The sequence below is a fragment of the Ahaetulla prasina genome, chromosome 3 (genome assembly GCF_028640845.1).
Source record: "Ahaetulla prasina isolate Xishuangbanna chromosome 3, ASM2864084v1, whole genome shotgun sequence".
In the NCBI taxonomy this organism is placed as follows: Eukaryota; Metazoa; Chordata; class Lepidosauria; order Squamata; family Colubridae; genus Ahaetulla; species Ahaetulla prasina.
Genome location: NC_080541.1, coordinates 229967078 through 230020850, shown reverse-complemented (window position 1 = coordinate 230020850; position 53773 = coordinate 229967078). Strand labels below are relative to the sequence as shown.

Sequence of the window (53773 nt, the reverse complement as noted above, 5' to 3'; positions counted from 1 at the left end):
CCGCCAGCAGCCTGCGGAGCTGGCAGTGGAGTCAGAGAGTGAGGAGGCTGAGGAGGACGATGTGCCTGTCCTGGAGTCAGGGGAAGGCCCGGACGAGGGCTCTGTGTCGGAGGCAGAGATGGGGCCAGGGCCATCTGGGAGCAATGCACGGACTCTGGAGCCTCCAGAGGCAGACTGCAGAGAGGCAGAGGAACAGGAGGAGCCTGTTCCCAGTTCATGTGTGAGAAGAGCTGCCAGAAGGTAAGAGCAGCAAAAGCAAAAAGGACGACTCAGGAGTAAGGCCAGGAGAGTATTGGCCCCTCCCATAAGGCTTAAAAGAGCAGCAAAAGCTCTTGGGTGCTTTGTAGGAAAGCAACATTGCTACAATGGTTTCTTCTTGTGTCCTGGTTCTGAACTTTGTGGGGTTCTTGCCAAGAAAAGCCTTTGGCAGGTTGCCAAAGACATCAAAGGTTGTTGATAAGGTCCATGGACTGGTTATGAAGAATTTTGTTTTGGACGAAGCTGGGAATGAATTAATTCTCCAGCTGTTTTAATAAAAAAAGTTTGTCGAGGACTGAATTGTGTTTAGTAATCACTACTTGGACCTTGGTCACAACACAAGGACAGTTTTTCCCCGCATGCCATCACTCTGCTAAACAACTAATTCCCTCAACACTGTCAAACTATTTACTAAGACTGTAATTGCTTTATTCTTCTCATCCTTCCTATTACCTATCTGGTTTTCTACTTATGGCTATAACCTTGTTGCTTGTATCTTTACAACTTATATTATTTTATTTAGTTTCCTAGTATGGTTTTGATTACTTATTTAGTATCCTATGATTATCGCTAAGTGTTGTATCTTATGATTCTTGATGACTGTATTTTTTTTATGTACACTGAGACCTTGTGCATCAAAGATAAATTCCTTGTGTGTCCAATCACACTTACATAGATGTATTGCTCAGTGCTTGGCCTGTCCATATACCTGCAAACAGAAAACATTTTTTACAGATTAACAGAGTTCAAGGGACCTCGGAGGTTGTGTAGTCCAACCCCCCCTCCCCTGCCCAAGTAGGAGACCCTACAGCATTTCTGACAGATGGCAGTCCAGTCTCTTCTTGAAAGCCTCCAGTGATGAAGCTCCCACAACTTCCGAAGGCAACTTCTGTTCCATGAGTGGATGGTTCTCACTGTCAGGAAATTCCTCCTTATTTCCAGGTTGAATCTCTCCTTGGTCAGTTTCCATCCATTGTTCCTTCTCTGGCCTTCAGGGGCTTTGGGAAACACCTTGATTCTGTGGCAGCCCCTCAAATATTGAAAGATGCTATCATGTCTCCACTTGGCCAATAAAGAATTCTATTCTGTTCTGTTTTTAACCATCAGAACTACTTGAGGGGTGGGATTTTCAATTGCAGTACCGAACAAGACCCTCTCTCGCCCACCAGCCTCTTTTCCTTCTTTGCCCTCACAGAAAACTTTTCAGGTCCTTAATCTCCCACCCCCTCCTAATCCTCTACTTTCTCTCAGCTGGTGGTGGCCAGTCAGGTCTCTGCAGCTTCTGGTTGACCTTTTGAATGACAAAGCATGGAATCCTAGCATCGAAGGATCCTTTGAGGTCATCAAGTCAGACCCAGGGCCCATGCAGGAATCCATGCTATTACTGTTAGTGACACCATTAGCCAGATGTTTAGATTGGATTTGGCACTTTTATCAACCTATTGAATCCTTCCCAAGGACCTGAGTTAGGCAGTTGTTGTACTTTGTTATTAAACTGTAGTTTGTTAAGAAAGTTGACTTGATGTTGAGTTATAGTCCCACCATATGCATCAAAGCTGGTTGGGAGACTTCGGGCCAATTACCAGGAGACAGTGAGCTCTAGTTCTGCCTTTGGCAGGAAAGCTGGCTGAGTGACATTGGGCCAATCACCAGGAAGTGGGGAGTTCTAGTCCCATCTTAACCATGAAAGCTGTGACTTTGGGCCAAGCATCAAGAGATGGTGAGTTCTAATTCCACCTTATGCATCAATGCCAGCTGGGTGACTTTGAGTGAGTCACCAGGAGACAGTGAGTTCTAGTCCTGCTTTAGGCTTGAAAGCTGGCTGGGTATATTGGGCCAATCACCAGGAGATGGGAGTTCTAGTCCCATTTTAGCCAAGAAAGCCAGCTGGGTGACTTTGGGCCAAGCACCAAGAGACAGTGAATTCTAGTTCCACTTTATATATCAAAGCCGACTTTGAGTGAGTCACCGGGAGACAGTGAGTTCTAGTCCTGCCTTTTGCAGGAAAGCTAGCTGGGTGACATTGGGCCAATCACCAAGAGGTGGTGAGTTCCGGTCCCCAATGAATCTTCTAGTGGTCCCCAAGGCTGGTCCTTCTGTGAGATACAAATGTTGCAGGGAAAATTTTCCAAGGGCTCCTGGAGAAGAAGAAGGAAGAGGAGGAGGAGGAGGAGGAGATGGTTGCAGAAGGTTGCCCCAGTTGAAGTCTTGATGGAGGAATGGATGAAAACAGAGATGTCCAGAGAGGAGATAGTGGCTACCATCACCTCCTCCAAATCTCAGCCCCTTTTTTAAATCTGTCACAGTGGACGACAAAAATGGTCAGGGTTTAAACTGCATGGTGGTAGCCACCAGCTTGACTTTCCGACTGAAATCCTGGTTGCAGATCCAGAGTTCATTGACTTCTTCTTCTTAGGAGAGATTCCTGCTCTCATTGTGCTGATAGCCTACTTCCTGATGAGCGTGCAAATATTTCCGGATTTGCACAAGCTTTGTTCTTATCCAAAATTGTCAGAAGCAAAACTTCCAGTCTGGAGCCAGCCTGCTTCCTCTTTGCTCGTATCGTATTTGTTCATCCGTTATCCTTGGCTGATGAAAGAACAGGCCTCGCAAGGACCAAACTGAGCTGGATGAAACGGAAAATCATGGCTTCCACTCCCCAAATTTTCCAGCCAGCTTGAAGGGAATGGGATTTGCTCTCTATTCCTAGGAAACCACCTAGGAATAAGGAAAATCCTCCTGACAGTGAACAGTGGAACAGCTTGCCTCCAGAAGTTGTGGGTGCTCCATCATTGAAGATTTTCAAGAAGAGTTTGGACAACCATTTATTAGCAGTGGTATATGGTGTCCTACTTGAGCAGGGGGTTGGACTAGAAGGCCTTCAAGATCCCTACCAATTCTGTTATTCTGTTAGAATTATGGAGGAATTTCCTGACATTGAGAGCAATTAGTCAGTGGAATGGCTTTCCTCAAGAACTTGTGGCTGCTCCATCACTGAAGATTTTCAAGAAGAGATTGGACAACCATTTTTCCAGAATGGTATAGGGCAGATGTGTCCAACCTTGGCAACTTTAAGATTTGTGAACTTCATGTTTGCTTGTCATTCTGGAGCAGAGTTTCTTCAACATGGCCACCTTATCCAACTCACGCAACCAACCAACTCATCCATCTCACTTAACTAACCAACCAACCAACCCATTGAACTTAACCAACCAACTCATACAACTCACTCAACCAACTAACCAACTCTTTAAACTCAACCGACCACCCAACTCATCCAACTTAACCAACCAACCAACTCATTCAACTCAATCAACCAACCAACTTATCGAACTCAACCAACCAACCAATGAACCAACCAACCAACCAACTCGCTCACTCAACCAACCAACAACCAACCAACCAACCAACCAACCAACCAACTCAACTAACCAACCAACCAACCAACCAATGAACTGCTGGCTGAGGAATTCTGAGAGTTGAAGCCCACACATCTTAAAGTTATCTCAGTTGAAAAACACTGATATAGAAGAACCATCATCCAGCTACCCAGTTTGGGTACCTCCTACTTTAGAGTCTCCTGCTTGAGCAGGGGATTGGACTAGAAGACCTCCGAGGTCTCTTCCAACTCTCTTAATCTGTTATTCTACACAAGTGACTTGCCCTGTTAGTGAGAGAGTTCTTGGTTAAAGTGGTTAAAATGCAGTATTGCAGGCTAACTCTGCCCACAGCCAAGAGTTCGATCCTAATAGGACTCAAGGTTGACTCAGCCTTCCATCCTTCCGAGATCAGTAAAATGAGGACCCAGATTGTTGGGGACAAGAGGATGACTCTGTAAACCACTTAGAGAGGGCTGTAAAATACTGTGAAGTGGTATATAAGCAAAAGGGCTATTGCTAGTTAGTCCATCCGTCCATCCTTCCTTCCTTCCTTCCTTCCTTCCTGCCTGCCTGCCTGCCTGCCTGCCTTTCCTCCCTCCCAGTGGTTAGATTGCAGTATGGCAGGCTAACTCTGCCCACAGCCAGGAGTTCAATCCTGACGGGACTCAAGGTTGACTCAGCCTTCCGTCCTTCCAAGGTGGGTAAAATGAGGACCCAGATTTTTGAGGGCAATAAGCTGACTCTGTAAACCACTTAGAGAGGGCTTGAAAGCACTGTGAAGTGGTATATAATAAGTCTAAGTGGTATTGCTATTGCCAGCCATGTGCCCAGGAAGGCAACACTATCCCAGAAGTGGTGTTTCTTCTACACAAACTCAGCCAATCATTCACAGGATTGAAGATCCACAAGATAATGGGCTATTTGCCAGTCTTATCACCCTCCTAAAACTCTGCCTTCTATCTGTTCCATTCCAAACCTATGTGTGAGTTTTCTAGGGATGTGCTTGGTTAGCTAGATAATTGGATGCATAAATATATTTGGCTGATGTTGCAGGCCACGTCCTTCCAAAATGTCTGTTCTCCTGACCCCAAATAAGCCGCCTTCAGCAATGCCAGGAATGTCCATGAGTTCAGCTGGAGCAATGCCTTCAAGTGTGCAAGAGGCCTCCTCCAAGCGAAGCGGCCCGCATGCCAACTCTAAACTGAAGCCCTGCCTGGAAACCAATTCTTATTCTTTTACCCCTTAACTGAGAACAGCGTTTTAATTAATCAAGTAACTCCATAAATAAATCAAGTCAATTTCATTCCATCTGTCTTGGCAGTTGCTTCCAAAATAATTCAGCTCGAGTAGGAAGGGAGGAAAGACTGGCATGCAAAAGGAATGGATGCTTCTCTCTAAAATCAATCTATAAATCCCCGAATGAGGAAGGGGTGGAGACGATATCAGTCTTTCTTTCGGGCACATTAATGTGCTTGCAGCTGGGATAATTAACGGCTCTCCATCTCTGCCACTGAGCTTCCAGACTAGCAAATGGGGAGATGCAACTTTCCTGCCCTCAACCGTGACTGTTTGACCATGTGGGGTGTGTGTGTGTGTGTGGGATGGCATGTAGAGACTGGGACCCCGAAGTTGCAGAATCTTTGGTGCTGTCTGAGCTTGGTGGTTTTCTTCCAGACATTCCATTAACCAAACTAGGTAACATCCTCAGTGTTAGTTGGTGGAAGGGTCCCTGCAGGCACATTTTCCCCATTTGCCAGCTTTCTGAAGTGTTTGATGCCCAATAAATATTGGTACTAAATGGGCTATCCCGATAAAGGAGAATATTTGTAGCTCAGGGTTGAAACGACGGGTCCTTGATGGTCTCTGAGCTTGGTGGTTTTCCTGCAGATGTTTCATGACCCATATGGGGAACACCATCAGTGCTAGAAGGAAGCAGGGTTTACAGAGAGGAGGGGGGGAGGGGGAGAAATATGGGGTCCTTGATGTTTTGTGAGCTCGGTTGTTTTCTTGCAGACGTTTTTTTGACCCATATAGGGAACATCATCAACATGCAACAAGAAAACAATCAAGCTCAGAGGGGATCAAGGGCCCCATAGTTGTCTTCTTCTTCTACCTATTTCTTCTCCTTCTTCTTCTCCTCCTCCTCCTCCTCCCCCTCCCTTCTTCTCCCTCTTCCTTCTTCTCCCTATTTCTTCTTCTTCTCCTTCTCCTTCTTCCTCCTCCTCCTTCCCTCCCCTTCTTCTTCTTCCTCCTCTTCCTCCTTCTTCCTCCTCCTTCTCCTCCTCCTCCTCCTCCTCCTCCTCCTCCTCTTTTCCTCCTCCTCTTCCTCCCCTCCTCTTCTTCTTCCTCCTCCCCTCCTTCCTCCTCCCCTCCTCCTCCTCCTCCTCCTCTTCTTCTTCTTCTTCTTCTCCTTCTCCTCCTCCTCCTCCTTCCTTCTTCTTCTCCCATTTCTTCTTCTTCTCCTTCCTCCTCCTCCTCCTTCCCCTCCCCTTCTTCTTCTTCTTCCTCCTCCTCTTCCTTCTTCTTCATTCTCCTCCTCCTCCTCTTCTCCTCCTCCTCCCCTTCCTTCCTCTTTTCCTCCTCCCTCTTCCTCCCCTCCTCTTCTTCTTCCTCCCCTCCCCTCCTCCTCCCCTCCCCTCCTCCTCCTCCTCTTTTCTTCTCCTTCTCCTTCTCCTTCTCCTCCTCCCCTCCTTCCTTCTTCTTCCCATTTCTTCTTTTTCTTCTCCTTCTCCTTCCTCCTCCTCCTCCTCCTCCTCCCCTCCCCTTCTTCTTCTTCTTCTTCCTCCTCCTCCTCTTTTCTTCTCCTCCTCCCCTCCTCCTCCTCCCCTTCTTCCTCCTCCTCTTCCTTCTTCTTTATATTTCTTATTCTCCTCCTCCTCCTCCCTCCTCCTCCTCCTTCCTTCCTCTTTTTTCCTCCTCCTCCTCCTCCTCCTCTTCTCCTTCTTCTCCTTCCTCTTCCTCCTCCTCCTCTTCTTCTTCCTCCTCCTCATCCTCGTCCTCCTCTTTTTTCTTCTCCTCCTCCTCCCCCTCCCCTTCCTCTTCTTCTTCCTCCTCCTCTTCCTTCTTCTTCATATTTCTTATTCTCCTCCTCCTCCTCTTTCCTCCTCCTCCTTCTTCCTCTTTTTTCCTCCTCCCCTCTTCCTACCTTCCTCTTCTTCTTCTTCCTCCTCCCCCTCCCCTCCTCCCCCTCCTCTATGGTCTCTGGTCTATTGGAGATGGTGATCAGGTCCTCTAGCCAAGGATTGGATCTTCTGGATCTTCTTTTCCATTCCTTGAGTAGAGGAACAGCTGGAAGAGCCCGATTCCCAGGAAAAGGCAGTGCAGGATCTTCTGGAGAATAAATCCCATATCCTGGAATGCCGAACCACCACAGACATCATGTTCTATCTATTTGCCAGACCTGTAGCTTTTTAGAGTCTGCTGTGCTTGCATTTTCTAGAGAATTTTGCTCACCAGCGTCTTCTCAAGAAAAATGAAATGTTTCCTGTGGTTTTGCAAGATTTTGGCACACTGGATAGGCCTCATTTGAAGAGTTTCCTGCTCCGACAAGTTCTACAGAAACCTCGTCCCTTGTCAAGGGGAGATCAGGCTTATAACACAGAATAGCAGAATTGGAAGGGACCTTGGAGGTCTTCTAGTCTAAGCCCCGCTCAAGCAGGAGACCCTCTACCATTTCAGACAAATGGCGGTCTCTTCTTAAAAGCCTCCATTGATGGAGCACCCACAACTTCTGGAGGCAAGTCGTTCCAATGGCTAATTGTCCTGTCCTGTCAGGAAATTTCTCCTTAGATCTAACGGAATAACAGAACTGGAAGGGATCGTTCTCTAGCAGGAAACTTTGGACCATTTCAGACAAATGGTCACCCCGTCTTCTCTTAAACACCTCCAGTGAAGGGGCACTCAAAACTTCTGGTGGCAAGCAGTTCCGCTGATTGATTGTCCTCACTTTTAGGAAGTTTCTCCTTAGTTCTAGGTTGCTTCTCTCCTTGATTATTTATTTATTTCTTTATTTATTTATTTTGTCACAACAATATATGTAGGTATCACACAAAAAGATTATACAGTATATAAACATATATATGAGGAGATATAAGGAAGTATAAGCATACATATATATAAGAAGAAAAAGAAAAACAATAGGACAGGAACGGTAGGCATTCTTGTGCTCTTATGCACGCCCCTTATAGTCCTCTTAGGAATGGGGCGAGGTCAATAGTAGACAGTTTTTGGTTAAAGCTTTTGGGATTATTAGTTTCCATCTGTTGCTTCTTGTATTGCCTTCAGGTGCTTTGGAGAATAGCTTGACTGCCTCTTCTTTGGGGCAGCTCCTCCAATACTGGAAGACTGCTATCCTATCCCCTCCTAGTCCTTATTTTCTCTAGACCAGCCATACTCAGTTCTTGCAATGATGTCCCGGGATCCACAGTGTTGGAAAGGGGATTAAATCTGTGGCATAAGGTGTGAGCATCATAACCTTTTTTTTGGGGGGGAAAGGACTCATTAAACAAAGTAATTCAATTAAAGTTGTGGCTTTCAAGCGTGCCTGGTAAATGGGCCCTTTTCAGGAAAGCAGAAGGTGTCTGCGAGTGGCCACGCCTTTGCAACCTGGTAGGCAACTGACAAAAGCAATTAGCCAGGACCAGTTGGCAAAAGGTCTGCAGCAGGAAATCCTGAGCGTTGCAACCTGGAGCAAATCCCTGGCTCAGGAATTCGTAAAAGAAATCTGCATGAATTGGAAGCCTCTCAGATCCAGCAGAGCAGCAGAAGGTCTGAGCGGCCTTCAGCTACATCAAACATTTTATATATTATTTTATTTTATTTTATTTTATTTTATTTTATTATTATATTATATTATATTATATTATATTATATTATATTATATTATATTATATTATATTATATTATATTATATTATATTATATTATATTATATTATTATTATATTGTTGTTGTTAGTTGCAAAGTCGTGTCCGACCCATCGCAACCCCATGGACAACGTTCCTCCAGGCCTTCCTGTCCTCTACCATCCTCTGGAGTCCATTTAAGCTCCCGCCGACTGCTTCAGTGACTCCATCCAGGCACCTCGTTCTCTGTCGTCCCATTCTTTGTTTGCCCTTAATCTTTCCCAGCATTAGGCTCTTCTCCAGTGAGTCCTTCCTTCTCATTAGGTGGCCAAAGTATTTCAGTTTCTTCTTCAGGATCTGGCCTTCTAAAGAGCAGTCAGGGTTGATCTCCTCTAGGACTGACCAGCTGGATTGCCTTGCAGTCCAAGGGACTCGCAGGAGTCTTCTCCAGCACCAGAGTTCAAAGGCCTCAATTCTTTGGTGCTCAGCCTTTCTTATGGTCCAGCCTTCACAGCCATCCATTGCAAATGGAAAAACCAGAGCCTTGACTATACGCACTTTTGTTGGCAAGGTGATGTTTCTATTATATTATTAGCTTTGCTGGCTGAGGGATTCTGGGAGTTGAAGTCCACAAGTCTTAAAGTGGCCAAGGTTGGAGACCCCTGGTCTAGTTGGTCTGATTTCCTCCAGAGTGGTAATCAGCCCTTCAGGTTTATCCAGACAGGAAACCCAAACCCTGAGCACTAACATACCTTAACCTCATCATCATGGCACCCTCATGCAAGCCTGAAAGCCCTTCCCCCCTTTCCCTGCCTTTACTTTCCAGAGAACTAGGGAGGGTCTCTACTGGGTTACACAATCCCCACCCTCATTCTTGCTTTCAATTCACATTCCTTTTATTCCACCCTTGTTTTGGCTCCAGTTCTTCTTCCCAAGGTTCTTCTCACAGCCCTACCTAGTTTCTCCTCTCGGAGTGCAACGTTCCTGAATATTATGATGCCCTGCCTCTCTTACCGATACCTTCTTTCTTTCTTTCTTTCTTTCTTTCTTTCTTTCTTTCTTTCTTTCTCTCTCTCTCTCTCTCTCTCTCTCTCTCTCTCTTTCTTTTCCTTCCTTCCTTCCTTCCTTCCTTCCTTCCTTCCTTCCTTTCTTTTTTTACATTCCATTACTTAACAGAGTTGCATAGAAAGTATAAATTTTACTCTCTCTTCTGTCAGCCCAACAGTGCAAGTTCCACCAAGCTGGTCAGGTCTTATTTTAGAGCAGGAGGGTCAAACTCAAGCCCTCTGGGCCGGATCCGACCTGTGGGGTGCTTAGATCTGGCCTGCAGGTCTGGCCTGGAAACAGCCCCATTTTCGGCTGCGAGGCCCTTCTGCAGCCAGCCCTCTGCCAGTGAAAATGGAGCTCAGAGCTGATAGAGAGGGCTCCGTTTTGGCTGCCAGAGGGCTATCAAAACAAACTGAACACTAAACAAAAGGGGAAAAGTTTCCCCTTTTGCATTTGAGCATGAAAGAAGGGACAGGAAAGGAGAAAGGGAAAAAAAGGAAAGACAAAGAAAAAAGAAGGAAGGATGGGAAGAGAACAAGGAAGGAAAAAGAAGGAAAGAGGGGAAGGAAGAAGAAAGGAGAACTCAGAGGGAAGGAAAAAGGAAGGAAGGAAGAAAGATTATAATGAGAGTGAGGGTCTCAGGGAAGTTCTGCCTTAGCTCTTGGCCACCACATTCAATTCCATTCAATTGTCAATGCACAACATGTGTACAATGAGACTGGATGAGCCGCCCCCAGTGCACCCCCCAAATACAAAATGCAGCTCAATAACTCGTAAGTGAAAGAAAGGTGAGAAAAAACCCTAACCCAGCAGATCCTACTAACAGACACACAATCCTCTATACATATATGTGCGTAACATTACATTATATTGTATTGCACCAGTGTAGACATGTTACATGTTGCGCTGGCCCTGCAAGCCTATCGTACTAAATAGTTACGGTCTTGTGTTGCATTCGGGATAGAAGCTCTTTTTCAGCCTGCTCGTTTGGCTGGCTAGGCTTCTGTATCTCCTGCCTGATGGTGGGAGAGTGAAGAAGTGCTGACCAGGGTGTGAATCATCTCTGAGGATTTTCCTCACCCTGCTAAGACATCGAGTCCTAGCGATTTCATCTAGTGAGGTCGGGGCAACCCATGATATTTTGTGCTGTTCTCATCATCCTTTGTAATGTCTTTCTATCCACGGCTGTCAAGCCAACATACCATACCGTGACGCAAAATGTGATGTTGTGGCTCCATCCCCCACCCCCACCCCCCGGTGCCTGGCACCCTGCCAGAAAGTGACTCAGAGAGTGAGGGGGAAAGGCCATCAGGGCTCCCCTCTGCAGGGCCGGCCTCTCTGGCTCAGCTCCAGGAGCCAGAGGCAGGCCAGGTGGAGGAGGTGATGAGGCCTCTGTCTCCTGTATCTCCCCCCGCCCAGGCAATGCTCCCAGACCCAGCTGTGGACAATCAGTCCTGGTTAGATCCCAGGTTTTGTAGACAAGAGAGGCGGGAACAACAGAAGAAGGGGCGGAGCAGGCCTAGAAAGTGCTGAGTCACGGAGCCACACCCTACAGGGTATAAGAGCAGGAGGGGCTGATCTACTACTTCGTGATGGACAAACAAACTGACTGGAGAAAACTTGAGCTGAACTATTTGACTGAGCATTTGGCCTGGATTGCTGTTTGTTCCTGACTTCCTGGTTCCTCCGGTAACATCAGGGAAAACCTTAGCAGACGTTCGCTGGTCTTCTGCCAGAGCTGATAGCTGCCGTGGACTAAATTGCCGGCTAATTGAGTCAGTTCACGTGTCTCCCGGACTGAGGTGGGGGGACAGAACTTGTGAGGATGCTTTCTATCGTAGACCGGTAGAAGGAGGTCATCAGTCCAGTGGTGGGTTGCTACCAGGCGAACCGGTAGCAGTGGCGGGAGGCTCCGCCCACCCACCCAGATGTCATCAAAAACGCTCTGCGCATGCACAGAAGTTTCTGTGCATGTGCAGAAGTGCCGCGCGCTTACAGAGCAAACAAGTGCACCTGTGCACTCCTGATAACGAACTGGTAGCGCCAGGATTTGAATCCCACTACTGCATTAGTTGGTGTTTCACCTTGTTTTTCCGCAAAATCCTGAGGAAATGGAGTCTCCTTGGGCCTTCCTGACCACCTGGATCGTATTATTTTTCCAGGTGAGATCTTCACTAAGATGATCCCCACAGTACAAAAAAAGAGGTTGATCCTTTGGAAAAAATGCAGAGAAGAGCGACTGAGATACTTAAGGAACTGGAGACTAAAACATATGAAGAACAGTTGCAGGAACTGGGTATGTCTAGTTTAATGAAAAGAAGGACTAGGGGAGACATGATAGCAGGTATACAGTATTTGAGGGGCTGGTCCAGTGGTGAAATCTGAACCGGTTTGCCACCAGTTCACTGGCTGCATGTGCGCATTGCATGCCAAATGCGTGCTTCACGCGGAAAAAGGAGGCTTGGGAAGGTAAGTAGAACAGCGGGGGGGGGGGACAGCTGTGTTGCGCAATTTAGATTCACTAAATTTCCTGCTTTCTAGCAATTATAAGTTGCGTGGCACAGCTGATCATCGGGAATACCAGTTCGGAGAAACAGGTAGCTTTTTTCTTACTACCAGTTCGCCTGAACTGGTAGTTTTTATCATTGGTAGCATTTCACCACTGGGCTGCCCCAAAGAGGAGGGGGTCAATTTATTTTCCAAAGCACCTGAAGGCAGGGCAAGAAACAATGGTTGGAAACCGATCAAGGAGAGAAGCAACCTGGAACTAAGGATAAATTTTCTATGAGTGAGAACAATTAATCAGTAGAACAGAAGTTGTGGCCGCTGCATCAGTGGAGGCTTTCAGAAAGAGACTGGACAGTCACTTATCTGAAGACCTCCAGAGTCCCTACCACCTCTATTTTTATTTTATTTTGTTTTGTTTTTTATCTTATTTGTATCCTGCCTTTTATTTGATTTGATTACAATGGGTTTTTTTTGTTTGTTTAATTTGTTTGTTTAATTATTCCGGGTTTCCCTCTGCACAGTCACTCATGCTCTCATCACATCCCGCCTGGACTACTGCAACGCTCTCTACATGGGGCTCCCCTTGACGTGCACCCGGAAGCTCCAACTGGTCCAGAATGCGGCCGCGCGGGTGATAGAGGGAGCACCTCGTGGCTCCCATGTGACACCTCTCCTGCGCGGTCTGCACTGGCTCCCAGTGGTCTTTCGGGTGCAATTCAAGGTGCTGGTTACCACCTTTAAAGCGGTCCATGGCATAAGACCGGGTTATTTATGGGACCGCCTACTGCTACCGTTTGCCTCCCATCGACTTGTGCTCTCCCACAGAGAGGGCCTCCTCCGGGTGCCGTTGGTCAGACAATGTCAGCTGGCAACCCCCAGGGGGAGGGCCTTTTCTGTGGGGGCTCCTGCCCTCTGGAATGAGCTGCCTCTGGGGCTTCGTCAACTCCCTGACCTCCAGACCTTTCGGCGTGAGCTGCAGACGCTTTTGTTCCATCGTGCAGGGCTAGCTTAAATACAATTTTAAATGGGGTTTTAAATGTTTTTATGGGATTTTTCAATGTTTAATAGTTTTAAATGGGGTTTTTATTCTTATTTTAGTTTTCTATTGGCCATAAATTGAATCAGTTTTTTATATTGTTCTTAACTTGTTTGATATGTCTTTGATATGTATTTTATTGGCTATTTTATTGGCCTGAGTCCTTCGGGAGAAGGGCGGTATACAAATTGAATTAATAAAATAAATAAAATAAATAAATTAACTGAAGAAATATTGGATCTGTTGATTGATTGATTGATTGATAACCTGCATTCAAAGCAGCCAAGATCTGCAACTCAGCTTCCTCCTCCTGTTCTGCCCAAGAGGTATCCCCCCCCTCCCCAATGGATGTCCTTCAAGCCTTTTCGCCTTTGGCCAAGGGAACCCTTGAAAGTCCTAAATGGTCTGGGCTGCCTTTCCTTGAGGAAACCTCTTGCCTCCCTGAGGTCCTTTGTGGACAATCCATGGTCAAGGACGATCAGCCTGGTCCCCATGCTGGACACATGTGGATGGGCAGTGCGGGGACAGCCCTGCCTGACCCCAAAACCTGGGACTAATTTGGCCGTGGCCTTCAGAGCTGGTTCTTTGCTGCTCGTTTGGCTCCCTCTGCTGGTCACCTCCAAGTGCAGCCTCCCAAGAAGTCCCATTAATATATATGAAGAAGAAAAGAAAAACAATAGGACAGGAACGGTAGGCACATTTGTGCGCTTATGCACGCCCCTTATGGTCCTCTTAGGAATGGGGTGAGGTCAATAGTAGAAAGTTTTTGGATAAAACTTTTAGGATTGTGGGAAGAGACAACAGTGTTAGGTAAAGTATTCCAAGCACTGATGATTCTGTTACAGAAGTCATATTTTCTGCAATCTAGATTAAAGCGGTTGACATTAAGTTTAAATCTATTGGTTGCTCTTGTATTATTGCAATTAAAGCTGAAGTAGTCTTTGACAGGAAGGACATTACAATAGATGATTCTATGAGTTAAACTTAGGTCTTGTCGAAGGCGACGGAGTTCCAAGTTTTCTAAGCCTAGGATTTCAAGTCTAGTGGGATAAGGTATTTTGTTGTTTTCAGAGGAATGGAGAACTCTTCTTGTAAAATATTTCTGGACACGTTCAATTGTATTGATGTCAGAGATGTGGTGAGGGTTCCAAACAGGCGAGCTGTATTCTAGAATTGGTCTAGCAAATGTTTTGTATGCTCTGGTTAGTAGTGTAGTGTTTTTGGAAAAGAAGCTACGCAAAATTAGGTTTACAACTGTTAGAGCCTTTTTTGCTATGTAGTTGCAGTGGGCTTTGGCACTTAGATCATTTGACATGAACACTCCAAGGTCTTTTTGTCCATTTGAATGTCCACCTTTGAATGACGCTCAAGAAGAACACAGGACAGAACATAGAATGATAGGGTGGGAAGGGACCTTGGAGGTCTTCTAGTCCACCCCCCTGCCCATGGTAGGAGATCTTAGATCATTCCGAACTTTCCTTGGTTTTTTTCTTTATTTACATTTATATCTCGCCCTTCTCCGAAGACTCAGGGCAGCTTACAGTGTATAAGGCAATAGTCTTCATCCATTTGTATATTATATACAAAGTCAACTTTTATTGCCCCCAACAATCTGGGTCCTCATTTTACCTACCTTATAAAGGATGGAAGGCTGAGTCAACCTTGGGCCTGGTGGGACTAGAACCTGCAGTAATTGCAGGCTGCTGTGTTCTAATAACAGGCTTCTTACCAGCCTGAGCTACTACATGATATACATGTGATCATAGAAAGAATAAGGGAACAACAGAACAGAATAACAGAATTGGAAGGGACCTGAAGGTTTCAACAGATTTAGAATAGAATAGAATAGAATAGAATAGAATAGAATAGAATAGAATAGAATAGAATAGAATAGAATAGAATAGAATAGAATAGAATAGAATAGAATTTTTTATTGGCCAAGTATGATTGGACACACAAGGAATTTGTCTTGGTGCATATGCTCTCAGTGTACATAAAAGAAATTTAACAGATTAATAGAGCTGGAAGGGACCTTGTAGGTCATCTAGTCCAGCCCTCTATCCAAGCAGGAGACCCTACACCATTTCTGACACATGGCTGTCCAGCCTCTTCTTAAAAAACTCTTGTGAGGATCTGTCACAGAGAAGAGGGGGTCCACCTATTCTCCAAAGCACCTGAAGGCAGGACAAGAAGCAACGGGTGCAAACTCATCAAGGAGAGAAGCAACCTAGAAATAAGGAGGAATTTCTTGACTGAAAACAATTAACCAGTGGAACTGCTTGCCTCCAGATGTTGTGGGTGCTCCATCACTGGAGTTTTTTAAGAAGAGATTAGACAGCATTTGTCTAAAATGGTATAGGGTCTCCTGCTTGAGTAGGGGGCTAGACTAGTCAAGGAAACAATTGGCCCATTGCTGGGAGAAAGTGGCAAGAAGATGACAAGCAACAGGGAGAAAGCAGATCTACTTAACTCATTTTTTGCATCTGTCTTTACACAAAAGGAAAAAACAATCCAACCTATCAAAAACAGCACCACAAAGAACAGATTAGGAACACAAGTTAAAATAGGGAAGAAAATGGTAAGTGAACACCTGTCTACCCTAGACGAGTTCAAATCACCAGGACCGGATAGATTACACCCCAAGGTTCTGAAGGAACTGGCAGACGTGATCTCAGAACCACTGAACTATATCTTTCAAAGATCCTGGAGCACAGGGGAGCTGCCAGAGGACTGGAAAAGAGCTGATGTAGTTCCCATCTTCAAAAAAGGGGAAAAAAACAGATCCAGGAAACTACAGACCTATCAGCCTGACCTCAATACCGGGGAAGATTCTGGAAAAGATAATCAAGCAACGAATCACTGAACACCTAGAAGCAAACAAAGTAATGACCAAAAGCCAACATGGGTTTGTCAAAAACAGATCATGCCAGACTAATCTTATTGCATTCTTTGACAAAGTGACAAAATTAGTAGACCAGAGAAATGCTGTTGATATAATTTACTTGGACTTCAGTAAAGCATTTGATAAAGTAGACCATAACCTACTACTAGATAAAGTAGAAAAATGTGGGTTAGACAGCACCACCACCAGATGGATTCGTAACTGGCTGACCAACCGCACTCAACGTGTAGTCCTCAACGGAACTACATCCACATGGAGGAAGTATGCAGTGGAGTACCCCAAGGCTCTGTTTTAGGCCCAGTACTCTTCAACATCTTCATCAATGACTTGGACGAGGGGATAGATGGGGAACTCATCAAATTTGCAGATGACACCAAGCTGGCAGGAATAGCCAACACTCCAGAAGATAGGCTCAAGTTACAGAAAGATCTTGACAGACTTGAACATTGGGCGCTATCTAACAAAATGAAATTCAACAGTGAAAAAGTAAGGTTCTACATTTAGGCAAAAAAACCCAAAATGCACAGGTACCGTATATGTGGTACCTTGCTCAATAGTAGTACCTGTGAGAGGGATCTTGGAGTCCTAGTGGATAACCATTTAGATATGAGCCAGCAGTGTGCAGCAGCTGCTAAAAAAGCCAACACAGTTCTGGGCTGCATAAACAGAGGGATAGAATCAAGATCACGTGAAGTGTTAGTGCCACTTTATAATGCCTTGGTAAGGCCACACTTGGAATATTGCATCCAGTTTTGGTCGCCACGATGTAAAAAAGATGTTGAGACTCTAGAAAGAGTGCAGAGAAGAGCAACAAAGATGATTAGGGGACTGGAGGATAAAACATATGAAGAACGGTTGCAGGAACTGGGTATGTCTAGTTTAATGAAAAGAAGGACTAGGGGAGACATGATAGCAGTGTTCCAATATCTCAGGGGCTGCCACAAAGAAGAGGGAGTCGGGCTGTTCTCCAAAGCACCTGAGGGTAGAACAAGAAGCAATGGGTGGAAACTGATCAAAGAAAGAAGCAACTTAGAACTAAGGAGAAATTTCCTGACAGTTAGAACAATTAATCAGTGGAACAACTTGCCTGCAGAAGTTGTGAATGCTCCAATACTGGAAATTTTTAAGAAAATGTTGGATAACCATCTGTCTGAGATGGTGTAGGGTTTCCTGCCTGGGCAGGGGGTTGGACTAGAAGGCCTCCAAGGTCCCTTCCAACTCTGTTGTTATTGTTATTGTTATTGTTGCCTCCCAGGTTCCTTCCAACTCTATTATTCGATATGTAGGCTGGGTCCATCGTGGGAAGGAGGCTTTGTCTGCAGCCAGGAACAGAGGACACTTCAGGCCTTGGTCAAACCTCAGATCCATCGTGAACCACCACGCACATCCTGGGCCCCCTGGAGCCTCAAGAAAGCTCATGCCTGTGAGGTTGACCAACCGTGGTGACCTTTTGTGGATGAGGGAGAGGCAGCAATCCTTAAGGGCTATCTAGCTCCCCCAAAAGGTCCCCACTGAGACTTTGCAGAACTTGTCCATCGCAGGTTGAAGAACAAGGAGCTTGGCCAAAGATAAGGAAATGCAGACAAAAATGGAAAATCTCCCTTTCCTCCCTCCCTCCCTCCATTTCCTTTTCCCCCTTTTGTCCTTTCTGTTCCGTCCTTCCTCTTATCTATTCCTTCCTTTCCTTTCCTTTCCTTTCCTTTCCTCACCTCTCCTTCCCTCCTCTTTCCTTTCCTTTCTTCATATCTGCTTGCTTCCTTCTTTCCCATTCCCTTCCTTCCTTCCTTCCTTCCTTCCTTCCTTCCTTCCTTCCCTCCCTCTCTCCCTCCTTTCCTTTCCTTTCCTTTCCTTTCCTTTCCTTTCCTTTCCTTTCCTTTTCTTCTTTCCTTTCCTTTCCTTTCCTTTTTCCTTTCCTTTCCCTTCCTTTCCTTTCCTTTCTTCATCTCCTTCATTTCCTTCTTTCTACATTAACACATTAATTATCCTTCCCTCCTTTTTTCCTTTCCCTTTCTTTTCCTTTTGTTCTCTCTTCCATCCACCCACCCACCCAAAAACCAGAGTTTTAAATCAGAATTGCTCTAGATTTTAACGGTCTAGTTTTGCAGCAAGCAAGATTTGTGCAGAGATGGACATCTGCTAATCCAGCAGTGAACTTTCCAGGTTGTCGTGTTTTACCTTCTGTTTCAAGATGATAACCTTCAGGAGACCTTCCTCAAGCATCCAAAAAGCAAGATTTGTGCCTGTCTCTGTGGCCTCTTATTACTGTTCTCCAAGGAGTGAAAGTGGCAAGCAATGGGGTTACACATACGCTCCCAGATTCAACTTACATGCATTCACACACAAACTCCCAGTCCAGGTCAACAGCCACACTCAAATCACTTTCAACCAACAGAGACCCACAACTGGTTCTTTGGAAAACTCGGAGACCTGATGGAATTAAAGGAACAAGAAAACTTTGCTGGTGACAATGCATATTTGCTCTTTTTCATATGTGCATGCACACACACACACACACATACACACACACACACACTTACCTACACTTATGCACGTCTTCCTCACCTCAGCTGTCAAGCACTAGTTGTCTAGTATTTGCTTCCAGGTGATTTTTTTATTATTATTATTTTGAGCTGTTCAAAGGTGCAAATGGCTGAAAGCATGGACAGACACAAATGTTAACTCCAACAGACAAGAATATTTGTAGCTCAGGGATGAACTGAAGGGTTCTTGGTCATCCCTGAGCTTGGTGGTTTTCTTGCAAACGTTTCATGACCCAACTAGGTAACATCATCAGTGCTAGAAGGGAGGGGGGTTTGTGGAGTAGAGGAGAAGGGGAGGAGGAGGAAGAGGCAAAAGGTGGTGGAGGAGAAAGAGGTGGGAAGGAGGAGGAGGAGGAAGACAGTGGGGTCCTTGGTACTCTCTGAGTCTGGTGGTTTGCTTGCAGATGTTTCATGACCCAACTAGGTAACATCATCAGTGCTAGAAGGGAGTGGAGTTTGTGGAGAAGGAGCAGGAGGAGAAGGAGGAGGATTGTGCCAAACATTTGACTTGGGGGTCACTGAGCCTGGTGGTTTTCTTGCAGACCTTTCATGACCCAACTAGGGAACATCATCAGTGCTAGAAGGGAGTGGGGTTTATGGAGAGGAGGAAGAGGAGGAGCAGGAGGAGGATGGGAGGAGGAGAATGGGAAGAGGAGGAGGAGAGTGTTGTGTCTCGTCCGATCTCACCACCACAGCCGGGGTCTGCTTATCTGCTTCCGAACGCTGAAGAATGTCCTAGTATGCCTCCCGGCCCCAGCCCTGGCTCCATGCCCAGACAGGCTGAAGAGGAGGAAGTATCTCCAGCCCCCAGCTCTGGCTCCATGCCCAGGCAAACGGAGCAACTAGACCCCTCCCCCTCCACCACAGCATGTGAGCCTGAGGAAGGTCAATTACCAACAGCTGCCGACTGGAGTGACCCTCGCGTCAGAAGACTTGATAGGCGGAGGCAACAGAAGGAAGGGAGGGGCAGGCCTGGATAAGTGCTGAGTCATGGAGCCACACCCCATGGCCTATATAAAGGACCTGCTTTCTGGCATTCTCTGAGTCAGGCAAAGTCTAAACATATCTTGCTGAAGTCACTTTCTGGTCTCCTGCCTGTCTTGAGGACTTTGCTAGGACTTTGGGCAGAGCTGCAGAGGCACACCTGATTCGGATTTCCCTGACCCAGCCGTCAGCGGAGGAGTGGGACACGACAGAGATCTTCCAGTGAGGACAATTATCTAGTGGAACAGCTTGCCTCCAGAAGTTGTGGGTGCTTCGTCACTGGAGGTGTACAAGAAGAGACTAAATAGTTACTTATCTGAAATGGCACAGGGTCTCCTGCTTGAGCATGGGGCTGGACTAGAAGACCTCCAAGGTCCCTTTCAGCTCTATTTGGATTGATTGGTCTTTGATGCTCTCTGAGCTTGCTTGGTTTTTTTTTTCTTACAGATGTTATATTACCCAACAAGGTGACATCATCAGTGCTAAAGGGAGTAGTGTTTGTGGAGAGAAGAGGCGGAGGAAGAGGAGAAGAAGGGGAGGAAGAGGAGGAGGAAGATGAGTAGGAAGAGGGGGAAGGGGGGAGACTGTGAGCACCTTGGTGCTCTCTGAGCTTGGTAGTTTTCTTGTAGGCATTTCATTACCCAGCTAGATAACATCATCAGTGCTAGAAGGTTGTGTAGAACCTAGTTTAATAATAGAATGTCTGGAAGGAAACAACCAGACTCCCAAAGACCCCACAAATCTATGGACCCTGATACCACACTACTACCTCCTGCCTGACCCCAGGTTATTTTCCAGTGACAGCAGACTAGATAATGTCCAAGGATTCCTCTAAGTGTCCAAACTTGGCAACTTTAAGACTGGTGGACTTCAACTCCCACAATTCCTCAGCCAGCTGTGCTCTAAGGAATCCATCTACTTGCAAATGGGGAATTCTTGAAACTTTGGCCAAAAGGGCCGGGTGGAAAATGAAGAAATTAATATTCTTGCCATTGGAGTCCCCTTCCCCAACTCGGTGCCCCTGAGATGCCTGGGATTACAGCAGTCATCAGCCTTCAAGAGATTGTAGCAATGGTGGTGGGGGGAGAGAATTCCATGTTAAAAGGGCTGTTCCTGGAGAAAATTCTGCAGAACTGCGGTGTGGCTCAGGCTGTAAGATTATTAAACACAGCTGCCTGCAATTACTGCAGGCTCAAGTCCCACCAGGCCCAAGGTTGACTCAGCCTTCCATCCTTTATAAGGTAGGTAAAATGAGGAGCCAGATTGTTGGGGGGGGCAATGAGTTGACTTTGTAAATATACAAATAAAATGAGACTATTGCCTTACACACTGTAAGCCACCCTGAGTCTTCCGAGAAGGGCGGGATATAAATGTAAAAAAAAAAAAAACACCCCAAACCGAACTCCAGTGGAACCAGAAGTAGGGATAGTATTCCTCCATTTCCTCCTATTTTTCCCTGTTTCTCCTTTGCGCCTTCTCTATCCATAGCGCACGTCTGATGCAAAGACCAGGAAATCCTGCAGATAGATAGAAGGAGAAAGGTTTATTCATCTCTCTAGTTCTGTCTCCATCCCTCCATCCTCCCTCTCTCCCTCTATTTTTCTCTTTCACCCTCTCTCTCTTAATTTCTCTCTTTATTTCTCTCTCTCTCCCTTCCTCTCTCTCTTTCTGTCTCCCTCTCTCTCTTTCTATCTTTCTCTCCCCTCTCTTTCACACTCTCTCTGTCTCTCTCCTCTGTCTGTCCGTCTGTCTGTCCCTCCCCTTCTCCCTCCCATCTTTCTCTCTCTCCCTCTCCCTCTCTTTCACTCTCTCTGTCTCTCTCCTCTGTCTGTCTCTCCCTTCCCCTTCCATCTTTCTCTCTCTCCTCCTCTCTTTCTTTCTCCCTCCCTCTTTCTCCCTCTCTTTCTCTTTCTCTCTCTCCTCCTTCTTTCTTTCACTCTCTCTGTCTCTCTCCTCTCTCTCTCTTTCTCTTTATGTCTCTCTCTATCACTCTCTTTCTCTCCCTCCATCTCTTTCTTGCTCTCTTCTTTCTCTTTCTCTTTCTCTCTCCTCCCTCTTTCTTTCACTCTCTCTCTCTCCCCTCTCTGTCTCTCTCTTTCTCTTTATGTCTCTCTATCTCTCTCTCTCTCTCTCTCTCTCCTTCCCTCCCTCCCCCCCCCGCTCCCTCCCTGTGGTCGAATCAGAAAATTAGAATAATGTTATTATGAGGATGCAAATTTTGGTCTCCTTGGCTCAGTTTGCAATCTCTTGGGTTTGCTAGATTTCCGCATGCTCACGACAAAATTTATACACAGATAGTCCTAGATTCACAACCACTCCTTAGCATCTGTTTGGAGGCCCCTGCAGTAGGACAAAAGTCAGCCTCCCACCTGTCCCACCGAACTGTCCCCCCAGTCACTCACCTGGTGAGCCTGAAGAACAGGGTTGGAGAGCTCCAGCTGGTCCAGGAGGGGGAGAGGAAACCCTTCATCCAGACGGGCTGGAAGAGAGAAGAAGTCACAGCTTCATGCAGGAAAGCTAAAGCGTGGGGCTATCGTCCCCCTTCATGGTCTTCTAGCCCAGCCCCCTCTTCTCAAGCAGGAGACCCCTATGCCATTCTGGACAAATGGTTGTCCAATCTCTTCTTCAAAACCTCCATTGATGGAGCATCCACAAGTTCTGAAGGGAAGCCCTTCCAGGGAGTGATTGTTCTCACTGTCAGGAAATTCTTCCTTCTTTCCAAGTTGCTTCTCTAATGATCTTCCCACTTGTTACTTCTTCTCCAGAATAGAATACAGAATAACAGAGTTGGAAGGGACCTTGGAGGTCTTCTAGTCCAACCCCACCTCAACCAGGAAACCTTATACCATTTCAAACAAACGGCTTTTTAATCTCTTCTTGAAAACCTCCAATGTTGGCGCACCCACAACGTCTGAAGGCAACTTCCATTCCACTGGTTAATTGTTCTCACTGTCAGGAAATTTCTCTCTAGTTTTACGTGATTAATTTCCATTTGTTGCTTCTTGGCCTGTCTTCAGGTGCTTTGAAAAATAACTTCACCCCTTCTTCTCTGTAGCAGCCCCTCAAGTACTGGAAGATGCTGCCATGTCTGCCCTAGTCCTTTTCTTCATTAGGCTAGACCAGTCAAGCTTTTTATACCTACCGCCCACTTTTGTATCTCTGTCAGTAGTAAAATTTTCTAACCGCCCACCGGTTCCACAGTAATGCGCCGTGTATCGTCATCTGTGCATGCCTCTCGCGCAACATGTATTGGGTTTGGGGATGGGGGCACCGGCTACCAGCTCTGCTTGTCTGTTACAGCTGGGTGGTGTGGGGGGAGATGCGCAAGCTATTCTGGGATGAGGCTCTTTTGTTTGCAGTCGCACTATAGCGCCATTTAGTTTCACTTACGTAATATGAACTAAACTTATGCGCGGACGATATAAAAAGTATATTTTCAGAAATTTAAATTGTCACGGGAAATTTTATGAAATCCTAATGAAAGTGTTTTTAGATAATGCTATGAATTTTTTTAAAAAAGTCAATTAAATTTAAAAAAAGGAAAGTGCTTCGGTATCAGACAAAACCCCTACCGCCCACTAGTGGGCGGTAGGGACCAGGTTGACTACCACTGGTCTAGACATACCCAATTCCCTCAATCCTTCATCATATGGTTTGGCCTCCAGACCCCATGAGAGTCTTTGAAATAATATTATTTGAAAGGCCTTCTGACTTGACAATGTGCTTACCATTCATTTGTGGAATTAGGATGCTGGCCGTAAGGAAGTTTATAAGGGATTCCAGCAATTGTACCTGTGTGTTGGGAGAGAAATCCACAATCAGAAAGTCAGATGAACTTGATTGCTTCTCCTCCCTTCAATGGGAGATCCTAGATCCATAGGGTCACCCTTGCCTTGGCTTGTAGACCCCAAAGGCACCATCCTTCTGACCCAGTTTCCCACTCATAGCCTGGACCCACCAGAAGGGCTGAGATAACATTTCAGTTCATCATCAAGTCTTTGGGGAAGGTCCTGAGGAGAAGGACAAAACCCAAGAGGAGAAGACAAGATGATCCCAATCCCCTAAACTGGGTTTCTGCCTGGAACCTCAAGAAGGCTGGGAAGGAGGGAGAGGATGACATTTCAGGCAAACACCCCACCCCATATCTTACTGAGAAGAAGCCAACATCTGAGTGCTTTAAGGAGAACTTCAACCTACAGAAGGAACAGAAAGAGTAACGTGTTGAAATCCATCACACAAGATAAAGATCTAGCCTAAATGTCAGGCCTGCCCTAGTTCAGGTCCTTAGGAAAGAAAGACCCTTGACTCCATTTAACTTAAAGCAATAGATTATTTTACTAAGGTTAAGGGCTGTAGCAAAAGAAAGGCTAGATCTGAACATTCCCATGCAAAGGTTACATTTTTCCCCATTCCCTGGCCGTCCTCCCTTGATGGGTACATCAGTGTCCAATAGTATTCCTTTTTGATGTTCTGGGCATGGCTTGAATGATCGGCGCCAAGCGATGCAGTTTTGCATTCTATTCTCAGGCCAGATGTGTGTTCTGGATTGACACCTCCGATTTCCGTCAAGGCTGTCACCCCACCCCCATCATTTTTCTTTGCACTCCCATTCCCATCTCTACCAATCTCCATTTCATTGCCCCTCCCTCCCCCCTTGCCTTCTATGACAGGATGCCAGCAAAGTGTAAAAAATGAAGATGGCAGAGCTGACATTGAGCCAAGTTAGTGTAGGAGATGACCAGGCTGACCAGAGAGGAATGGTCAAACATGTCATTAGTCTTGAGGCCCTTCATGCCCACAAGAGATCTAAGTCCAGGGCTCCTTGAATTCCATTGACTCTTATCTACCACCAGTTGGCTTTGGCCATTCAGCAGTTCAGATTCTTGTAAAGAACTTTAGTATATAATGATCTGCTGCGCTTGACTTTAGTGGAATGACCCTCCCTGGATGAGAAGTCTTTAGCAAGGTTGCTGAAACTCAACTTGAAGAGACCCTATAGTCAAGATAAGGACCGTCAGAGTCTCAATCTGAAGGGGAAGAGGAACAGCTGATGGAGACTGAGAGAGTGGATCCATTTGCTGTGGAAGAAACTGGGGAAGGGCAAAGTCGGGCTGGGCAGAGCAGGGGAGAGGTAGAACAAGGGAGAGGGGGTTCAGATGAAGACCAAGGCCCACCCCCTCCTCATCCTAGGCAGCGCAGGGAGGAACAGAGAAGAAAGCAACATGGGTTGTGTGGCTTACAAGGGAGGAAAGGGACCCGATCCTCTTTACAAGGCACAGGTGCTGCTGGAGTTTAAAAGGAGAGGCAAATGAAAGGGGCGTTTGTCGGGAATAAACACTGAGTTTATCTGGTGTTTCTTTGAATCCTGGCATCCTCCCAACTGGTTTGATTTACTGCCGTGCTACTTTCCTCGTGGAATTCCTTATTTTGCGGTGCCCTGCCAGATTAATTACCTTGTCTTGCCTTTGGAGGTTTTTGTTAGAGGTTTTCTGCTTGCAACGTTTGGGACTGAAGTATTGCCAGCCGAAGACTATTACAGGTGGGTGGAAGAGCTCTCTCTCCAGGCTGGAGAGTTGAAAGAGGCATTGGGGGGGGGCACAGTTGGGGATAATAAAGAGACTCATATTGGTTCTCTGGCTGTGTTGCCTTTGTGTCACGCCCCGGGTCATCACACATTACGTCATGACCCTTTCCAGAGCCCTATGGACGTCACAATAGTTTGCAGCTCAATCTTATAAGCAGTTGGAGATGGGCCTCGACTTAGAACCACAATTGAGTCTAAAACTTCCATTGGTAAGCAAGACGATCATTGAGTGACTTTTTGCCCCGTTTTATGACTTTTCTTGCCACGGTTGGTAAGTGACTTATTTACTTATTTATAAATAAATCACATTATTCCCCCGGGTTTACGCCAAATACCTGACCTTCGGACCTTTCGCCGCGAACTGAAGACATATCTTTTCATTCGCGCGGGGCTGGCTTAAATTTTATTGCTTTTAAATTTTCTACCACTAATTTTTAAATGGGGTTTTAGTTTTTATATATTTTAAAGTTTTAGGCCAATTATAATAAGTTTTTTAAATTTGCATTTTAAACTGTATATTGTATTGTTTGTTTTTACTTTGCCTGTACACCGCCCTGAGTCCTTCGGTAGAAGGGCGGTATAAAAATCAAATAAATAAATTAATTAATTAATTAATTATTTATAAATGAATTATTTATTTTTAATGATTTAAAGGTAAAGGTAAAGGTTTGCCTCGCACATATAGGCTAGTCGTTCCTGACTCTAGGGGGCGGTGCTCATCTCCGTTTCTAAGCCAAAGAGCCGGACCTGTCTGATGACAATTCCGTGGTCATGGAATTCTGCCAGCATGACTCAACGCCAAAGGCGCACGGAACGCTGTTACTTTCCCACCAAAGGTGGTCCCTGTTTTTCTACTTGCATTTTTTACCTGCTTTCGAACTGCTAGGTTGGCAGAAGCTGGGACAAGTCACGGGAGCTCACTCCATTACGCGGCAGAATTAGGGATTCGAACCGCTGAACTGCCGACCTTTCAATTGACAAGCTCAGCATCTTAGCCACTGAGCCACCGTGTCCCCTTGTAATGATTTGGCGTATGGCAAAAACATCACGGTTGCATACTCAATGAGCAAATACAAAACTATTCACCACTATTTACAAATTCAGATTTATATAAATACATGATGGAGATGTGATGGAGAAAGTCTCTGTTAAATGTTAAATTCAACTGTTCAATTAGTGACAGGGTTGTTAAGTGAATCTGCCTTCCCCCGTTGGCTTTGCTGATCAGAAGGACACAAAAGGGGACAACGTGACCCCAGGACACTGCGACCGTCATAAATATGAACCAGTTGCCGAGCATCCGAATTTTGATCACGTGACCGGAGGATGCTGCACCGGTCGTAAGTGTGAAAAACAGCCCTAAGTCACTTTTTTTCAGCGCCGTTGTAACTTCCAATGGTCACTAAACAAATTTTATAAGTTGATGACTATCTGTATTTCAAATGTTGGGTCCTGCCCTGCAGCGACTCACCTGCTAAGCTTCAGGTTTCCAAAGATCCTGGTAGAATTGACAGCAACGTTGGCAGAAACTTGGCTGGTCTGAAATGAGAAAAAAAGCAGATCTTTAGCATATAGGTCCTATTGTGCCTCGCTCACCCACTCTCCGCAGCCGGGCCCTTCTCATCTCCTGCCAGACACTGATAGTACAGGAGAATGTCCTGGCATGCCTCCAGCCCCCAGTCCTGGCACCATGCCCGGATAAACGGAGCAACTAAACCCCTCCCCCACAGCATGTGAACATGAGGAACCTGAAGCCAGTCACGAGCTAGAATTGCCGGCAGCTGGAGGATGGACGGATCCACGCTTCCGGAGAATGGAGAGGCGACGTCAGCAAAAGGAAGGGAGGGGCAGGCCTGGATAAGTGCTGAGTCATGGAGCCACACCCCATGGCCTATATAAAGGATCTGCTTTCTGGCATTCTCTGAGTCAGGCAAAGTCTAATCTGGATTGCTGAAGTCACACCTTGGATTCCTGCCTGCTCTGAGGACTCTGATAGGACTTTGGCAGAGCTGCAGAGGCACGCTTGATACGGACTTCCCCGACCCGGCCGTCAGAGGAGGAGTGGGACACGACAGGTCCATACTGGTCACCCTCAACTTAATGACTGTAATTAAGTCCAGAGTTACGGTCGTTGAGTCGTGTCAATCATTAAGCAGATTGTTATATGAGCCATTTTACTTTTTTTTTTTTTTGCTATGATTGTTGTTATGGGATCCTGGCTACTTTACTTAGTGACCAGAGGCAAGCTCACCTGACCAATAACTAGCCAAGCCCCAGGGGAGGCCTTCTTGGTTTGTTTATTGGAGCTAACAGGGAGAGACAGTTATCAAAGCTTGGTTCTCTCCAAAGGTTCCAAAGCCCAAAATCATCATCATTGTTTAAAGACCCCATAATCCATTGCAGGGTAGAGTCTGGGCAACTGAATGGAGCTAGCAGAGTGTTTTAATGGCCAGATGCCTTTCCTGTTGCCAGTGCGGAGTTTCGTTCAGCATATATATTCTCAGTGTGTCCAGAGAGAGAAATATCTGCCTCTACCTAGGATCAAACTCACAGCCTCATGATTGTGAGGTGAGAGCTCCACCTCTAGGCCACCCAACCACTCCCTTCTTAATACTACTGGCTGCCACATCCTTCCTCGTTCCCCATTGGCTGAGGTACTACAAGGTTACACTCTTTCCAACCGCCTCCTACATATTTCCCACTACATAGTAAATTATACATCCCATGAACATTAAAATTAGGAGATTATTTATGCAAGGTGTGTCAGTTAATATTCATCAGCTAATTAGACATGCTCAGTTGCCTGGGCATTTTTTTTAATAGCATTCTTAGAATCATAGATTTTTTTCTGTTTTTCAGGTTTAGCTTTGCCTTTCCTGTTTTCCAATGCAGTTATCTTTCCTGTTATCCCACTCAGTTAATTTTCCCTGTTTAGCCACTTCCTCTTACATTTTACCGTTTTTCTTGCCACCGTTACTAAGCGAAGCACTGCAGGTGTCAGGATAGGTGAACCTGACTTCCCCATTGACTTGGTTGTCAGAAGGTCTCAAAAGGGGATCACGTGACCGACCCTGGGACACTGCAACTGTCGTAAGTACATGCCAGTTGCCAAGTCTCTGGATTTTGGTCACATGACCAATGGGGACATTGCAACGGTTGTGTGAAAAATGGTAATGAGTCCCTTTTCTCCGTGCTGTTATAACTTTGAACGATCACTCAATAGTCATAAGTCAAGGATTATCTGCAAAAGACTGTGCAAAATATCTGGATTGTCCACCATGGACCATAACATGGAGAGTTTACTTACCACTCCGATCAGAAAGAGGGGTGCCAGGGAAGAATTTGGGAGAATCGCAAAGGCCTGCATGTCAACCGAAGGGATCAGTGAGAGGGTTTCGGGGGTGATGCTCAGAGATGGGGCCGAAGAAGGGGAGATCTTCAGCTTCATCGGCATGCTGGGGTAGAGCTTCTTCAGCTGAGGACAGTAAGGAGAAAGTCACATTTCCAGGGATGGACCTCTTCTCTGCTTGAAGACCTGCTGTGATGACCTGGGACAAGGCACAGAGGCCACACAGAAAGCTGAGAGTTCAAACTCCCCTTTAATGCCCCAAAATTCCCCCCAAACCCTCCCACGTTCTTGGCAAGTCCCAGAGCAAAGCACGCGCACACAAAAACACACACACACATGGCAGCCTCTGGCTGCGCGCAGACCAGCAAAGGAACAGGGAAATGAGTCTGCAAAAGACTGTGCAAAATATCTGGATTGTCCACCATGGACCATAACATGGAGAGTTTACTTACCACTCCGATCAGAAAGAGGGGTGCCAGGGAAGAATTTGGGAGAATCGCAAAGGCCTGCATGTCAACCGAAGGGGTCAGTGAGAGGGTTTCGGGGGTGATGCTCAGAGATGGGGCCGCAGAAGGGGAGATCTTCAGCTTCATCGGCATGCTGGGGTAGAGCTTCTTCAGCTGAGGACAGTAAGGAGAAAGTCACATTTCCAGGGATGGACCTCTTCTCTGCTTGAAGACCTGCTGTGATGACCTGGGACAAGGCACGGAGGCCACACAGAAAGCTGAGAGTTCAAACTCCCCTTTAATGCCCCAAAATTCCCCCCAAACCCTCCCACGTTCTTGGCAAGTCCCAGAGCAAAGCGCACGCACACATAAACACACACACACATGGCAGCCTCTGGCTACGTGCAGTCCAGCAAAGCAAAGGAACAGGGAAATGAGTCTGCAAAAGAAGGAATAAACAATGAGCCCGTGATGTAAGGAAGAAGCAAGCAGTCCTGCAAACTCCAAATGTCTTCAACGGCACACACCAAACTCTACAAATTCAGCGTCTGTTCCTGACAAACACCCCTCCCCACAGTGTCTCCTTAAGCCTCAGTCCCCAGGTGTGCCTTGAGAAGTGGGGCAGGGCCTTCTTCTCCTGAGTCATCCGGGTCAGCCTGTGCTGTTCCCGCCTTCTCTCCACTCTCCATGCTCTGGGATCAGGAGGGCGCGGTCCTTGCTCATCGCCCGAGCTCCATCGCTCCTCATTTCCACTGCTTGCCCTCTCTCGGTCATCCTGCCCCATTCCTCCCTGCCAACAAGTCATCCCAATCCTGAGGGGCCCTGGGCTGCCTCAGACTGCTGCTCCCCACACTCCTCCAACTCCAATGAAGCTGCCCTTTTGGCTCCAACTCTGGCTTGTCCTCCTCTGCACATTCAGGCTCCAACGGGGGCAATGACAGTTGTCTTGCTGGGTGGCCTCCATCCATCCCTTTTGGAGATTTGGGGTCCCATTGATGGTTTAATCCAGGGTGAAAATTAAATAGACATGGCTAAGGTCTTCTCAAAACCAACAACAGGTTTTGGGCAATGGCCCCTCATAAAATTACAGACAGCCTTGTAACTTTGGAGGAGACAGATTGATTTTTCGAACAACTTTAAGAGGGGTGGACTTGAACTCCCAGAATTGCCCAGCCAGCAATTCGATGTTTGATTGCCTTGACTTTATTCTCCTGTAGAACCAGGGATTGGATATTGGTGAGGAACAAGGAAGATCCATGCATCTCCTCTGTGCTAACAAGCCTGAAAGCCGTACGGGTCTGGATGGGAAGAAACAGACTCAAGCTCAATCCCTCCAAGACGGAGTGGCTGTGGATGCCGGCACCCCGGTACAGTCAGCTGCAACCGCAGCTGACTGTTGGGGGCGAGTCATTGGCCCCAATAGAAAGGGTGCGCAACTTGGGCGTTCTCCTGGATGGACGGCTGTCGTTTGAAGACCATTTGGCGGCCGTCTCCAGGAGAGCTTTTTACCAGGTTCGCCTGGTTCACCAGTTGCGCCCCTTCCTTGACCGGGATGCCTTATGCACGGTCACTCATTTATTTATTTATTTATTTATTTATTTATTTATTTATTTAGTCACAACATCATACAAAAAGATTATATAGTATATACACATATAAACATATATAGGAAGAAGAAAAGAAAAACAATAGGACAGGAGCGGTAGGCACGTTTGTGCGCTTATGCACGCCCCTTATGGTCCTCTTAGGAATGGGGTGAGGTCAATAGTAGAAAGTTTTTGGATAAAACTTTTAGGATTATGGGAAGAGACCACAGAGTCAGGTAAAGTATTCCAAGCACTGATGATTCTGTTACAGAAGTCATATTTTCTGCAATCTAGATTAAAGCGGTTTACATTAAGTTTAAATCTATTGGTTGCCCTTGTATTATTGCAATTAAAGCTGAAGTAGTCTTTGACAGGAAGGACATTACAATAGATGATTCTGTGAGTTAAACTTAGGTCTTGTCGAAGGCGATGGAGTTCCAAGTTTTCTAAGCCTAGGAGCACTCATGCTCGTCACTTCTAGTCTGGATTATTGCAATGCTCTCTACATGGGGCTACCCCTGAAGTGCACTCAGAGGCTTCAGTTAGTTCAGAATGCAGCTGCGTGGGTGATTGAGGGAGCATCACGTTGCTCCCGTGTAACACCGCTCCTGCGCAGCCTGCATTGGCTTCCTGTGGTCTTTCGGGTGCGCTTCAAGGTGTTGGTTACCACCTTTAAAGCGCTCCATGGCTTAGGGCCCGGGTACTTACGGGACCGCCTGCTGTTACCTTATGTCTCCCACCGACCCGTACGCTGACACAGAGAGGGTCTTCTCAGGATGCCGTCCGCCAAGCAATGTCGGCTGGTGGCCCCCAGGGGAAGGGCCTTCTCTGTTGGAGCACCCACCCTCTGGAACGAACTTCCCCCTGGTTTGCGTCAATTACCTGACCTTCGGACCTTTCGCCGTGAATTGAAAACGCACTTGTTTATCCAAGCGGGACAGGCTTAATTTTTAAACTTTTTGAATTTTAATAATTGTAATTGGGGTATTTTTATGAATTTTATGGGTCAAATTTGACGGTTTTAAATTTTCGGCCATTTATAGAATATGTTATTTTAACTTTTGTCTTAATTTGTATATTGTACTGTTTTTATTCTGGCTGTACACCGCCCTGAGTCCTTCGGGAGAAGGGCGGTATAAAAATCTAAATAATAAATAAATAATAAATAAATAATAAATAAATGATGGTTTGATGCTTCTTAAGATAACCGGGAGGGGGGGATCCTCATCTAGTGCACAATGGGGGTAGTAAGAATTCTGAGGAAGAGGAGGAGGAGGAGGAGGAAGAAGAAGGAGGAGGAGGAGGAGGAGGAGGAGGAGGAGGAGGAGGAGGAGGAGGAGGAGGAGGAGGAGAAGGAGAAGAAGAAGGAGGAGAAGAAATAGGTAGTAGAAGAAGACAACTATGGGGTCCTTGATCCTCTCTGAGCTTGGTTGTTTTCTTGTTGCGTGTTGATGATGTTCCCCATATGGGTCAAGAAACATTTGCAAGAAAACAACTGAACTCACAAAACATCAAGGACCCCATATTTCTCCTCCCCCCCCCTCCTCCTCCTCCTCCTCCTCTCTGTAAACCCTGCTTCCTTCTAGCACTGATGATGGCTGTGGGGTCTTTGGTGCTCTCTGAGCTTGGTTGTTTTCTTGCAGACAATTCATTACCAAACTAGGAGACATCATCAGTGCTAGTAGAATGGAGTAGCTTTTACAGGGAGGAGGAGGAGGAGGAGGAGGAGGAGGAGGAGGAGGAGGAGGAGGAGGAGGAGGAGGAGGAGGAGGAGGAGGTAACATCATCATAAAGGCTGAAGTGAAATGAATCCCAGGGCTTAAAAGGCTCAAGTCCCACCAGGCCCAAGGTTGACTCAGCCTTCCATCCTTTATAAGGTAGGTAAAATGAGGACCCAGATTGTTGGGGGGGCAATAAGTTGACTTTGTATATAATATACAAATGGATGAAGACTATTGCTTAACACTGTGTAAGCCGCCCTGAGTCTTCGGAGAAGGGCGGGATATAAATGCAAAAAAAAAAAAAAGATGCTTCCAAAAGTGCCATCAGATTCCCCATCCGATTTCTATCTTCCGCTGCACTCACAGCCTGGTTTCAGGGTCTTTCTCTGCTTTGAGGATTTCATAATTTGGGACTCCTGAAATGCTCCACTACCCCTTCCCGCCTGTACTTAGCCCCTCCCCACGCAACATGCCCCCCACCCCCCTCTTCTTCAGAGCCAGGGCTACGGAGGGAGGGAGGGACAGATGCTGACCTGCGGGATGAAGGGTTGGAAGGAGGAGGTGTTCAGCCGCATTTTAATCTCCTGAGGAACCTGCAGGTGGGAAAACAGGGAGCAGAGAAGGTCTCAACCTGTCCAAAAGGCTAAGAAATCGTTAGCCCCCTTTTGACCATATCTGGCTCAATTACAGGTAGTCCCTGACTTACAATGGTTCGTTTAGTGACCGGAACTGAAAAAAGTGACTTAGGACCATTTTTCATTCTTAAAATCTTTGCAGCATCCCAAGTGTCACATGTTGAAAATTCAGATTATTGGTAACTGGCTCATGTTTATGACGGTTGCAGCGTCCTGGGGTCATGTGATCCCCTCTTGCGACCTTTTGACAAGCAAAGTCCTCGGGGAAGTTTAACGATCATGTCACTAATTTAACAACCAAAGCAAGGAAGGTCGCAAAATGGAGCAGAATTCACTTAAATGCCTCACTTAGCAGCAGAAATGTTGGGCTCAGCTGTGGTTGTAAGTCGAGGACTACCTGTACGGTGAATATTGCCTGGGGTTTAAGGATGGGGGTCGCGGGTGGCCTCACCATCTCATCCACGACCCAGAAGGTCAGGGATTCTGCTTTGTAGTAGACGTCGCCAGCTGTGTTGAAGAAGTAAGTGGAGATCCCAAACTGGACCATGCGGTTGTGATCCACCGGAAAAGACAGAGGAGGCGGTGGAAAAGGAGCAGGAGAACGATGGGCGGTGGAGAAGAATTCACCCTGGTGGGAGGACGTGAAAGAAGTTAGGAAGACACAAAAAGAGGAAAGGGACCGGGCTACATGAGGGATGGAATCGATCCATTTCGATCCAGCCGAGTGGGCATGTTGCAAGATCCCGTCAACCAAAGAGAATTGGCTGGTGAGGACCAGAAGGTGGGGTTTTTTGGCAGGATCCCCAGCTTTGTGGAATATCTTCCTCGTGGAGATTAGGGTTAGAGAGCCAGTTTGGTCTGGTGATTAAGACACCAGGCAAGAAACCAGGAGATAGTGAGTTGTAGCTCGCCTTAGGCATGAAAGCTGGCTGGGTGTCTTTGGACCAATCACCAGGAGATGGTGAGTTCTAGTCCTGTCTTAGGCACGAAAGCTGGCTAAGTGATTTTGGGCCAATCACAAGGACACTGTGTGTTCTAGTCTAGCCTACGCATAAAAGCTAACTAAGTGACTTTGGGCCAATCACCAGGAGTCGGTGAGTTCTAGTCCCTTAGGCATGAAAGCTGACTTGGTGATTTTGGGCCAATCACCAGGAGATGGTAAACTCACAGTCTCCCGGTGATTGGCTCAAAGTCACCCAGCTGGATTTCATGCCTAACATGGGACTAGAACTCACAGCCTCCCAGTTTCTAGTTTGGTGCCTTAACCATGATATCCAACTGGCATTCTAAGAGGCAAAGTGCAGACGTCTCTTAAGAGCAGCAGTGGGTGATCTGGGATCCAAGATGTCCTGTCTACCCACTCCAAAGTCAGGAACTTGGTTTCTCCCCATTTTGAAGTGAGAAGCAAAGAAGAACTATAGGGGTAATTTCTAAAATGGCACTATTCTGTATTGGTAAAAAGAGGCTGAGACCAACAGATAACTGAGACGTGGGAGGGAAGAATGACAGGCAAACTCTATCATCTGGGAAGCGTCCTTCTGCAGAACCATCCTCCTCCAACCTTTCTGTTGAAGCTTACCTTGAGGTCCAGGTCTACGCAATCACTTGTCGCAACTGGTGGCCCAACCAGAGAATAATCGATGCTTGATGTGGGGTCGATATTGGCGGTAACTGGGAGGAAAGACAACATAGGGATGACATCAAGGAACTTGGTCCCTTCTGTAGGATAGTCTCAAGGATGATGGAGAACCATAGAATCCTAGGGCTGGAAGGGACAATGGAGGACTTCAAGTCTGAATCCTGCCCAGAGTAGGAGACCCTACACCATTCCAGACAAATAGTTGTCCAATCTCTTCCTGAAAACCTCCAGTGATGGGGCACCCACAACTTCTGGAGGCAAACAGTTCCACTAGTTAATTGTCCTCACTGTCAGGAAGTTTCTCCTTAGTTCTAGGTTGTTTCTCTCCTTGATTAGTTTCCATCTGTTATTTCTTCTTGTGCCTTCAGGTGCTGTGGAGAATAAGTTGACCTCCTCTTCTCTATTGAGGCTCCTCAGTACTGGAAGGTTACCATATAACCCGTAGTCCTTCTCTTCATTAGACTAGACATATCTAGGTCCATCAATCGTTCACAGTATGTCCATGGAGAGCCTCAGCCATCCAGGTCATGGTTGTCCCAAAAGTGCTTTTTCAAGAGGCAACTGGACTTTCTGGGTTTTCTTCTTGGAAAACGTTGCGCTTCTCATCCAAGAAGCGAAAGCTGAAGAAGCTTCTTGGATGAGAAGTGAAATGTCTTCCAAGAAGGAAAAACCAGAAAGTCCAGTTGCCTCTTGAAAAAGCACTTTTGGGACATTCATAGTAGAATAGAATAGAATAGAATAGAATTTTTATTGGCCAAGTGTGATTGGACACACAAGGAATTTGTCTTGGTGCATATGCTCTCAGTGTACATAAAAGAAAAGATACGTTCATCAAGGTACAACATTTACAACACAATTGATGATCAATATATCAATATAAATCATAAGGATTGCCAGCAACAAGTTATAGTCATACAGTCATAAATGGAAAGAGATTGGTGATGGGAACTGTTATGTATTATTGTATATACCTTTAAATATTTGAGCGGGAAATCAGCACGTTGCTGATTGGACGAAGCCTCCACCAGAACTGTATAAAAGGAGAGGTTTTTCCCCCAGCCTGTTGCTGGGTTCACCCTATATTAAAGAGCTGTTGTCACTACCCTGGTCTCCAGCCTCGTTACTTCCAGAACTTAACATTGGCGACGAGGATGGGATTTCGAGGCTAAGGAGAACCAGAACCGAGCTGAAGCACGCACGATAGAACCGAACCCAGCAAACACAGGGCAGAAAAGCGGAGATGGCCAGTTACACTCCGCCCGCACCGTTTGACCCGGCTAAAGAGAAATGGGGAACGTATATGACCCGTTTCGAAAGCTTTCTAGAAGCCAACGAACTGCAAGGAGTTCCAGATAACCGGAAAAGGGCTTATTTCTTAAGTCACTGCGGTCCGGAGGTCATTGATATCGCGGAAGCCGTGGCAGAGCCAACCCCGTTAGAATGGGTCTCGTGCGCAACACTACAGACATTACTAAAAAACCACTTTGCGCAACGCCGTCCAAATACATGAGGCGGTTTGAATTGGAGAGCGAAGGCAGATGGAGGCGAATCCATCGGTGACTACATGGCGCCCTAAGAAGCGTCCAAGGACTGCGGATACGCGACCTGGGCGAGGTGCTGCTCGAGCAACTCATCCGAGGGGTCAAAGACATCCGTTTGCGGCGCCGGCTGCTAGCAAAGAGCAACCTAACGCTGGCCAACGCTCTGGACGAAGCCAGAGCACATGAAATGTCCACCCAAGCGGCGGAGACACTGCAAAAGCCTCTCCCACCAAAGGCGAGCACAAAGCCGGCTCCAGTGCACCAGGAGGAGATTCAGACCGAATCCGACGGTGACGGTGAGGATGAGGAAGGGGTCTGCCGAACCGAAAAGCGCGACAAAGAGGACCGACGAAAGTCGGAAGCTGCGGTGGTCAACACCAGCGCCAACGCTGCAAATTTAAGGCGACATGTCGGCGGTGCGGAAAGAAGGGCACCTAGCTCAAGTTTGTCGAGCGGCCCAACCTTCCGCCGAAAATTCAAATCGGCCAATCAGAGCGGAATCGGCAAGGCGACCCGCGATTGGCTCAAACAAAAAGGCGGATTCAAACCAAACGACTGTGGTCATAGGCGCGCCTCGACCCGAGTGGAGAAGAAGACCTTCACCAAACCAAAAATAGAGGGAGTACGGTGCCGGCTTGAAGTAGACACGGGATCAGCAATCACCATCATGTCCTGGGACACTTTGGCGAAGTCACTGCTGTCAGTCGCGAAGCGCCACCTGCAAGCACAACGCGACTCGAGTCCACGACTACCAGGGAATCGCATCCCTGTTCGAGGGACCACCTCCGTCCGAGTCGAGTACGGACCACACAAGAAGACCCTGCCCATCACGATCGTCGAAGGGACCCTGCCCAGTCTGTTGGGACTAGACTGGTTTCGTGCCCTGGGCATGGGAGTGACTGGCATCTACAGAAGTGACTGTAACCTGAAAGACATTCTCTTTAACGAGTTCGAAGATGTCTTCAAGGACTGCCTGGGCAAGTACAAGGGGACCCCTATTTCCTTCAACTTAGACCCCCAGGTAGCTCCCATTAGGCTTAAGGCGAGGAGAGTCCCTTTTGCCCTAAAACCAAAAATCGATAAGGAGCTGGATAAGCTCATTAATCAGGGGATTTTGATGCCAGTCGATCACGCAAGGTGGGAGACGCCAATCGTCACCCCAATAAAACCAGACGGGTCAATTAGAATTTGCGCTGACTACAAGGCGACGCTTAACAAAGCCTTACAGAAAAGCGCTTACCCGGTTCCCGTGGTGCAACACTTGCTGCACTCTTTGGGGCAAGGGCAAGTCTTTGCAAAGTTAGACTTGGCCCAAGCCTACCAGCAACTGCCCGTGAGCGCCCGCTGGCGAAGCCCAAACGATTGTAACGCACAGGGGGCCTTCAAGTGCACCGATTGCATTTTGGGGTGAGTGTGGCACCAGGGCTGTTCCAAACCCTAATGGAACGACTTCTGCAGGGGCTCCCAGGGGTAGTTCCCTACTTCGATGATGTCCTAATTTCAGGGGAAAACATAGAGGAATTGGGGGAGCGTTTAAGAAAGGTTTTGGGCATTTTCGGACAGCGGATTAAAAGTCAAGGTAAACAAATGCCAGATAGGGGTCGAATCCGTCGATTCTTGGGCTACGGATAGACAAGAAAATTCACCCTACTGAGAGCAAGGTCAAGGCAATTAGAGAGGCTCCAGCGCCCAAAAACAAAGCAGAGCTGCAGGCATTCCTGGGGTTAGTGAATTTTTACGCGGTCTTTTAAAGAACAAAGCGACCGTTGCGAACCGCTGCATAGGCTCTTAGGAAAAATACTGTTTGGTCTTGGGAAAGTCGGAAAATAGGGCTTTTGAAGCAGTAAAGAACCTGCTCTCAAGTGATAGCCTGCTCATCCAATATCACAACTCATTGCCCCTAGTGCTGGTTTGCGATGCGTCCCCTTATGGGGTGGGGGCTGTACTCAGCCACAGACTTCAAAGCGGCACAGAAGCCCCTATAGCTTCTACTCTAGAGCGATGTCCTCCCCAGAGAGGAACTACAGCCAATTAGATAAAGAAGCACTAGCCATTGTGTCAGGGGTTAAAAAATTCCACGAGTATGTTTTTGGGCGACAGTTTGAAATTGTAACTGACCACCGACCATTGTTAGGAATACTGGCTGGCGACCGCCCAACGCCTGTGGCACTGTCACCACGACTGACTCGATGGACAATTTTTTTAGCCGCTTATTCTTATAAACTGCTACATCGACCAGGAAAAGAAGTGGGGCATGCGGACGCGTTAAGCAGATGCCCACTACCAGGGGCGATCGAAGATCCCACTCCGGGGACGCCCATCCTACTGATTGACTCTTTGGACTCTGGCCCAGTCACATCCAAGGAAGTGGCTCGGGCATCGTATCGGGACATTGTGTTAAGGACGGTACTGGTTGGGTACAAGAGGGTGGCCCGCTGCGGCGACGGTTTAAAGAGAATTTGTTAAAAAGCGTGATGAGCTCTCGGCTCAAGGGGTGCCTGTTATGGGGTGATCGTGTGGTAATTCCTGATAAATTAAGGGAAAGGTATTGGACCTCCTCCACGAGGGCACCCAGGGATCGTAAGGATGAAGGGTTAGCTAGAAGCTATGTATGGTGGCCACTCATGGATGCAGAGATTGCTGAGAGGGTAGGGAAATGCCAGGCTTGCCAAGAGTCCAGACCTCTACCCCCAGCGGCCCCAGTCAGGAATGGGAAAACCCCAAGGCCCTGGTCAAGAATCCACATTGATTTTGCTGGCCCTTTCCACGCCAAACGTTCCTAGTGGTTGTCGATGCATTCGAAATGGTTGGAGATCATACTCATGAAATCCACCACGGCCGAGGCAGTAATCGCAGCCCTGCGCCACCTATTCGCAACCCACGGGTTGCCTGACACTCTGGTGTCCGACAACGGCCCGCAATTCACGGCAGCCCAATTGAAGAGTACCTGGCAGAGGAGGCATCCGACATGCCCTCTCTGCGCCTTTCCACCTGCGTCGAATGGCCTTGCAGGCGTTCCGTCCGGAGCGCTAAGGAGGCATTGTCCAGACTCAAGCCAGGCGACTGGCAAACCAAGATAGATTTCTTTCTGGCGATCCAGCACAGAACCCCGAGCACGGCTACCGGCAGAAGCCCAGCCGAACTATTGATGGGACGGAAACTCCGGTGCCCACTGGACCGTTTGAATCCCCATTACACACCAGAGGGTTACAAGGGGGGAAATAGAAAAGACGAGGGAAATGGGCATAGGCGACCAAGTGTGGGCCCGCAACTATGGGGACGGCCCAAGCTGGCTCGCAGGACAAATAATCAAAACAACCGGTCCCAAGTCATACTGGGTCGAGTTACAAGACAACAGAGTATGGAGGCGCCATGTAGATCAGTTAAGGAAACGAATAACTGATCAAACCAAACCAATAGAAACCGATTATGACACACACTTATTTGAACCCACAGCTGACCATGACCCGAGGGAGGCGCAAGACTTAGCTGAGGTCCCAGAGTTCCAGCGACGCCATCAGGGTCCCGAGGGAAACAGCAGGGAAAATTACAAAAGTAATCCAGGGCCGGATGGCCAAGAAAAAGAGGCTGCAAATAATCCGGAGCCCGTTGGCCCAGAGACAGAGCTGGGAGGAGCAAAAAGCCCCTCCGACCAGCTCAAAACACCACCCAGAACTGAACCGCGCAGGTCTGAAAGAACTAGGAGACGCCCAGGTTATTTGCGTGACTACGTCGAAAAATAACATGTAGATAATATGTAAATAGAGACAAAGTGTTTTCTGGGAGGGGAGGAGTGTTATGTATTATTGTATATACCTTTAAATATTTGAGCGGGAAATCAGCACGTTGCTGATTGGACGAAGCCTCCACCAGAACTGTATAAAAGGAGAGGTTTTTCCCCCAGCCTGTTGCTGGGTTCACCCTATATTAAAGAGCTGTTGTCACTACCCTGGTCTCCAGCCTCGTTACTTCCAGAACTTAACAGGAACTATGAGAAGATTAATAGTAGTGCAGACTCAGTAAATAGTTTGAGAAGTTCTAGGGTCTGCTGCTTGAGCAGAGGGTTGGATTAGAAGACCTCCAAGGCCCCTTTCAGCTCTATTATTCTATTCGATAGTCTATGTCCTTATTCCACGCCAGACAAATGATTGTCCAATCTCTTCTTGAAGACCTCTAGTGATGGAGCACCCACAACTTCTGGAGGCAAGCAGTTCCACTGGTAGATTGTTCTCACTGTCAGCAAATTCCTCTATAGGTTGCTTCTCTCCTTGATTAGTTTCCATTCATTGCTTCTTCTCCTGCCTTCAGGGGCTTTGGAGAATAGTTTGAACCCCTCCTCTCTGTAGCAGACTGCTATCGTGTCACCCCAATCCTTCTTTTCATTAAGTTGACCCTTTCATTAAGGGTCCTTGAGTGGCTCAGACTGGTAAGACAGTCTGTTATTAACAGCAGCTGCTTGCAATTACTGCAGGTTCAAGTCCCACCAGGCCCAAGGTTGACTCAGCCTTCCATCCTTTATAAGGTAGATAAAATGAGGACCCAGATTGTTGGGGGCAATAAGTTGACTTTGTATATAATATACAAATGGATGAAGACTATTGCTTGACATAGTGTAAGCTGCCCTGAGTCTTTGGAGAAGGGCGGGATATAAATGCAAATAATAATAAAAAAAAGTTAAACATATCTAGTTTCCTCGGCTATTCATCAAACGATTGAGTCATTATCATCTTTATTGCTCTTGTCTGAACTCTTTCTAGGGCCTCAGGAATTTTTTTTTGTATTGTGATGACCAGAACTGGATGCAGTACTCTAAATGTGGTCTCGGTTGTGTGGTACTAACATTTGTTGTGATCTTAATTCTACCCCTTTCTTGATATAGTCCAGACCTGTGTTGGCTATTTTGGGCAACTGTTGAGCCAGGTGCACTTCTGAATGGTGTTTTTGTGTGAACAGCTTCCAGTTTGGAAAACTTAGATCAGGGGTCTCCAAACCTGGCAACTTTAAGACTTGTGGACTTAAATTCTGGGAGTTAAAGTCCACAAGTCTTAAAGTTGCCAAGTTTGGAGACCCCTGGCTTAGATCAGTGGTGAAATCTGAATTGGCTTACAACTAGTTCGCTGGCTGTACACCAAACGCATGCTGCACGCATGCATAATCCGCACCATGCACCAAATGCAAGGGGTGTGTGCACGCGCAGTGCATGGCAAAAGGAGGCATGGGGTAAGTAGAATAGCGCATGGGGGTGGGTGTGATCAGCTGCGGCAAACAATCTTTTTTTTTTTACTTTTAAAAGCATTTTTTTACAACCTATTCAGCCGAAGCGGTTGTAAAAAATGCTTTTAAAAGTAAAAAAAGAGGCTCTGACAATCGTGCAGCACAGCTGTGATCGTCAGAGCCTTTTTTTTAACCTTTTAAAAGCATTTTTTACAACTTATTCCTACCATTCGGGCGGGAAAAGCGAGCGAGCCGGAAAGAAGCGGCAAGCGGGCAAGCGGGCAACTGGGTCTGGGGGATGGGGCAGGGATTTTTGCTACTGGTTCTCCGAACTATCCACTGCCATCGCTACTGGATTGGCCAATCCAGTCTGAACTGGGAGCATTTCATCCCTGGCTTAGATGCTTTCTCATTCTTGCAAATCCCCTTCCTTAAGAGGTCATGCGTGGTGTTGGTGTGAAGGCCCAGCATCCAGAATCATTACCTTCCTTTCCATGACTGTCTTGAAAGCTGATTCCACTTTGCTTTCGAAGAGGTTATACAGCCACCTGCAAAAGCGAAGGCCAGAGGTGAGGTTCAATCTTGATTGCAGAAAATATGACTTCTGCAACAGTTATTCACACTTGGAACACACTACCTGACTCTGTGGTCTCTTCTCAAAATCCCAAAAGCTTTAACCAAAAACTGTCTACTATTGACCTCACCCCATTCCTAAGAGGACTATAAGGGGTGTGCATAAGAGCACAAAAGTGCCTACCGTTCCTGTCCTATTGTTCCATTTCATTATATCAAATTAATATAGTTGTTGCATACTTTTGCTTATATATTATGTTTGTGTATACTGTTGTGCCTACCGTTCCTGTCCTATTGTTTCCTTTCGTTATATCCAATTAATATAGTTATTGCGTACTTTTGCTCATATATATGCTTATATGATATGTAGTTATTTTATGTTGATGCTTCTGTATATTGTTGTGACAAAATAAAAAAAAATAGTCCATAGCTTGGTGAATTGACCTTCAAAAGTTCCCTTGGCTTCTTCAAGAGTTTAAAAGAGACAAGAGAATCCTGTTTCTCTTCCTCATCCTTGATTGGCTTTTTAAAACAGGGGTCTCCAACCTTGGTCCCTTTAAGACTTGTGGACTTCAACTCCCAGAGTTCCTCAGCCAGCTTTGCTGGCTGAGGGACTCTGGGAGTTGAAGTCCACAAGTCTTAAAGGGACCAGCTTTGCTGGCTGAGGGACTCTGGGAGTTGAAGTCCACAAGTCTTAAAGGGACCAAGGTTGGAGACCCCTGTTTTAAAACATCCAAATGGGTTCTGTTGACATAAGAAGACCCTATGGAGTTGAGGGGCACCCGAATATTTCTAGAACAATGGAATCATAATCCTGGACAAGACCATTTGAAGGTTGTGCTTAATGTTATGAGTCAAATGGACCTTTTTAAAACTTTCACTGCGGTCTCGAAAAGGGAATATTTTGTTGGCTTAATAGTTAACATTTGCAATGTTTATAAAAGGTGCCGTCTGAATGACACAAGCTGGAAATAGTTGGGCTGTGAGGTATTTTGATCTTTTTGTTCCCTTTTCGGCTTTTAGACCGACTCCTTTGAATGGTATGTAAATGCTGCTAATCTCTATGTGAAGGTTGATTTGTCTGAGGGCCAGGCTTCCTGGAATTCAGCCATCAACAGGCACATAGAGATAAACAACATCTACAGACCACTCAAAAGGGGCAATGAGGAAAGGCAAAAAGGAATCAAAAAGACCAAAAGATCTCCTCACCAGCAATACCCAGATAAGCAGAAAACAACGCCAAGATTAACACTAGACCGACACTAGTACACAATAGCCCAATCAAGGAATGACTAACTCAGGCAAACAAGTCTATAGTAAACAACAGCCTAATTAAGGAACCATCACGAACACCCACATTAATAGGGGAAGCCATTTCTCTAAGAGAGAATAAACCCCACTCACGTCTTCCACTGATGATGTTACCTAGTTGGGTAATGAAACGCCTGCAAAAAAACCCACCAAATCAGAGAGTTCAAACGACCCCACGGTCATCTTCCTCCTCCTCTTCCTCCTCCACTCCACAAGCCCCACTCCCTTCTAGCACTGATGATGTTCCCTAGATAGGTAATGAAACGTTTGGAAGAAAACAGCCAAGCTCTGAGAACACCAAGGACCCCCAGTCCTCCTCCTCCTCCTCCTCCTCCTCCTCCTCCTCACCACACCTCGGCTGTGGTGTGGCTCAGGCTGTAAGAAGCCTGTTATTAAAACACAGCTGCCTGCAATTACTGCAGGTTCTAGTCCCACCAGGCCCAAGGTTGACTCAGCCTTCCATCCTTTGTAAGGTAGGTAAAATGAGGACCCAGATTGTTGGGGGGGCAATAAGTTGACTTGTAAATATACAAATAGAATGAGACTATTGCCTTACACACTGTAAGCCGCCCTGAGTCTTCGGAGAAGGGCGGGGTATAAATGTAAATAAATAAATAAAAAAACCTCACTCCCTTCCAGCACTGATAATGTTATCCAGTTGGGTAATGCAAGATCTTCAAGCAAACAACCAAGCTCAGAGAACACCAAGTACCCCACCTTTCAACCCTGAGTTACAAATATTCTCTTCTACTCTTATACTTTGTTCCGCTTATCTTGGAGGAAAGTTATGGGATGACAGTAAATGTCTACCGAGGCAGGAGTGAGACAGCCAAGAAGAGCAGCCTATTCCATGACTGAAGTTTTATGTTGGCTTGAGAACAGCTGCAGGGCACAACTGTCCAGCAGGAAAAAATCAGACTCCCCAGGGCCAAAAAAGTACATTGGAAAACTGGGCGGAGGCAACTGTTTTTGTAGGCAAAGGATAGCAGAGAAACGACCATAAAACAGATTCATTTTGCATGGTCTAATGATGGCATTGGACCAGGACTGGAGAAACCCAGGTTCAAGTCCCCTCTCAACCCTAGAAAATAATTAGCTGATTTTGAGTACATTTTCGCTGCCGTCTCTCAGATTGTCCTTGTTGGAAAGATTTGGAAAGGGTTGGCGATACATCACCTTAAGTTCCTGAAGGAAAGGCAGACTGGAAATGTAGCTCTACAAACAGATAAACCACGGATCCATCACTGGAGGTTTTCAACAAGAGATGACAGCCATTTGTCCAGAATGGACATAGGGCCATGATCGCAAACCTATAGCACGGTTGCCACAGCTGGCACCCAGAGCCTTCTCTGAGGGCATACAAGCCGTCGCCCAGCTCAGCTCCACTGCGCATGTGCGTGCCTCCTGTTGGCCAGCAGATTTTCGGGATGCCCAGAGCACGGGGCGCATGCAGGAGATGGGCATGTTTGCACAGGGGGTGGGGTGTAGTGCGGGGGGTGCGGTGCATCCCATCCATGGCCCATTTTTGGGCTCAGGTGGTTGCATGGAGGCCTACTAGGCCCAAAACAGAGGGTGGGGGTTGCGGGCAGGGGTGGGATTCAGCAAATTCAGACCAGTTTGAGTGAACCAGATGCTAATTTTACATCTGGTTCGCCGAACTGGTAGTTGCAAGGACTGACCCACCCCACCTTGCCCCTCCCAGGAGTCTCCATGCGGCCAATTTTGGATGTCAGGTAACTGCAGGGCCTCTGGTGGCTCAGACACTGGTGCCTTATACATTGTAAGCCGCCCTGAGTCTTCGGAGAAGGGCGGGGTATAAATGTAAAACAACAGACTGCTAAGACAGTCTGTTATTAAAACAGCTGCTTGCAATTACTGCAGGTTCAAGCCCCACCAGGCCCAAGGTTGACTCAGCCTTCCATCCTTTATAAGGTAGGTAAAATGAGGACCCAGATTGTTGGGGGCAATAAAGTTGACTTTGTATATAATATACAAATGGATGAAGACTATTGCTAACATAGTGTAAGCCGCCCTGAGTCTTCGGAGAAGGGCGGGATATAAATGCAAATTAAAAAAAAATGGGAGGGCAAAAAAAACAGGCCTCCTAGAAGTTCCCAAAGTCCAGAAATGAACTCATTTCTGGCCTCTGGAGGGCTTCTGGAGCTCAGCGGAGGCCGTTTTTACTCTCCTGGAGACTCGAGAGACTCCAGAGCCTGGGGAAGGCGAAAACGCCCCACCCCCACCCCCATGGTGCAGGAGCTCAAGTAGGCCACACACATCATGGCCACGACCACCCAACAACTGGGGAGAGAAATGGTCGTTAAATTTTTGAATCCCACCCCTCGTGTGCATATGCGCAGGGGGGCGGGGGAGGATGGGGGGGGTCACACATGCATGTGTGGGGGGTGCACATTGCATTTTGCATGCCGGCACGGGCACGCTGGCGTATGTGTACAAACACACTTTTGGCACACGAAAAGAAAAAGGTTAGCCATCACTGGTATAGGGGTCTCCTGCTTGGGGGGGGGGGAGTTGGACTAGAAGACCTTCCGGTCCCTTCCAAACAAAACACATTTGTTTCTCCAAGCGGGACTGGCTTAATTTAAAAAAAAATTTTTTTTTTTAAGGCAAAATTTTTATTTTCCATAATAATTCCCACAATTTGACCAGTGTACAATACAATCACTTATCCAACAATCGATCCTATACTCAAATTATACTCAATCAGGGCTGCTCGACTGCCACTCCCCCCTTTAATCCTTTCTTCCCTTCTCATCCTTCTTAAACTTCCCCCACCACCTTCTCCTCGCTTTCCTACTTCCCCTCCTCTTTCCCACTTCTCACTACCATCCTTTCTAACCCTCTATCTTCTCCTTCTTCTCCTCCTCCTATCCTTTCTTCTCCCTCCCTTCTTTCCTACCTACCCACCTGCCTACCTACTTTCTTCCTTCTTTACTCTTCTTTCCTTACCCTTTCCCTTCGGGAGTGGTTACCGAGCAGTCCCGACATTACACCATTCCAACTTGTTTAATTCTACCATTATTCCGGTACAATGGCAACCAATCAATTTATCTTTGAATTTTAATAATTTTAATTGGGGTATTTTAATTATGGGTCAAATTTGACGGTTTTAAATTTTTTGGCCACTAATATAATATGTTATTTTAATTGTTGTTTTAATTCTGTATATTGTATTGTTTTAAATCCGTCTGTACACCGCCCTGAGTCCTTCGGGAGAAGGACGGTATAAAAATCTAAATAATAATAATAATTAAAAAATAAAATAAAATAAATAAAACTCTGTTATTCTGTCCTGTTATTCTTTCTATGGCCATGTACATCCTTCCCATCAAGTCCAGAACAATCTGGACTGGTATAGGCTCTTCTGCCATGAGCAGCGGGTTGGACTGGAAGACCTCCAAGCCTTTTAATTCTATGTTCTATGTTTCACCCTACTTCAGATCTTCCACTAACTTCCTTGGGAAGAAGGATGATGCTCTTGTGAGGGGTAGATGTTCATATGGAGAACCCACTATGAATATTAACAAAGTCAACCTACTCCCATTTGCCAGAAATATCAATGTCGACGTTGGAAATGTGGGTGTTGCAATCCAAGGGGGTAACCGCTGGTCTCCCAGTGCCATCGCTCCCCAGCTTCAAGCCCACCGAAATGGAGATGCCGTCAACCTTCAGTTCAAAGGGGCCGTCATCCTTCCTGGTAAGGAGACACAATATGACAGAAGCGTTCCCAGAAATCTCAGTCTCTCGAGAGATGATCAAGCCACCAGCTGAAGCAGATATTCCTACAACTCAGTTCCTCCTTGTGTCGCCTCCTGCTGCTCAAACTGATAGTACCACTTCTGACCACAGGGGGTGACCTTTGAGGACTTCAACAGTCATATAAAGGCCAATATCTATTTATTTGTTAAATTGATATGCCACCCATCCCACTATCCAGAGTGACTCTAGGAGGCTTAAAAGGCGAAACGCAAAAGTATAAAAGCATTAAAATTAACAGCAATTCAATAAAGGTAAAAAGCAAGGTGGTTTTTTTGTCTCTCACTCAACCAACCAACTCATCTAACTCATTCAGCTCATTCAACCAACCAACCAACCAACTAATTCAACGCAACCAATTTGTCCATCTCACTTAACAAACCAATGAACCATCTCACTTAACAAACCATTCAACCAACCAACTCATTCAACTCACTCTACTAACCAACTCATCCAACTCAACCAACCAACCAACAACCAATTAACCAACTCATTCAACTCAACCAACCAACTCACTTAATCAACCAACTAACCAACTCATCCAACTCAACCAACTAATCAACTTATGCAACTCAACTCACCAACCAACTCATTCAACTCAACCAACCAACTCATCCAACTCACTCAACCAACCAACCAATCAACTCATCCAACTGAACCAACCAATCATCTCATCCAACTCAACCAACCAAACTAGTCATTCAACTCATTCAACCAACCAAAGGCTCCCACCAATATTGAATGAACCCTCTGGAGAACTGAAGAACTATATCTCAAGATTTCGTCTGGACTTGGTCCCACTTGGAGAGGCAAGACCTTGAATTGTGCTAACTTCATCCCATGCTGTACATGAGGCTGATTTTCCAGATGTTGCAGAGGTTCAACTGGTAAATAATTAATTTGCCCAGTTGCCTGGAAGGGGCATTGGGGATCCCAAGTGTTGTGGTCCACCAGCAGCCTGCAGAGCTGGCAGTGGAGTTAGACAGTGAGGACGCTGGGGAGGACGATGGGCCAGTCCTGGAGTCAGGGGAAGGCCCGGATGAGGGTTCTGCATCAAAGGCAGAGATGGGGCTAGGGCCATCTGGGAGTGATGCATGGTCTCCAGAGCCCCCAGAGGCGGACAGCAGAGAGGCAGAGGAACAGGAGGAGCCTGTTCATAGTGCATGCATGCGAAGAGCTGCCAGAAGGCAAGAGCAGCTAAAGCAAAAAGGACGACTCAGGAGTAAGGCTAGGAGAGGATTGGCCCCTCCGATAAGGCTTAAAAGAGCAGCAACGTCTCTTGGGCTCTTTGTAGGAAAGCAACATTGCTACAATTATTTCTAGTCGTAGTCTCCTGTTTCTGACCTTCGTGGGGTTCTTGCCAAGAAAAGCCTTTGGCAGGGTGCCAAAGAAGACAAAGGTTTGTGATAAAGTCGAAGGATTTTTTCTGAAAGACTTTGTTTTGGACTTAATTTGGACTAAGCTGAGAATGAAGTAATTCTCAGCTGTTATAAAAAAATAGGTTTGTTTAGGAGTGTTTGTTTAGTGTCTAGTAATAACAACTTGGGCCTAGGTCACAACACCGAGCGCATAGAAGCAATGTGGGGACTCTTTCTGAACCAACAGAAAAAGTTTGTGTTCACTTACATTTACATAAAGGCAGATAAAATTGTTTTAAAGTGTGTAGATTCCTGATATCAGACAATGGCTGCCTGGTTGTGAGGTCCATGTGATGTCCAAGAGGCCAGCCATGGGGCCCCCAGAATGAACTTTCTGTTTTGCAATGGAGTTGCAGTTGTTTGTGCCATGAAACACGAGGGATTAATGGCCTTCTAGCACTTAGCCAATTTCAGAAGCAACATCAAAGATATGGAAAGGTAAGGAGCAGCAAGACTCACAGCCAACGTTTCTTCAGCTCCCAACGGCCGGTCATTTCAGCCAAAGCATTGTTGACGGAGACCCTGAGGCCCTGGCCCGGCATGGGCTCAATTGTTGAGTGGAACAGCTCAAACCTACGAATGTTAAGACTGCAACAAGGATAGAGAAGAGAAAAAGCTTTTGAGTTTTTGAGTTGAGTGTCTGGGCTCAGTTTTGCCCCCAGTATGTCCAACCAGGTCTGTTAAAGGTCCAGTTACAAGTAAACAATTTGCTAAATTTTGTTCGGTGTCGATGTCAGAATCTCTGTACGCATACAATTTGGGTTGGACTAGAAGACCTCCAAGGTCCCTTCTAACTCTGTTATTATTATTATTATTACTATATTATTACAATTTGTTATTCTTCAAAACGAAGCGGAAAACCAGGAAATGGAGTAATCCATCAAGCAGTTCTAGTAGGAACCTCAAGTTCACCAACAGATTTTATCTCTCAAGGAATCTTCTTCAAGGACTCACTATGGGGCTCTGGGCTGGGGGATTGCAAGTGGTCCTTGACTTTTGACTACAACAAATTATGTTGTTAAGTGAGACATTTTTTAAGTGAGTTTGCCCCATTTTATGGCCCTTCTTGCTACAGTTGTTTTTTTTAAAAATTTATTTACATTTATATCCCACCCTTCTCCGAAGACTCAGGGCGGCTTACAGTGTGTAAGGCAATAGTCTCATTCTATTTGCATATTTACAAAGTCAACTTATTGCCCCCCCAACAATCTGGGTCCTCATTTTACCTACCTTATAAAGGATGGAAGGCTGAGTCAACCTTGGGCCTGGTGGGACTAGAGCCTGCAGTAATTGCAGGCAGCTGGTTTTAATAACAGGCTCCTTACAGCCTGAGCCACACCGCGGCTTAACTGAGTCATCGCAGTTGTTAAGTTAGTAACACAGAGGTCCAAAAGGTGCTTTTTCAGGAGGCAACTGGACTTTCTTGTTTTTTCTTTGAGGATGTTTCATTTCCATTCCAAGAAGCTTCTTCAGCTCTGACTGGATGGTGGGGAATGGAAAGATTCATATTCCTTGCAGACAGCTGGTCATTTGCATCCTTTTAGAGCAGGGGTCTCCAACCTTGACAACTTTAAGCCTGGAGGACTTCAACTCCCAGAATACCCCAGCCAGCAAAGCTGGCTGGGGAATTCTGGGAGTTGAAGTCCTCCAGGCTTAAAGTTGCCAAGGTTGGAGACCCCTGTTTTAGTGTGTCGTTGAGGCTACTTGGAGGTTTATCTGTCTCCTCAGGGTCACCCGAGTGGTACAAATGGGTGTGGAGCCTTCTCTACAACCATTTGCATGAAAATATCTGTAAAAAAAACACCCTGCAGTCCAGAAGGCTCCACACCCATTTGCACCACTCAGGTGACCCTGAGGACACAGACAAACCTCCAGGTGGCCTCAACGATCCTTTAAAAGGATGCAAATGACCAGCTGTCTGCAAGGAGTAGAAATCCATCCATCTACCTCCATCCAGTCAGAGCTGAAGAAGCTGCTACCACATTTGGAAGCTCTGAGAGATTCACCTGGACACCCTAGTCTTCAAAGAGGAAGTCAAGGAAAACAGCCTCACCTGTAGAACCTGTAGTTGACATTTCCAATAATTTTAACTCTGTAGGTGCCGGAGAATTCAGGCAGAGTGATCCCAGGCAAGTCCTTCTGCAAGGTTGCGACTCCCTCTTGGCATGCTGAAACAAAGTGGAGAACTTGCGGGTTGCCATTTTTTTTTCACTCCTTTATCACTTGCTCAATAATACCTTGCTCAATAATAGTAACTGTGAGAGGGATTTTGGAGTCCTAATGGACAACCATTTAGATATGAGCCAGCCGTGTGCAGCAGCTGCCAAAAAAGCCAACACAGTTCTGGGCTGCATAAACAGAGGGAGAGAATCAAGATCATGTGAAGTGTTAGTGCCACTTTATAATGCCTTGGTAAGGCCACACTTGGAATACTGCATCCAGTTTTGGTCTCCACGATGTAAAAAAGATGTTGAGACTCTAGAAAGAGTGCAGAGAAGAGCAACAAAGATGATTAGGGGACTGGAGGCTAAAACATATGAAGAATGGTTGCAGGAACTGGGTATGTCTAGTTTAATGAAAAGAAGGACTAGGGGAAACATGATAGCAGTGTTCCAATATCTCAGGGGTTGCCACAAAGAAGAGGGAGTCAAACTATTCTCCAAAGCACCTGAGGGTAGAACAAGAAGCAATGGATGGAAACTAATCAAGGAGAGAAGCAACTTAGAACTAAGGAGAAATTTCCTGACAGTTAGAACAATTAATCAGTGGAACAACTTGCCTGCAGAAGTTGTAAATGCTCCAACACTGGAAATTTTTAAGAAAATGTTGGATAACCATCTCTCTGAAATGGTGTAGGGTTACCTGCCTGGGCAGGGGGTTGGACTAGAAGACCTCCAAGGTCCCTTCCAACTCTGTTGTTGTTATTATTATTATTATTACTTCCTCATTCTTTTTTTCAAAGATGAAATGCAAAAAAAAAAAAAAAAGAGTGCCATATTTGTGAGGTCCTGGGTGCTCTCTGAACTTGGTGGTTTTCTTGCAGATGTTTTATGACCCAACTAGGGAACACCATCAGTGTTAGAAGCAAGAATATCTCTGCCTTTCACTGGATGGAGAGAAACAGGCTCAAGCTCAATCCCTCCAAGATGGAGTGGCTGTGGATGCCGGCACCCCGGTACAGTCAGTTGCAGCCGCGGCTGACTGTTGGGGGCGAGTCATTGGCCCCGATGGAGAGGGTGCGCAACTTGGGCGTTCTCCTGGATGGACGGCTGTCTTTTGAAGATCATTTGGCGGCCGTCTCCAGGAGAGCTTTTTACCAGGTTCTCCTGGTCCGCCAGTTGCGCCCCTTCCTAGACCGGGATGCCCTATGCACGGTCACTCATGCTCTCGTGACATCTTGCTTGGATTACTGCAATGCTCTCTACATGGGGCTCCCCTTGAAGGGCATCCGGAGGCTCCAGTTAGTCCAGAATGCAGCTGCGCGGGTGATAGAGGGAGCCCCTCATGGCTCCCATGTGACACCACTCCTGCGCAGGCTGCACTGGCTACCTGTGGCCTTTCGGGTGCGCTTCAAGGTTTTGGTAACTATCTTTAAAGCGCTCCATGGCATAGGGCCGGGTTATTTACGGGACCGCCTACTACCACTGATCGCCTCCCACCGACCCGTACGCTCTCACAGAGAGGGACTCCTTAGGGTGCCGTCCACCAGGCAGTGCTGACTGGTGACACCCAGGGGAAGGGCTTTCTCTGTGGGGGCTCCCACCCTCTGGAATGAACTTCCCCCAGGACTCTGTCAACTTCCTCACCTTCAAACCTTTCGCCGCGAGCTTAAGACACATCTATTTATCTGCGCAGGACTGGACTAGAATTTTAATTTTAAATTTAGTTTTTAATGGGGTTTTTATTATTTTAATTATAATTTTAAATCTGGCCTAATTCAATAAGTTTTTTAAATAGTGTTTTTATCTTGTATTTATTCTTGTGTTTTTATCAGGCTGTAAACCGCCCTGAGTCCTTCGGGAGATAGGGCGGTATAAAACTTTGATTAAATAAATAAATAAAATAGCACTGATGATATTCCCTAGTTGGGTCATGAAATGCCTGCAAGAAAACAACCAAGCTCAGAGAGCACCAAGGACCCTACAGTCCCCCTCCCCCTCCCCCTCCCCCTCCTCCTCCTCCCTCCAAACCCCACTCCCTTCTACCACTGATGATGTTACCTAGTTGGGTGATGAAACATCTTCAAGAAAACCACTAAGAATCCCAAAGTCATTGTTGAAGTTGTTGGTGCTGTTCTCCTCCTCCTCCTCCTCCTCCTCCTCCTCCTCCTCCTCCTCCTCCTCCTCCTCCTCCTCCTCCTCCTCCTCTCCATATCCCCTCCTCGCTTCTAACATTGATGATGTTCCCTAGTTGGGTCATGAAACGTCCGCAAGGAAACCACCCTAACCCTATTTAAAAACTAAAACGACAAGGCTATCTCAAAAGATACTGTTTTTTTCAAGAACAAACAGAAGTGACTGACGGATGCATCTCACTCCCAAACCCCTTTCATGGATCCCTGGGTGGAGGTTAAGGGCTTCAGCCCCCAGATCCCGTTCAAGAAGGGATTGAGGAAAAACTGTTTTAGCCCCAGACAAACCATGTTACTTTGCAGCTCAAGTATACTTAGCTATGTCCGTTGTGTGCAATAACCCAACTAAGTCATTCTTTAAAGAACTGATGCCACAAACCCGCTGGAAAAGTCAGGATTAGGGCAGGGACCCTGTTTTTAATTATTCCCTAAAAACAAGCCACTTTAACTCAGATTCCATGGGGATTTAGAACACAGAAGAGCAGTTGGGAGGGACCTTGGAGGTCTACTAGTCCAACCCCCTGCCCTGCCCGTGGCAAGAGCTCCTACGCCATTCCAGACAAATGGCTGCAACAGGAGAGTCACTTTTGGGTCACCCTCTCTGTCCTCCGTGCACTCCACCCATTGTCAGATGGTTGGCTGTGGGGGCAGAGGGGGTTCCAGGGTGGGTGGAAATAACAGCTGGGTACCTACCATAATCCAATCCTTTCTTGGTGATTCTGCCTGCAAATCCCGGGTTTACGCCCTCCGACGAGGGCACTAAGCAGCACAGCCAGAACACCAGGAAGCTGATCCTGCGCATCTTCACACCTCCAAACTCCTGGGGACCTTCCGCTCAGACCAGGGTGGGTGTCTGCAGACCCTGCCACTGGGTGCGTCTGGTGCAGAGAAAGAGGAAGCGGAAAAAGGAGCTTTGAGAAGAAGCAGGAAACTGCCCTCTCATTCCGGAAAGAGGCTTTTCCCTTGCTGACCCGTTTGCAGCCTAGATTTCGAGGGGGATTTTCTTCAGAGCCTCCTCAGATAGTGACCATGCCCAGTTGCTGCTTGGGCATTGCAATCTTGTGACTCACCACAGAGATTATGGCTTTGATGCGCAGGTCACCTATATGACGTGGGTTGGTTGAAAGCAA

At 46.6% G+C, this 53773-nt stretch overlaps 1 protein-coding gene across 1 annotated transcript; it reads right to left on the bottom strand.

Moving 5' to 3' along the window:
* Nucleotides 1-17976: 17976 nt before the first annotated feature.
* Nucleotides 17977-53561, bottom strand: LOC131195098 (bactericidal permeability-increasing protein-like). The gene is made up of 16 exons (XM_058176726.1): nt 53337-53561; nt 50346-50460; nt 48752-48880; nt 46657-46812; nt 41698-41761; nt 40886-40952; nt 34399-34550; nt 33271-33447; nt 32718-32777; nt 28884-29051; nt 28390-28557; nt 26554-26621; nt 23649-23691; nt 23227-23290; nt 21901-21977; nt 17977-21015 (listed from the first exon to the last, which is right to left on the bottom strand). Exons 1-16 carry the CDS (start codon nt 53443-53445, stop codon nt 20977-20979), a joined length of 1656 nt encoding a protein of 551 aa, XP_058032709.1. The 5' UTR covers nt 53446-53561; the 3' UTR covers nt 17977-20976.
* Between the last annotated feature and the right edge of the window lie 212 nt (nt 53562-53773).

Coding starts and splice junctions, on each gene's coding strand:
- LOC131195098 (XM_058176726.1), bottom strand. CDS start 53,445: ATGCGCAGGATCAGCTTCCTGGTGTTCTGGCTGTGCTGCTTAGTGCCC. Junction 28,558..28,883: donor CCCTCTTTCTGATCGGAGTG/GTAAGTAAACTC, acceptor TACTGTCCTCAG/CTGAAGAAGCTCTACCCCAG. Junction 21,016..21,900: donor CTGTTCTTCAGGCTCACCAG/GTGAGTGACTGG, acceptor ATCTATCTGCAG/GATTTCCTGGTCTTTGCATC.